Raw genomic sequence first — 69,825 nt, forward strand, 5'->3', positions numbered from 1 at the left:
AGGACTGAAACCCCGACTGATGCGAGATCTCAAGCACGCGGCGGGCGCCTGGGTTGACGAACTTCCATCAGTTCTCTGGGGATTGAGGACAACTCCTAATCAGTCGACTGGTCAAACTCCATTCTTCTTGGTCTATGGAGCTGAAGCTGTTCTTCCGAGCGATTTGCTTCATAATGCACCACGAGTTGAGCTCTTCTCTGAAGATGAAGCAGAACAAGCTCGGCAAGACGCAGTCGACCTCCTAGAGGAGGAACGGGAGATTGTCTTGATCCGGTCAACCATTTATCAACAAGACTTGCGTCGATTCCACGCTAGACACGTGAAGGGTCGAGCCTTTCAAGCGGGAGACTTAGTTCTTCGAGTGAATCAGCAGAAACCACACAAGCTCGCCCCAGCTTGGGAAGGTCCCTTCATTGTCACCAGAGTGCTCCACAATGGAGCATACCACCTTTACAGTGTCGAGCATAAGAAGGACGAGCCACGGGCTTAGAACGTGGAGCTGGTCCGCCCCTTTTATACTTAAGCACTCGTTCGAATAAAATGTAATAAGAAATACCTTTGCAATTTGTTCATCAAAGACAAGAGCTTTACAGCCTTCTCGTACGATTGTTGTTGTTTTTATTTACCTCTGAAATCCCCCAGTGTGTGGGCTTAGCCGCGAATCCGTTTCGCCTAAGTTCGAAAGAAAATCTACCGAGTAATGAGCAAGCCTCTCACTCAGGGGCTTAGCCGCGAATCCGTTTCACCTAAGTTTGAAAGAAAATCCTACCGAGTGGTGAGCAATCCTCTCACTCGGGGGCTTAGCTGCAGTCCAGTACTCGCCTAAGTTTGTAAAATCCTACCGAGTGGTGAACAAGCCTCTCACTCGAGGGCTTAGCTGCAGTCCAGTACTCGCATAAGTTTGTAAAATCCTACCGAGTGGTGAGCAAGCCTCTCACTCGGGGGCTTAGCTGCAGTCTAGTACTCGCCTAAGTTTGTAAAATCCTACCGAGTGATGAGCAATCCTCCCACTCGGGGGCTTAGCTGCAGTTCAGTACTCACCTAAGTTTGTAAAATCCTACCGAGTGGTGAGCAAGCCTCCCACTTGGGGGCTTAGCTGCAGTCCAGTACTCGCCTAAATTTGTAAAATCCTACCGAGTGGTGAGCAATCCTCCCACTCGGGGGCTTAGCTGCAGTCCAGTACTCGCCTAAGTTTGTAAAATCCTACCGAGTGGTGAGCAATCCTCCCACTCGGGGGCTTAGGTGCAGTCCAGTACTCGCCTAAGTTTGTAAAATCCTACAGAGTGGTGAGCAATCCTCCCACTCAGGGGCTTACCTGCAGTCCAGTACTTGCCTAAGTTTGTAAAATCCTACCGAGTGGTGAGCAATCCTCCCACTCGGGGGCTTAGCTGCAGTCCAGTACTCACCTAAGTTTGTAAAATCCTATCGAGTGGTGAGAAATCCTCCCACTCGGGGGCTTAGCTGCAGTCCAGTACTCGCCTAAGTTTGTAAAATCCTACCGAGTGATGAGCAATCCTCCCACTCGGGGGCTTAGCTGCAGTCCAGTACTCGCCTAAGTTTGTAAAATCCTACCGAGTGGTGAGCAATCCTCCCACTCGAGGGCTTAGCTGCAGTCCAATACTCGCCTAAGTTTGTAAAATCCTACCGAGTGATGAGCAATCCTCCCACTCGGGGGCTTAGCTGCAGTCCACTACTCGCCTAAGTTTGTAAAATCCTTTCCCTAAGAGCTACGCCACAAATACTACGTACGCTCCATCCTTGTCCGCAAGGATGACGAAGCGCAGGTCGACTGCAACCTTCTCCTCCGAGCTACGCCACAAATACAACATACGCTCCATCCTTGTTCGCAAGGACGACGAGGCGCAGGTCGACTGCAACCTTTTCCTCCGAGCTACGCCACAAATACAACGGAGCAGATCCCAAAAGCAATCGCAAGTATACTCAAAAGCAGTTCGGATAAATCCTAAAGTTTCAAGCAACAAATCAAAAGTATTTAAGCATCAAGCCCGAAGGAGTTTAATGGTTACAGCAACCACTCGGCATTCCGAGGCAAATTTAAGACAGGTTTAAATCTCATAGTTTGTTCACTCGGCAGGAGGAGGGCTGGCGGGTTCGACGAATTCGTCCAAGTCGATTCCATCTGCGATCTGAGTGGCAGTAGCAATGAAAGTCTCCATAAAGGACTGGAAGTCGTGCCTTTTGGTGTTGGCGACCTTGATTGCCGCCAGCTTGTCTTCACGAGCTTCCTTGCAGTGGACTCTGACCAAGGACAACGCCACGTCAGTACCACACCGGGCAGATGATTTCTTCCATGCTTGCACTCGACCAGGAATATCGTTGAGCCGAGCCATCAGAGATTCAAGGTCATTTTGAAGCGTCGCCCCTGGCCAGAGTGATGAGTCGATCCGTGAAACTGCCACCTTCAGGCGTGCGAGATAACTTGTGACCCTAGCGACACGAGATTCCAGTCGAAGCACGTTCATGGCAGTCTCGTCGCAAACTGGAGAAACGATAGGGTCTAGACCAGTCTCGATCCTTCCGGTTTCCTTGTCAAAGTTTTGGCAGAATTCTGCAGTTAAAGAGTTAGTGAGTCGACTGGACAGGATTAACTTGCAAGCAGCAAAGCAGTCGGATTAAAAGGAGTACCTTCTAGCATAAGATAGAGCTTCTTGGCAAGAGTTCTCAGATAGGCTTCTATGTCATTTCTCTTGCGGACCGCAGACTCCAGCTTCTCATTCAGGGCAATCTTATCCTTCTTCAGACGACTTACTTCTCGGTTAGACTCATTGAGACAGGACTTCAGCTTGTTCACCTCCCCTTCCAACGCTCCGACCGAAGCCAACTTCTGGTCTGCAAGGGCAGTCTTGTCTTGAGCTTCCTTCTGTGCAGCTGCAAGGTCCAAGTCCTTCTCCAGAGCCAACCTAATTTTCTCTGCAAAAGAAGCAATCGGATCAAACAAGAGATCAAAGAAATACCTTAAAAGACGATCAACGTGAACATTCGATAGGCAGCTACCTTCCATACCAGCAGCTTCATCTTCGGCTTTCTTCAACTTTTGTCGGGCCAACTCCAAGTCGAGGTTGAGTTGCCTCTGCTTCTCCTCAAACTCGGCAAACTTAGAAATGAGAGAACAAGATTTCTGCCGGAGGTAAAAGACGTGTCAATCGACAAGATCAAAGTTTATTTACTTCCGAGTGAATAAAACTTAAAAGTTCACTTAGACCCCAGCCGACTGCCTGCAGTCGACTGCGGTCTCGGGGACTACACCCAGCGGGTGCACTTGGCGTGCCCCCACCGATTCAGACCCAACTCGACCAGTCCGCCCGGGTCAAGTAAAAAAGGAAAAGAAAAGAACTATTCAGACCCCGGCCAACTTCCAGCAGTCGACCGCGGTCTCGAGGACTACACCCAGTGGGTGCACTTGACGTGCCCCACTGGTTCAGATCTCATTCGATCGGTCCGCCTGGTTCGAGTGGAACAAAAGAAAGAAAAAAGAACTCAGACCCCAGTCGACTACCCGCAGTCGACTGCGGTCTCGGGGACTACACCCAGTGGGTGCACTTAGCGTGCCCCCGCCGGTTCAGATCCTACTCGCCCAGACCGAGTGGAAGAGCGCAAATACCAAAGACAACAAAACACCCAGTGGGTGTACAGATTCGACGCAAACAATAAGAGATTGTATGGAAGAAAATATTTCAGGTAGCATATCCTAATAGAACAAGGTCAGTCGAAAGTTTACTTACCTGGACATTGGCCCGGAGAGCAGTGCTGGCGTCGTAAGTAGCCTGGCTATTCTCGTGCACCGTCTTCATCCGCTCCATCATCACGTTAGCCTAATGGATGGCTTCCGCAGCCGCGTCCGACTGGTTTTCCGGAACATGGTAGTTGGTGAAGAAGGGGGCAAACGACCCAGGTGCAGTAGCTTGGAGCTCCGAAGTGTGAGGTTGGACGACTGAAGGGAACACCGGTACAATCGACGGTGTAGGGCGCTCACTCGACAATGGTACAACGAAAGTTACAGAGGCCCCGCCTGCATCTTCAGATTGCCGGGTGGTTGGTGTTGTCGTCGGTCCCTGCTGAGACGTCTTGCTTGCTGCTACCTTTTTGTTTTTTCTGGGCCTAGGGGCCACATCTTCATCATCATCTGGAAGATCGATGACGTTGGGTGGAGCTGCAGAGAAATCAGTCGACCCCAAGTGAATCGCTAGAATTTAATCGACCAAGTAATCAAGAACAAGATCATAAGAGTTTTTACCTGGGTTGGAGGTAACCGCGTTCTCCATCTCCTCGTCTCGATATTGGTAAGAGGAAGTTCCAGATGTAGCAGCACTGCAAATGTCAACATTCAGTCGGTTATGTTCTGTTGCTCGAGTCGACCAAAAGAATGGATCAGATGATTACCCGGAGATGGTGGGGACGGTCACTTTGATTCTGGGCAAAGCCTTTGGTGGTTCAGAGGAGGTGGCTTTCGATGCTTCGGGCGTAGGAGGTAGCACAGTCTTGAGCTGTTTAGATACCTTCTCAGTCGGCGTTGGGGAAGACGTCCGAGGGCGCTTCGAAGAATGCCCAGTCGGTGCGGCCGCCAGGACCGGGGCACTCGCCGGGTCTTGAGCATGCTTGGACCTCCTCTCTCTGCGAGGAGGCGAGTCGACCTCTTCGTCATCACTCGAGTCGTCGCTCTCCTCGTCCTCCTCTGCATCCAAGTGCCACTCACCCCCGCTCGCCCCTTCCTCGACGTCTTGCTCCTGCACTCCATTGGGCATCGAGTACATATCAATGAGAGCCTAAAAAAACAATGAACGAAAGAAATACAGTCGACCATCAACAAGGTGTTACACAGTGAATCGAGAAGATACTTGACAATGCAGAATCATACCTGTTCCGGCTGGCGCGAATGGTCGAATGGAATCACCCTCCTAGACTCCCGGGGATTATCTTTGTTGCTGGTGATTCCTCTCAGCCACTTCTCCACCGTGTCTTCACTAACGTCCTCCGGGTGGATCCGAGTGGAGTCCTCGAGTCCCGAGTACATCCACATCGGATGGTCACGGGCTTGGAGTGGTTGGATGCGTCGACTGAGGAAGACCTCCAGCAGGTCCATTCCAGTCACCCCGTCGCGGACAAGTTGGACGACCCGCTCGACCAACGCCTTCACCTGCACCTTCTCTTCTGGGACCACCCTCAAGGAGGAGGGCTTCTCCACACAAGACAAGGAAAAGGGGGGAAGTCCAGTCGACTGACCCGGGGTCGGCTGGTCCTTACAGTAAAACCAGGTCGATTGCCAGCCCCGGACCGAGTCGGGAAGGATCATAGCTGGGAAGGTGCTCTTGTTCCTCATTTGGATTCCAAGGCCCCCACACATCTAGATCACGTGCGTCCTCTCGTCACTCGGGTTGGCCTTCTTGACCGACTGGGAGCGGCAGATGAATATGTGCTTGAAGAGACCCTAGTGCGGTCGACAACCCAAGAAATTTTCGCACATTGACACAAAGGCAGCAAGATACACTATGGTGTTTGGAGTGAAGTGGTGGAGTTGAGCCCCGAAGAAGTTCAAAAAACCATGAAATAAAGGATGGGGAGGCAAAGAGAACCCGCAGTCGACGTGAGTGGCGAGGAGAACGCACTCACCCTCCAGCGGTCGCGGCTTGGTCTCGTTCCCCGGGAGCCGCGTCGATTCGTGGGGGATCAATGCCCCCTCAACCAGGTCGTCGAGGTCATCTTGGCTGATCGTCGAGCGGATCCAATCGCCCTAGATCCAGCCCGGCGGCAGGCCGAACCTTGACGAGGATCCGCCCCGTCTGGTCCTCTTTCCTTTCGCCTTCGTGGTCGCCTTCTTCGTGCGCTCCAACGCCATCGTCTTCTCCTTTCCCATGGCGGCGGATCGAGTCCGAGCCAGGCTACGACGCCGAGAGCGCAAGCGGGCGCAGCGGAGAAATCTGAGGAAGAAGAAAGATAATGAGGGCGCACTGTTCAAAAGCCCGGTCCAGTGCCTTTTATAAGGTCACTTCTGAGTGACTGACTTGTAGGCCCGGACGATCTTATCAAATCCCGCAACAGTCACGCGCGCGATACGTGGTGAAAAAGGTGGCACGGGAATCGAGGCGACCTACCTAATCTGTCCCCATTACCACGGCCTTGCCCGTTCGGCGCGCTTCCCAAAATTCGAATCCCGCGAAATCCGCGGACAGCAGAACAACTTGTCAGACGGAAGACATCCTCCGCATCATCATTCGGAACTCTTCCGTAAAAGTTCACTCAACAAAAAACTAAGAATGGACTAAGGCGACTGAAAAAGAAGTTGGTGTCATCTCCTCAGTTCATTGATCCAGAGCAAGATATACTCATAGCATGAAAAATGAGTCGGAAGTGTTGTCAACTCCTTCCTCACTCAAACCCTGATCCATTCAGGGGCTAATGACGAAGCTATGTACCTGGGGTAGGATCATGGATCTGTTCAAGATACCCTCCCCAAGGACATCCCTAAAGGTACCAGGAGCATTTGAAGAAAAATCATCATCCACTCGACCATGAAGTTATGTTCCACTCGACAATCTTGAAGACACTCGACCGTATAGATAATCACTCGACTACCAGAAGATCTAGAGCATCTCCACTCTGCAACGGTCGGGAATTAAGTCATAGCTTTAATGGTCATTATGTATCTTTATTGCAGGCGTTACCAGCAACGTCTCCATCTTTATGTACCTTAAACCCATTTGTAACTAAGGGCGGGAGGGGTCTGGCGAACTCTATATAAGCCACCCCCTCCTCAGGGACAAGGGTTCGCACTTTCTGTAACACACACGCATATAATCCAGTCGACCGCCTCCGGGCTCCGAGATGTAGGGCTGTTACTTCCTCCGAGAAGGGCCTGAACTCGTAAAACTCCCAAGTACAACTCCTCCATAGCTAAGATCTTGCCTCTACATTCCTACCCCCATTCTACTGTCAGACTTAGAACCACGACACCTCACGCTCCCACACATCAGGAAATAAGCCACGCGCTGGAAAAAACCTCATGCTCCCACACAGCAGACGCGCAATAATCGCGCTCGAGGTAAAATTGGTTCAGCGCGCGAAGGAAAACGGCATCGCGTGTGGTGTATTTGCTGCGCCCGCTCCCGCGTGCTGGACAGCGACAATTCACCCGCGACTTCACTTAACTGCTGCCCCGCCTTCGCCCCGCCCCACGCCGCTGACCCGCATTCGCCCCGCCCTACGCCGCCGCCGGCGATGGAAGGCCGCACCGACATCCCCCCAACCCCTCCCTACACCCGCGACCCCTCTGCCGTCGCCGCCGCCGAAAACCCTAGCGTGGGGCTGAGCTTCGGCTTCGGTGCCGGTGCCCCTCCTCCTCCAATCACTGGTCTCGCACGCAGCCTTTTCATGGCACCACAGATGACCTCGCAGTGTGGTGTCACGCACGCCGCCCGCCGTGAAGCTACGGGCCCCGTCTCCAAGCAACCGAATGCGGTGACGGCGACGGCAGGGTAGGTGTCTGGGAAGAAGAACAAAGCGGATGGCTCTTCTAGGCGGCCGGAGAAGAAACTTGCAGGGCGTCCGACCACGCCTCCGCCGACCGAAGTGCCGGAGAGCTCGCAATTTGTTGCGCCGGCGGCCAATGCGCACAAGGTGTTTGATGAAATGCCCACGAGATATGATTCCACCCCTTTTTTGTTATTGTTTTTTCACTAGAACTACCAGAATGTGATGTGGCAGCTTGCACCAGTTAAAGATTTAGATAGCAATATCACAATTCCCAAATTGGGAAGCTAACATTCAATGATAAAACGAAACAAAAAATACATGTATAAATAGGTTGGACACATACTACTCATAAATTAAACAACTAATTCTGGTGGAAAGACCCACGCCTTCCAATAGGCGTATACACGACTTATGGGCCCTAAACTTCCAATAATCCCTGTTTGCATGTCAAACACATTGATACGTCTCCAACGTATCTACAATTTTTGATTGCTCCATGCTACTTTATCTACTGTTTTGGACTATATTGGGCTTTATTTTCCACTTTTATATTATTTCTGGGACTAACCTATTAACCGGAGGCCCAGCCCAGAATTGCTGTTCTTTGCCTATTTCAGTATTTTGAGGAAACAGAATATCAAACGGAGTCCAAACGGAATGAAACCTTCGGGAACGTGATCTTCTCACCGAACGTGATCCAGGAGACATAGACCCTACTCCAAGAAGTTTCCAAGGAGGTCACGAGGGTGGAGGGCGCGCCCCCTGCCTCGTGGGCCCCTCGGAACTCCACCGACGTGCTCCTTCCTCCTATATATACCTACGTACCCCCATTAGACAAGAAGGAGCCAAAAACCTAATTCCACCGCCGCAACTTCCTGTATCCACGAGATCCCGTCTTGGGGCCTGTTCCGGAGCTCCGCCGGAGAGGGCATCCATCACAGAGGGCTTCTACATCAACAGCATAGCCCTTCCGATGAAGTGTGAGTAGTTTACTTCAGACCTTCGGGTCCATAGCTAGTAGCTAGATGGCTTCTTCTCTCTTTTTGGATCTCAATACAATGTTCTCCCCCTCTCTTGTGGAGATCTATTCGATGTAATCTTCTTTTTGCGGTGTGTTTGTTGAGACCGATGAATTGTGGGTTTATGATCCAACTTATCTATGAATAATATTTGAATCTTCTCTGAATTCTTTTATGTATGATTGAGTTATCTTTGCAAGTCTCTTCGAATTATCCGTTTGGTTTGGCCAACTAGATTGGTAGTTCTTGCAATGGGAGAAGTGCTTAGCTTTGGGTTCAATCTTGCGGTGTCCTTACTCAGTGACAGAAAGATTTGCAAGGCACGTATTGTATTGTTGCCATCGAGGATAACAAGATGGGGTATTTATCATATTGCATGAATTTATTCCTCTACATCATGTCATCTTGCTTAAGGCGTTACTCTGTTTTTAACTTAATACTCTAGATGCATGCTGGATAGCGGTCGATGAGTGGAGTAATAGTAGTAGATGCAGGCAGGAGTCGGTCTACTTGTCACGGACGTGATGCCTATATACATGATCATACCTAGATAACCTCATAACTATGCTCAATTCTATCAATTGCTCAACAGTAATTTGTTCACCCACCGTAGAATATCTATGCTCTTGAGAGAAGCCACTAGTGAAACCTATGGCCCCCGGGTCTATTCTCATCATATCAATCTCCATTACTTTATTTTACTTGTTTTTCTTTTACTTTTCACTTTGCATCTTTATACCAAAAATACCAAAAATATTATCTCTATCAGATCTCACTCTCGTAAGTGATCGTGAAGGGATTGACAACCCCTAAGCGTTGGTTGCAAGTTGCTACCGTTTTGTGCAGGTACGAGGGACTTGCGCGTGACCTCCTACTGGATTGATACCTTGGTTCTCAAAAACTGAGGGAAATACTTACGCTACTGTGCTGCATCACCCCCTCCTCTTCGGGGAAAACCAACGCTAGCTCGAGACGTAGCAAGAAGGATTTCTGGCGCCGTTGCCGGGGAGGCCTATGCCAAGTCAAGTCAAGATTTACTCTCCCGTCAACGAGCCATTTCTGGCGCCGTTGCCGGGGAAGCCTACGCAAAAGTCAACATACCAAGTACCCATCACAATCTCTATCTCTCGCATTACATTATTTGCCATTTGCCTCTCGTTTTCCTCTCCCCCACTTCACCCTTACCGTTTTATTAGCCCTCTCATTCCCTTTGCCTTTTGTTTGCTCGTGTGTTAGTTTGTTTGCTTGTTCGTCACGATGGCCTTACCTAATTTTGGTGATCTTCACCTTAAAAGGCTAGAAGATATCGAAAACAATGTCAGGAAGTTTATGGTCTTGCAATTTGAGCATAATAATTTCTTTAGAAACGAGCTTAAGGAACAAAAGAGTTTTATGAGTTATATGAATAAAGAGCTCGATGATATGTCCAAAGAATTTGATGGTGTAAGAGCCCAAATTGCTCATCTTGAAAAAATGACCGCTGAAATTTCGGATATGCAAGCCACCTTAGTCAATAAGATGGCCGCTAAACCGAATAACTATGAAAATCAAGATGAAGATCTAAAAGTTATTGATGTGTCCCCTATTAAATCTTTGTTTTGCAATATGAATCTTGATGAATCTGATTATGATCTTCCCTTACCTAGAAGGCGTTCTAAGAATTCTGAGTTTTTTGATCCTGATGATGAAATTGATAAAAAAGGGATTGAAAGAAATAAAAATCTAGATATTGCTAAACCCACTATTTTGGATCTCAAGGAATTTAACTATGAAAATTGCTCTTTAATTGATTGTATTTCCTTGTTGCAATCCGTGTTAAATTCTCCTCATGCTTATAGTCGAAATAAGGCCTTTACCGAACACATTGTTGACGCCTTAATGCAATCTTATGAAGAAAAGCTTGAGTTGAAAGTTTCTATCCCTAGAAAACTCCATGATGAGTGGGAACCTACAATTAAGATTAAAATTAAAAATTACGAGTTTTATGCTTTGTGTGATTTGGGTGCTAGTGTCTCTACTATCCCCAAAGCTTTGTGTGATTTGCTAGATTTCCGTGACTTTGATGATTGCTCTCTAAACTTGCATCTTGCGGATTCCACTATTAAAAAGCCTATGGGAAGAATTAATGATGTTCTTATTGTTGCAAATAGGAATTATGTGCCCGTAGATTTCATCGTTCTTGATATAGATTGCAATCCTTCATGTCCTATTATTCTTGGTAGACCTTTCCTTAGAACGATTGGTGCAATTATTGATATGAAGGAAGGGAATATTAAATTCCAATTTCCCTTAAAGAAGGGCATGGAACACTTTCCTAGAAAGAAAATAAAATTACCATATGAATCTATCATGAGAGCCACTTATGGATTGCCTACTAAAGATGGCAATACCTAGATCTATCCTTACTTTTATGCCTAGCTAGGGGCGTTAAACGATATCGCTTGTTGGGAGGCAGCCCAATTTTATTTTGTGTTTTTTGTTTTTGGTTCTGTTTAGGAATAAATAATCCATCTAGATTCTGTTTAGATATGGTTTTATCTTTTAATTAGTGTTTGTGCCAAGTTAAACCTATTAGATCTTCTTGGAAGATAGTTATTTGATCTTGCTGTAATTTCCAGAATCTTTGTGCTTAGTGCCCGAATTGTCAAAAATCACCAGAACGCGATAAAATAGTGATTCCAATTGCTTCTGATCATTAAACAAATTGCCCAGGTCGTCTAATTTTGGTAGAATTTTTTGGGTTCCAGAAGTTTGCGTTAGTAACAGATTACTATAGACTGTTCTATTTTTGACAGCTTCTGTTTTGCGTGTGTTGTTTGCTTATTTTGATGAATCTATGGCTAGTAAAATAGTTTATAAACCATAGAGAAGTTGGAATACAGTAGGTTTAACACCAATACAAATAAAGAACAAGTTCACTACAGTACCTTAAAGTAGTCTTTTGTTTTCTTTCTCTAACGGAGCTCACGAGATTTCTATTGAGTTTTGTGTTGTGAAGTTTTCAAGTTTTGGGTGAATTCTTTTGATGGATTATGGAACAAGGAGTGTCAAGAGCCTAAGCTTGGGGATGCCCATGGCACCCCCAAGATAATCCAAGGACACCAAAAAGTCAAAGCTTGGGGATGCCCCGGAAGGCATCCCCTCTTTCGTCCACTTCCATCGGTAATTTACTTGGAGCTATATTTTTATTCACCACATGATATGTGTTTTGCTTGGAGCGTCTTGTATTATTTGTGTCTTTGCTTGTTAGTCTACCACAATAATCCTTGCTGTACACACCTTTTGAGAGAGCCATGCATGAATTGAAATTTGTTAGAATACTCTATGTGCTTCACTTATATCTTTTGAGCTTGATAGTTTACTCTAGGTGCTTCACTTATATCTTTTTGAGCGTGATAATTTTTGCTCTAGTGCTTCACTTAGATCTTTTAGAGCATGGTGGTGGTTTGTTTTAAAGAAACTTGATCTCTCATGCTTCACTTAGATTATTTTGAGAGTCGTTAATAGCATGGTAATTTGTTTAATGTTAATATACTTGGTATTCAAGATATGTGAAACTTTCTTTTTAGTGGGTTGAATACTAAGATAAGTTTGATGCTTGATAATTGTTTTGAGATATGGAGGTGATAATATCATAGTCGTGCTAGTTGAGTAGTTGTGAATTTGAGAAATACTTGTGTTGAAGTTAGCAAGTCCCGTAGCATGCACGTATGGTTAAAGTTGTGTAACAAATTTGAAGCATGAAGTGTACCTGGCTTGTGCATCCTTATGAGTGGCGGTCGGGGATGAGCGATGGTCTTTTCCTACCAATCTATCCCCCTAGGAGCATGCGCGTAGTACTTGATTTTTGATGACTTCTAAATTTTTGCAATAAGTATATGAGTTCTTTTGACTAATGTTGAGTCCATGGATTATACGCACTTTTACCTTTCCGCCATTTGCTAGCCTCTTCGGTACCATGCATTGCCCTTTCTCACATTGAGAGTTGGTGCAAACTTCGCCGGTGCATCCAAACCCCGTGATATGATACGCTCTTTCACACATAAACCTCTCTATATCTTCCTCAAAACAGCCACCATACCTACCTATCATGGCATTTCCATAGCCATTCCGAGATATATTGCCATGCAACTTCCATCATCATCATCATCATCATCATCATCATCATGACATGCTTTACTTTTGTCATATTGCCATTGCATGATCTTGTAGTTGACATCGTATTTGTGGCAAAGCCACCATGCATTATTTTTTATACATGTCACTCTTGATTCATTGCACCATCCCGGTACACCGCCGGAGGCATTCATATAGAGTCATATCTTGTTCTAGTATCGAGTTGTAATCATTATGTTGTAATCAATAGAAGTGTGATAATCATCATTATTAGAGCATTGCCCAATCAAAAAAAGAGAGAAAGGACAAAAAGAAAAAAAGAAAGGCCCAAAAAAAAGAAGGAGAAAATAAAAAGGGCAATGCTACTATCTCTTTTTCCACACTTGTGCTTCAAAGTAGCACCTTGTTCTTCATGTAGTGAGTCTCATATATTGTGCTTCAAAGTAGCACCATGATTTTCATATAGTGAGTCTCATAAGTTGTCTTGTTCATACTAGTGGGAATTTTTCATTATAGAACTTGGCTTGTATATTCCAACGATGGGCTTCCTCAAAATGCCCTAGGTCTTCATGAGCAAGCAAGTTGGATGCACACCCACTAGTTTTCTTTTGTTGAGCATTCTTAGCTCTAGTGCATCCGTTGCATGGCAATCCCTACTCCTTGCATTAACATCAATTGATGGGCATCTCCATAGCTCATTGATTATCCTCGTTGATGTGAGACTTTCTTTTTTTTTGTCTTCTCCACACAATCCCATCATCATATTCTATACCACCCATAGTGCTATGTCCATGGCTCGCGCTCATGTATTGCGTGAAGGTTGAAAAAGTTTGAGATTATTTGAGTATGAAACAATTGCTTGGCTTGTCATCGGGGGTATAGAAGTTGGGAACATCTTTGTGTGACGAAAATGAAGCATAGCCTAACTATATGATTTTGTAGGGATGAACTTCCTTTGGCCATGTTATTTTGAGATGACATAATTGTTTAATTAGTATGCTTCAAGTATTATCATTTTTATGTCAATATGAACTTTTGTCTTGAACCTTTCGGATCTGAATATTCATACCATGATTAAGAAGATTTACATTGAAATTATGCCAAAGTATCACTCCGCATCAAAAATTCTCTTTTTATCATTTACCTACTCGAGGACGAGCAAGAATTAAGCTTGGGGATGCCTGATACGTCTCCAACGTATCTACAATTTTTGATTGCTCCATGCTACTTTATCTACTGTTTTGGACTATATTGGGCTTTATTTTCCACTTTTATATTATTTCTGGGACTAACCTATTAACCGGAAGCCCATCCCAGAATTGCTGTTCTTTGCCTATTTCAGTATTTTGAGGAAACAGAATATCAAACGGAGTCCAAACGGAATGAAACCTTCGGGAACGTGATCTTCTCACCGAACGTGATCCAGGAGACTTAGACCCTACTCCAAGAAGTTTCCGAGGAGGTCACGAGGGTGGAGGGCGCGCCCCCCTGCCTCGTGGGCCCCTCGGAACTCCACCGACGTGCTCCTTCCTCCTATATATACCTACGTACCCCCATTAGACAAGAAGGAGCCAAAAACCTAATTCCACCGCCGCAACTTCCTGTATCCACGAGATCCCGTCTTGGGGCCTGTTCCGGAGCTCCGCGGAGAGGGCATCCATCACAGAGGGCTTCTACATCAACAGCATAGCCCTTCCGATGAAGTGTGAGTAGTTTACTTCAGACCTTCGGGTCCATAGCTAGTAGCTAGATGGCTTCTTCTCTCTTTTTGGATCTCAATACAATGTTCTCCCCCTCTCTTGTGGAGATCTATTCTATGTAATCTTCTTTTTGCGGTGTGTTTGTTGAGACCGATGAATTGTGGGTTTACGATCCAACTTATCTATGAATAATATTTGAATCTTCTCTGAATTCTTTTATGTATGATTGAGTTATCTTTGCAAGTCTCTTCGAATTATCCGTTTGGTTTGGCCAACTAGATTGGTAGTTCTTGCAATGGAAGAAGTGCTTAGCTTTGGGTTCAATCTTGCGGTGTCCTTACTTAGTGACAGAAAGATTTGCAAGGCACGTATTGTATTGTTGCCATCGAGGATAACAAGATGGGGTATTTATCATATTGCATGAATTTATTCCTCTACATCATGTCATCTTGCTTAAGGCGTTACTCTGTTTTTAACTTAATACTCTAGATGCATGCTGGATAGCGGTCGATGAGTGGAGTAATAGTAGTAGATGCAGGCAGGAGTTGGTCTACTTGTCACGGATGTGATGCCTATATACATGATCATACCTAGATAACCTCATAACTATGCTCAATTCTATCAATTACTCAACAGTAATTTGTTCACCCACCGTAGAATATCTATACTCTTGATAGAAGCCACTAGTGAAACCTATGGCCCCTGGGTCTATTCTCATCATATCAATCTCCATTACTTTATTTTACTTGTTTTGCTTTTACTTTTCACTTTGCATCTTTATACCAAAAATACCAAAAATATTATCTCTATCAGATCTCACTCTCGTAAGTGACCGTGAAGGGATTGACAACCCCTAAGCGTTGGTTGCAAGTTGCTACCGTTTTGTGCAGGTACGAGGGACTTGCGCGTGACCTCCTACTGGATTGATACCTTGGTTCTCAAAAACTAAGGGAAATACTTACGCTACTGTGCTGCATCACCCCCTCCTCTTCGGGGAAAACCAACTAGCTCGAGACGTAGCACACATCATTTGTATCTGGAAAATATATGAAATCCTATTTCACTTCTCCACGAGCAGAGACTATCTTGTTGAAGCCCTCGCTGATGAATATCGCCTGACCGCCACCTAGTCCGCTGAGCACTGGGACCCATGTGCCTTTGTCCACGTCCGCCTCAAAGACTTTGACCTTGCGAGTGGGGTGGTTTGGAGTGGAAGCTAAGACTAAGCATTGCCGTCTAACCATGAACAACTTACCATGCGACTCAACAAGGTGTCTGAAAGTCACAAGTAATTCTCGTCCTTCGTTCACAAACTCTACACATTTAGGCAACCTACCATTGTAGACGTAGGAGTGGTCATTGTCATTGTCGGTCTCACTATCACCACCAACCAATTCATCGGGGGCATCTTCTTGATCAGGGGCGTCTTCATTATAGTTGTCTGTCGTACCCATCCACATGTCATCATTGTCTCTATCACCATTTGGGTAAGGGGTGTGTCTCGTGATTCATTTGACAAATGAGACCCTAGGGTTGCCTTCACCATCTTCTACAAGATGGATGGCATAAAGGTCCTCGGCCTTGGTGATCGCGTAGAGCATGTCCCCAAGGAATGTAAAATCGATGATACGGAAATACGGCATAACCAATGGCCTCGCCACCCATGCTCGCTTACCAGGTCGGCACAGGATGAGAGGGTACTTCCATATGTTGCCTGTGACAGCAACAAGATCGTCAGGTGTCGACCGCATGAGCACCTTCCGGATCTCAAAGTTCTCATGGGCCTTCCTGATGACGGAGTCCAGCTCCGGCAGCGACACCGTGACACCGGAGAAGTGGTTGTACAGTGTGTACGTGTGTATTTGCACAACGTAGTCCACGCGGTCGAGGGCGATCCAATCGTTGGTGGAGCCGACGCATGTCATGGTCCAGGGAAGAGGGAGCTGATGGACTCGGCTGTCCGGGAGCGCCTGATAGGCGCCATACTCATGGACAATCCAAGGCAGCCCCTACCGAGGGGATCCATGGAGGCGCATGGCAGAGCGCCACGAGCGGCACACAGCACGGAAGCTGGCATGGTCGGCGAGGTGCGGGAGGCGGGGGATGACCTGGCCTAGGAGCTCTGGCAGAAGGCTCGACCACTCCGGACTCGACGCCGCCATGAAGTCAGCCTATCGATCCCGTCGATCGTATGTGCTAGGTTATGCGAGCCAGCAAAGTAGCGTCCGTACGCGCCCGCAAAAAAAGTAGCGTCTGTACGTGCCGGCCTAGCGGGGAGGCTGATATATATAGCGCGGCCCGAATAGGACATGGGAAGACCGATCGATTCCAGATACCTGTTGTCTCAGGGTTTTCCTAGGGTTCCACCTTCTCCTCCGGCGATCAAGCCGGAGTCCACGAGAAACCTCGTCAGCGTCCGCTCGACCCAACCGGACCAACGAGGGCTACCACCTGCGGCTGTGCAGTCCGATCTGCATGGCTGATCCCAAGAGGAGAGAGGCTGAGGGGATGGAAGGGACGGAGTTAGGGTTAGATGGAGATCAGAGGGGAGAGATGGGTTCTGGAGACAATGGTAAGGCGATCGGGGGAGAGTTGGGAAGGGAGGCAGGCGGCGGGAGGCTGGAGGACGGAAGCAGGCCGGGAGTTGGCTTGGGGGGAAGAGGTAGATCGGAACAGGAGGAGGAAGTTTTTGGTGAGTTCTTAGGACCCCAACCTGACTTGGAAGACCAATTCGCTGGCATGAAGCTGTACGGAGAGGAGGAACAAGACCTTGATTTCTCAGAGGAGGTTGAGGATCTGGTGAAAGATGTACGCTGGCTGGCTCTCTTTCGTGTCCATACCACGAAGCCGTTTAGCCACGCGGCTCTCTTGTCCCAGATGAGGAACGCATGGATGGCGGCTCAGGGGGTCACTTTCAATGTCAAGGGACCAAACCTTTTTCTCGTTCAGTGCCACTGTTTGGGGGACTGGAAGAAGATCATGGAAGGCAGGCCATGGCTGTTCAGGAGGGCTCCGGTGGTGTTGCGGGAGTATGATGGCTTTTCAGACGTTACAAAGTATAGGCTAAACAAGTTCCCGGTGTGGGCTCGAGTTAAAGGACTGCCGGATGGGTTGACTAGGAGGAAGGAGCTTGCAGAAAGAGTGGCAGCGAAGATTGGGGAGCCGCCGTTTAATGTTATTGTCAATGAGGGAAGGATAAATCCAGCAAGCATTCTGCGGGCAAGGGTGTTTATTGATGTTAACACACCTCTGGTACGTTTTGTACCTATTACGCTGAAAGAACATAAGAAATTCAGCGTCTACTATGAGAAGCTACCGGATTTTTGTTATGCATGTGGCAGGGTGGGTCACTTGGCAGATGAGTGTGGTGATGGAGTTCATGATCCGAGGACTTTTGAGTGGGGTGATTGGCTGTTATGGGAGTCTGAGAACCCAGCAGACCGTCCTTGGATGGGACGGGCTGGTGATGATGGGGGTGGCCGTGGAAGGATGGGGGGAAGAGGTGAAAGAGGAGGTAGAGGTGGGAGGGGTGCGGGAGGAGTAGGAGGTAGGGAAGGGCCGATAGTAGGCCGGGAGGATGGGATGCCCAACACAGCGGGGATGGAGGTAAGGAGGCAGACCGGGAATGAGGGAGAGGAGAAGGGGGCACGCAAGCGTCTTGTTGCTGCAAATGGCACGCTCATGATCAGGGGTCAACCGATGCCTAATCTTGCTGGCAAGGTTGCGGTGAACGTGCTCATGATTGAGGGATCTACTTCAGATGGAAGCAAGACGGTGTCTACTCGGGAGAAGAACCAAGTGACCAAAAGGAGGAAGCAAGATGGGGGGAGGAGATGGATGACATGGATGTATTAGCGGCGGCCTCCCGTGAGGAGGATCGCCGAGCCCAATGAAAACCTTATGCTGGAACTGTCGCGGAATTGGCGATCCCGCGACGGTTCGTGAGCTCCACGATCTTGTGGAGGCGTGTGCGCCGACGGTGCTATATATTGTGGAGACGCAAATTGCAAAGTACCGGGTGGAAGGCTTGGCGGGTAGACTAGGTTTTGATATTAGTTTTGGAGTAGGTAGTAGTGGGAGGAGTGGAGGTTTATGCTTGTACTGGAAGAATAACATCAATGTTGAAATAAAAACTTTCTCGCAGTATCATATCGACTCGGTGGTAACGGAACCAAGTAAAGATCCTTGGCAGCTCTCATGCTTCTATGGAGCTGCTAATAGGAGTTTGAGGTATAAAACGTGGGACACTATGAAAATCCTACGTGGTGAAAGCTCACTACCTTGGGTCTGCATTGGCGATTTCAATGAGATCTTGAGGCCGGAAGAGCAGATTGGACCAAACGAGCGAGATGCTGCTCAGATTGCTGGCTTTAGAGAGGCAGTTGATGTGTGCGAGCTGGCAGATCTAGGGTACAAGGGATTAGACTGGACTTTTGAGAAACGAATTGTGGGCGGTGATTATTGCCGTGTTTGGCTGGATCGTGCTTTGGCGAGCCCGACATGGTCATTAATGTTTCCGTTTGCCACTTTGGAGCACTTGATGGCGGCAAAGTCAGATCATAGCCCTATTTTGTTGAGCAATGAACTTGATACAAGTGAGGTACGACTGTCTATGAGGAAACCATTCAGGTTGAGTGCATGTGGGAAAGGGAGCCGAGCTTTAAAACTCACATTGAGCAAATCTGGACGGAGCAGCAGCCAGCTACCACAGCTGCAATGCTCTCCGCAAAGCTTGTTACGATAGCAACACAACTGAAAACCTTGGGACGTGAGACCTTTGGGTCTGTCCGCCAGGAGCTGAGAGAGCTTCGATTGAAGCTAGCAGCCTTGAGAGCTGCACCGGACCGTGTAGGGCCGAGCCTTGAGGAGAAGGAGGTCCAGGATAGGATGGTGGAGCTGTCATATAGAGAAGAAATCATGATGAGACAGCGTTCACGCATTAAATGGCTTTCGGAAGGAGATAGCAATACACAATATTTTCATAAAAAAGCAAGTGCAAGGAGGGCAAGGAACAGAATAGTTCAGCTCCAGCGACAAGATGGCTCTATGAGCTCAGATCCGGAGGAGATGGCAGGGATGGCAATAGAATTTTATAAAAATCTGTATACATCAGAGGGCACCATTGGCATGGAGGAAGTGCTATCTCATATTCCTGTGAGAGTTAATGGAGATATGAACACAAAGCTTACTGCGCCTTATACGAATGAGGAGATAAAGGAGGCACTTTTTCAGATGTTCCCGACCAAGGCTCCCGGTCCTGACGGTTTCCCGGCACATTTTTTCCAAAGGCACTGGGAGCTTTGTGGAGATGAGATAACATGTATGATTAAAAGAGTGCTAAGTGGAGAGGACTCACCGGAGGATATTAACAAAACGTTCATCGTTCTAATTCCCAAGATTGCAAGTCCGAAAATCCTAGGACGGTTTCGGCCTATAAGTCTTTGTAACGTCATCTACAAGATAGCGTCAAAGGTCTTAGCCAATAGGCTGAAAGTAATCCTCCCCGAGGTGATCTCCGAAGAGCAATCCGCTTTCGTCCCTGGTCGTCTTATAACCGACAACTTTATAACGACATACGAATGTCTCCATTACATGAAATCAAGGAGGATCAAGTATAATCGGTTTTGTGCGTTGAAGCTCGATATGATGAAGGCGTATGATAGGCTAGAATGGCCTTACCTTAAAGCTGGCATGCTTAAACTGGGTATTAGTCCAGTGTTCACGGAGGCGGTCATGAGGTGTGTTTCATCAGTTTCTTTCTCTGTTCTGTTTAATGGTGGAAGGTTAGATGATTTCAGGCCCTCCCGAGGAGTGCGACAGGGGGACCCAATATCCCCATATCTCTTTCTCTTGGCAGCGGAAGGGCTCTCGTGTTTACTGGAAGCACACGGAGGTGGCGTGAGGGGCCTCTCAGTAGCGGCTTCTGCCCCTGCTGTGAACCATTTGTTGTTTGCCGATGATAGCCTCTTATTTTTTTGAAGCAACCACAGAGAGTGCTGCCAGGATGAATGAGTTGCTGAAACTATACTGTGATGCCTTAGGACAGCGAATAAATATGGACAAGTCATCCATTTATTTCAGCAAAGTAGTTTCTAAGGCAACCCGGCTGGAAGTTAAAAACGTGCTAGATGTTCACAATGAGGCGCTGTCTGACAAATACTTGGGCTTACCAAGTGATGTTGGTAGAGCCAAGGAAGGATGTTTTAAATATCTCAAGGACAGAATCTGGAAGCATGTCCAAGGTTGGATGGAGAAGTGCTTGTCTGCGGGAGAGAAGGAAGTCCTCATTAAATCGGTCGCCCAAGCAATACCAACGTATTCTATGGCGGGCTTCAAGCTATCGCGTGGTCTTTGTCAACATATAAACAGTCTTCTTAGGAAGTTCTGGTGGGGCAGCAAGCAAGGCCAGAGGAAACCGGCTTGGGTATCATGGGAAACAATGTGCAAGCCAAAATTTATGGGAGGAATGGGTTTTCGTGATATTGAGCTCTTTAATCTTGCACTACTAGCTCGCCAGGTGTGGAGGATTCTTCAAGAGCCAAATTCTCTAAGTGCTAGAGTACTGAAGGCGAGATATTTTCCGGATGGTTCTATTCTTGAGGCGACCTTGGGAGGTCATCCCTCCCAGGTATGGCGGTCACTGATAGAAGGTCGAGATGTGCTTGCTTTGGGCTTAATAAAGAGGATAGGCTCGGGGGAGAACACAAGCATATGGCATGAGAATTGGTTGCCGAGGGACTACAAGTTAAAACCTATGTGTTCCATCTCCCCTGATCCTCCTCAAACTGTCTCGGAACTCATTGATCCAACATCACGGACATGGAATAGGCAAGTCCTTATGCAACATTTTGTGAAGCCTGATGTTGATGTGATTATGAGCATCCCGCTTAGCTTTCGAGTGCAACAAGATTTCTGGGCTTGGCACTATGATAAGAGAGGAGTGTTTTCTATACGGTCTGTGTACAAGATGATCTCAGCTATCAAACATCAAAGAGAGGAGTGGCTTGAACACCGTGCGAGCAACTCCAACAAGGAGGCAGAGAAGAAAGCATGGTCTCAGATTTGGAAAGTTAAGATTCCATCAAAGGTCAGAGTTTTTGTCTGGAGATTGGCCCAGATGGCATTGCCAACGGGGACGGTGCGCCATAGCAGGAAGATGGCGACCTCACCAGCTTGTTCAATATACAATGAAGAAGTGGACTCTTGGCGACATTCTTTGTTTGATTGCCGCATGGCCAGGTGTGTTTGGGCTCTGAGTGATGAAGATGTCCTTGAACATATGCTATCCAATAGAACTGATGATGCGAGGCTATGAATTTTTTGGCTGTTTGAAACCACGAATCAGCATGATCTTGCCAAGATCCTAGTCATGATGTGGGCTATATGGTGGGCTCGGCGGAAAGCTATCCATGACAATGAGTACCAAAGTCCGCTTTCAACGTTCAGTTTCGTCAATCGATATCTCGATGAACTTGAAGTGGCAAACCTTGGAAGAACGACGACTACGAATCCGGCTGTCCAGCAGAGGCCAGCAAGCTGGCGGCCACCTGATGATGAGGCGTGTGTGAAGATAAATGTGGATGGCGCTATCTCTCGTCAAGGAACCACAGGAGCGGCAGCGGCAGTTTGCAGAGACAGACTCGAAAATTATTTGGGAGCTTCGGCAATTGTTTTTGATGGACTAGTCGATGCACCAAGCCTAGAAGCCCACGCATGCAACGAAGCTCTTGTCCTGGCAAGGGATCTCAATATTTCACATGCGATTGTAGCATCGGACTGCCTGCAAGTCGTCACAGATATCAAGCAAGGGGCTAGCTCCCCGTATGCCTTTCTGCTTAGAGAGATCAATGAGAGGGTGAATGATTTTGTTAAATTTAGCTTCTATTTTGAGAGGAGGGAGTCGAACTTTGAGGCGCATGCTTTGGCTAAGGCAGCGTCGTCGCTCCCGGCGGGTCGCCACATGTGGCTAGGGATCCTCCCGAATATCATTTGTATTTCTTCTGGTTTGAACTTTGAATAAAATCCCTAGTTTCATTAAAAAAAAAGATACCTGTTGTCTCTGTGCCTGCCAATGATGGGGATTGGCGGGCGACTCCCGGACCAGACCGACCGACCCACCCCCTGAACCGGACGAGTCGCTGATTTATAAGGTAGGTCATGGGTCACGAGTACCCCGTGACGGTCGGGCGTAGACTAGCCAGCCAAGCCAAGCCAAGCCAGGCAGCGCGGGAGCGCACCCAGCTACCACCGCCGGGCCGCACTCATTCTACTCCGACCCCATCTCGCGTCAGTGCGTTTTCATACAAATCGCGCACCCAAAAACCGCGTACGAACCGATCGACGGATTCGACCGAGCCAGCGGGGTTGGAAATTCGAAAGGGTCGGCCCGCTCGACCGGCCACGACCACGAGAGAGGGTTAGCTTTTTTTTTTTTTTTGAGGGTAGAGAGAGGGTTAGCTGGGACTGTAAATGTGCGCAGGTGGGCGCGTGCATGGATTCAAGGGGAGACCTACCGTCGGTCCATCCTCTACTGTACCTCTACCACGGATGCGTACGCGCCAAATGGTTTTGAACCGCAGCGGTTGTTGATCGTTGCCGATAGGTCGCGATCGACACGCTCCTGGCCGGCGGTTCATGACATTGTGCAACAGCATCTTCAAAGTAATTTGTCTGGCTCCGATGAGGAAGGGACGATGACGGCGACGTGCCATCGGCTCGCTACACTGCTTGTAGTCGTGATTAGATGATCTACGGACCTGAATGTAAATTTTACTTCTAATGTTTTATGTACTACCTTGAGAGCTGATGAATATATTGGAAGTTTCTCGAGAAAAAAAGAAAGTAATTCTTTTTTGATGCCGTATGCATTGATATTATTTTGCGAGCCAGACATCGAGGATATCATGTCTGTGTAAAAAAAAAACTCTTCATTAATGAGATATTCGGTTTCGTTTCTTAGAAAACTAAATCTCCCGCCCATGATTTACTCTTTTTTTCTTCTTCAAAAATGAACAAATCTATTCTAAAAGTATAAAGCATCTCAAGCATAACAAAGATTACATTGACATTTCGAAACCACTGAGTGACCACTATTACCACTAGAACGAGTCGCTGACACGTCGCTGGCGCCGGAGCCGGCTTGACCTTGTCGATGAGAGCCAGGAAGTGTTCGGTCACGTGCCTCTAGGGACCGACATCCTGAAGCCGCAGTAGTTGTCTTTGAACCCTCGCGTAGATCTGAAATACTTCACACCAAATCTTGTCACATGACAAGGAATCCTATCCTCACCACCCTAAGGAGACGACATGAATCTACGCCGGAGCTTTGTCGACTATGTCCAGATGAACGAACTTGAGAAGAATCAAAGCCCGAAGGACAAACTTGAAGAAGAAGTATCACCATCAGCCAAGCGTCGCGCCTGTGAAGACTAAAAAAACTAACCTAAACTACTAACCGGAGCGGAGGCACCAGGGTTCGCCTCCCCACCACCGGCCGCCAGAGGGGAGGCGAATCCTCCAACTCAACGGTGAAGCATGGAGAGAAGAGTTTGTTCTAGCCGCCTAGGGTTAGTGGAGGAAACCGCCTGCGACTTACTCACGTGTACTCGCGCTTCACCTTGTGACAAACTCAATCAAACATTTAACTCTACCAAGGCATGAACTGCCTGGCTCACCATCGGCGTGAGTGGCGCCTGGCTCACAATCAGCGTGAGTGGCCTCTTGTACATCTGCAGTTAAGATTTTACAATTTTTTATTATTCTTATCCAGATGCCCAGCTGCCTAAATTCAACACACTTGAAAGTCTAGATTTTACAATTTTTGTTCTTCTTATCTAGACATCCACTACGCCTCTCGGTACAGTTAGAAGCCCTTCAATCTGTACATGAACCGGTGCCAAATGGTTTTGAACCGCAGCGGTGGGTATCATTGTCGGTTGGTGCTTGCCTTTTCTCTTTCGATCTACTGTATTCAGCGAACATTATGGCAGTACAACTACACGAGCAGTAACAAAATTACATCCATGCCTTTAGACCAGCTAGCGATTACTATAAATACTGGGGTGAGCCGAAAGCACACCGCCGTCATCGTCCATTCCTCATTGAAGTCATGCAAACCTTGTTGTAGTAGACAGTCCTGAAGTTGTTGTGCTAAGAGCCGAAAGAACCATCGCACCAGAACAACAACCGCCACCGTTGAAGAAAAACGTAAATCATAAGGATCCAACATATAGACACATGAACGTAGACAAACGAAAACTGGACGCATGCATACCCACCGAAGACAAGCGCTAACCGAATTTCATGAGATTCGCCGGAGACACACCTCTACACGCCCTCTGATGACGCTAGATGCACCGCCGGAAGGGGGGCTAGGCGGGAAGAACCTTATTCCATATTCAGGGGATCGCTGCCGACTCCATTTCTTAAGCAGGACAAAAACCCTAAACGGACTTATAAAAATATTTAAAAACAAAGCATGAGCCTTCCAGCTGGCAAGTTTCCACCATGCCTCATGGCTTTTAGGCCACAGAAGACGAGACGAATCGATGGTGGCGCCAGCAGAAGGGGATGACCTAAACGGCTGGGATCTTTTCTTTATGTTTGGGGAAGAAAAGTAGTTCGATACGCTCGTAGTCGGCCGGAGATTCATAACATTGTGCGACAACATATCGGAAGTACTCCCTTCAGATGCTAGAAGGTAGCGTGTCATTGTCTGGTGTAAATTCTTTTTTGATGGGCCATTCGGTTTCTAGAAAATGGAGTCTCGATTTACCCGGCTAGCAACTTATTAATGTGTGAATTAAAATAATCCTCAAAGTCTTAAACAAGGCCTACTCAACCAGATTGGCGACTAGCCAAATGTGACACAATTCTAATTTGTAGGCCACCTATTACGTGCACGTTACAGAACCTGAGATACAATCTATCGTGATATTCCGCTTCAGTCAACTTGCTTCGCCATGGTTTTTTATTGATTTCGTTCGAATAAAATTGGACACGAGAAGCACCTCCATTCGGCAAAAATTCTGCTTTCAGGCGTATAAATTCAGTAGACGTCTAAATATATGGGTTGCCTGATATTTTTTTTAAACAAGTCAACTTTTTCAGTACATGTATCAACTCTCAACCCTTAGAGCATCTCCAACAGTGACGGCAAAAAACGCGCGCGCGGTAAAATTAGATTTTAGCGCGCGGGACGATTTCGTGCGCTTCATCGGAGGCGGGGAAATCAGGCGCGCGGAAAACGATTACGTGCGTGCGGGGAAAAGTGGACGGTCGCGCGCTAGATTTGACGCGCCGCTTCTGATGCGTCTATAAAATGCAGCGCCCGTCACGCACCGTTAAGTCGCTATCCACATCGCCACGCGCCCTTTCCCACTCTCTCTTCGCTTTCTCTGCCGCTTTCTCGCCTCGCCGCCGACATGCCACCGTGTCGCCGCACCGTCGGGGAGCTTCGGGCTACCGCGGCCTCGGCCTCGGCACCTTCGACACCCCCCACGAGGCCGCCCACGCGTACGACGCGGCGGCGTGGCGCCTCTCGAGGCCTCGGGCACAGATGAACTTTCAGGACGTCTCGACGCCTGAGCAGGTGCATGACCTCGCCCCTCCGCCGCGGCTAGTAACTGGCGCCGACCGTCAGGAATACCGTCGGCAGCAGCGCCGCCTCCTCATGGCTGAGGCGGACGAGCGAGCCATGGCGGAGTGACGCCAGCGCCACCCAGAGAACGCCCCCAACGAGAACGCCTTCTGGACGGAGAGGGGGACAAGGCAGCGCGCGGAACGGGCGGACAGGCGTCGTCGGAAGGCACTGGCGATATCGCAGTGCGATCTGGGTCAAGCATCATTCTTCTCTAGCAACGATGAGCAGTGGGAAGACGCGTTTCTTGATACGTCGGACGACACAAACGAGGAGAAGAAGGACGACGACTCCGAATAGTCTTGGTAGTTTCTAGTTTGTGATGTTGGTTGAACTTTGCTACTTTCTCTGTTCCGAATTACTTGTCGAAGAAATGGATGTATCTAGAACTAAAAAATGTCTAGATACATCCATTTCTACGACAAGTATTTCTGAACGGAGGGAGTATTTGTATTGACTAGTTTGTGCTGTGTGGTTGAACTTTGCTATTTGTATCGTTGATGATGAATTATCTATTTGGTTGAACTGGTTTGTGTTCTGGTTGCTCGTGCGCGTCTTTTTTTGCAGCGTCTGTTGAAGGGGGCGCGCGCACAATATTTTGCAACTGCTGTTGGAGCCAGTGTCCTGCCGCGCGCAAAAAACTGTTTTAGCGCGCCGCTCGTTGCACGTCTGTTGAAGATGCTCTTATAAACTGAACTGCATGAATTTGTCATGGAGGTGACAGACTTCGAACTCAAAGGACTACTATTTTAAAGACAAGGATTCAAAAATTGAAGCAACTGACAATTATTGAAAAGATTTGGAAAAACGTTACTTCCTCCGTTTTTAAATATAAGTCTTTTTAGAGATTTCAATAAGTGACTACATACAAAGTAAAATAAGTGAATTTACACTCTAAATTATGTCTACATATATTCATATGTAGTTTGTATTGAGATCTCTATAAAAACTTACATTTAGGAACGGAGGAAGTACTAGTAGTATACTCTCCTCTATCCTCAGTCGCCTGAAATGGACAGCGTTTCTTAAATCAAGGGGAAAAATGAAGGTTGGTTGGTTAAAGGACATGGAAGGTTTAACGCCCATTTAAACCCCACACTGCCCACCATTTCCGCCTCCCTATAAATACGCGCGCCTCCATCAACCCCATGAAATCCTCCAACATTCCTCGAATCCCCTCGCCATTGCCGCGCCATTCCGAGTCTCGGTCGCTAATGGCAATGCAGACGAGCACGGCGCAACCGCTGCCGCTGCCCCCGCGTCTCTCGACCTCCCCGCCTTCCTCGCCGGCCACCGTCGGCGCCCTCCTCACCAATGCTGCCTGCGCCAGCAGGATCCGGCGCGAGTGCCGCTCACCACGGTCCTTGCTGGCGCGCATTTTCGGCAGGGGCAGCGGCGGGTTCGGCTGCCGCATGCGCATGCCCCGCTACTGCTCCAGCGGCGCCGGAGCGGCCGCCGAGGAGGACGCCGTACAGGAGGAGGTGGCCGCGCCTAAGGTGGTCGTGGCGAGCAAGCAAGAAGCAGAGGTTCGCGAGTCGCCTCGGAGTTCCCTGCAGGGTACGTTAGTGATTACCGCGAACTCACTGAGTTTGTGATCGGCGTTGATGGTGACGGCCAACGGCGTGGCGTGGTTCATTTTCTAGCAGGGTTGAAGGCGGCGCCGGAGGTGTCGGCGGCGAGCCTCGGGCTGGGCGCGGGCCTGGTGCTGCTGCTGTCCAGGGGCGCGGCGGAGCTGAGCAGGATGGCGGAGCTGCGCGCCCAGATGGAGCGGCTGGTGATGGACGTCAGGGCGGAGGCGCGTGGCAGCAGCCGCTCCGACTTGTCTGACGGCGGCCATGTCGACGACGGTGCCAGCGTCGTGAAGGAGCGCATCGTCTTTGCTGACGCCGGCGGCGAGGACGCCTCGTTGTTCCGTGGTTCACGCGATGCCGCCTCGGCGTGCGGCGATGCCGGCGTTGGAGATGCTGTCGCTGCGATGGATCAGATGGAAGCGGAGCTCGAGGCGGAACTGACGCGCCTGCAGCTCGACTCCGACGAGGGCGACGGGGAGGAGGAATGCGTGAGACCGCGGCGAGATCACCAGCTCGAGGTACCGTGCACTCAAGCCGCCACTGCCGCCGGCGTGCTCGCTCTGCGCCAATTTGACGCTGTGCTGAACTGAATTCCCATTGATTTTGCAGTCCGAGGCGAAGAGCGACATCTCATCGGAGAGCGGCTCCCTTGCTTGCGTCCACATAGACGGTGTCCTCGGTGACGCGGCAAGAGATTGCAAGGAACACGAAGACAACGAGGAGGAGGAGGAGGAGGAGGAGGGAGATACTGACGAGGAGGTCGAAGAGAGCAAGCCGTGCCACGGCGGCGTGCCGGCGCGGGTGCTGGAGCGGAGGCTGCACGAGCTCCTGCAGTCGCGTCACGAGCAGCGGATCGCGGAGCTGGAGACGGAGCTGCAGCGCGCGCAGAGGAAGCTGCGGGACAAGGAGGGCGAGGTGTCCCGGTGGCGTGACACCGCCAAGCTCGTCTCCCGCCACAAGGACGAGTCGCGGCTCCGGTAGAACCAAACCACCGACGCCGACGATGGATATAGGCGCGCCCCGGTCTTTCGGTGGTCTCATCGTGTCACGATAGCTACTACCAACGAGTAATGAGTTGACCGAGTTTGTCATTTGTTATTATTACTTCCTCCGTTTCTTTTTAGTCCGCCACAAGTACTAAGTAAGAACCTGTTTGGGACTGCTCCGCTTTTTAAAATTCAGCTCCGCTTTAGAAAATACGAGCCAAACGGGGTAGCTCCATGATATGCCGCTCTATAAAAAAACTAGAATCTGGGGTACAACTCTCAATTTTTTATGAAGCTCTTCAGAGGGTGCTTCAAAAAAACTCTAAAAGCTGGAGTTTGGTAGAAATTACCCACCACTGCCACCACTTAGTAAGTGGATACCCCTTCGTTTCTTCCCCCTCAACCAATCAAATAGATCCTTTCCACCAAATTTTCCATTTTTGAAGCTGGAGCTAGAAGGAATCCAAACATTTTCTTGGGTAGTGCTACAATTTCTGAATGAAACCGCTCCAAAGTGAATTTAGTGAAGCGAAACTGATTTTAGTGAAGCGGAGCGCTCCCAAACAGGCCCTAAGTAGTAGTATGATTTGTTGAGAAGAAAGAAGGATGGCCGTTCGATTTTAATCTAATGACCAAACCACCGACGACGGATATACACGCGCGCGCATGGCTTCAACTTGTATCGTCTACCGTGGCGTTGCATTTGCACTCCCTCACGGCAAAAGAAAGAAGAAACAAAAATCAGCACGAACGGAAGTCGATGATATACGGACATACATCATGCCGCAAGACCACTTTGCATGATGTCTGTTTTATTAACTTTGTCGAGCCCATACATAGATTATTATCATCAGGCCCTCGGTCCACCATAGAAGAAAAGCATACCTAAATCCTTTCTAACTTCAAATCCATCGGCGGTGTATTTGGACCGATCGCTCGACCCATGCTTCACTCGGGATTTATCCGGGGTCACAAACCAGCCCTTATTATCGGCAATCTCGATGCCTTCCATGAACGCCGCTTTTCCGAATCCTTCCGAAGCAAAATGCCCGCTACCCATCTCCGGAGAGTTTGATGCGGCAGTCGGCCCCTCAACCTGCCCGCCCCAGAACGCGAAACCACCCTTGTATCTAATGAATTTGAATAATCCGCCCGGCCAATATCCAATTGGCATTTTATTGATACTCACCCACCAATGGCCTGATGTCGGCTCCTAAAATAATATAATTCAATATTAATTAGTTCATTATATGCCCATAAACAAACTAATAATTAGTTAATCTGTACAAGGTGCTTGAGAAATCGCAGATTTTAAGAATGACATAATACCTTGAATATTTGAATGTCTACTACTTTCTGTACTCTACCATAGACAGAGGATGGTTGTATTCTTGATCCAGGACCAACGTTGTGGTGGACTTGAACATATCCAGGACAGCTGAAGTCAACGCATGACTTCTTTGAATACCCATCGTACTGTGAAGTTTGTTCCAAGGCCAAAAACAAAAGCAAAATATCAACATACATTATTAATTCCTTATCATGCAAATATATAGCCAATAATAGCCTGTATGTATCCAAATAATAGTATGCATTACGTACCCAAGCAACATGAAATCTAACAAAAGCATCACCACTCAATGTTGGAGATACCCGAAGACCAGCGCCCATCCGATCTGTGTGTTGTCCTCCTCCATTTTCAATATTTATCCAAAGTGAGCTAGAATCCTGGCTACCTTTTTTAACCTTTGGCTCCCAAACATTTATTAGAGCACGCGCCCCAAATAAATCACCGACGTATCTGAGTCCCGCCCTCTGCAAGAAATCAAAGTAACGTCCGCAAATGTGAGGAATGAATACTATGTATAGATAAACCTGATAGGATATCACATGTTATTCACGTTATAAAAGATGTAAGGCGCCAATCCCATTAGAATTTTTAATTGGACCACTAATTAAGCTAAGAAGTTCTAGGTTATGTGACACATAAATCATATTATATTATTCATATTCAAATGCATTTTAAATGTTATCACTTTCGTTTCATATTGCCACGTTGTCGATACAACTTCAATCTTAAGATGTGTGGCCATTCACATTTTCGGAAGGAAAGACTAACAATCAATGAAAACAACTTAATGCTAAATACTAAGAATTTGGGACTAGTATATATGAAACTCTCCAAGAGAGTGTTACTAAAACTTGGTAATGAAATCGGAATTCCTTCATGTACAACTAAAATAATGCTCATACATAACTTATTTAGTAGATATAAGAATCTAAGGGCACAAAAATCATTCCTAACTACTCAAATGTTGTAGAGTACGAGGCCCTTCATTCACTATAAAATTGCCAAAAAACTCATTTTCCATAATAACTTGATGAATCTAAACCATTCTTATTGTGACCCTCGATGGAAAATTAACTGCTACCATCCAAATATGACTTTTTTTTCTTAGAGTACTTTCTTCAAATTTAATTAGATTATTTATAGTGTCTATGGTACATCTTTAATCCAACATTGTACATTTGATATGCATCATAAATGCAACAATTATATGCCAATTGGCATAATCAACCCTATCAAAAAATCCCATCAAACTATGATAACAAATTCATTTTGTAACTTATACAACCTCACCTCCCATTGCATATCGTTTTTGAGCCCATCAATATTGTGTGTTGCTATGGTGCTACTTCCATTACTACGCAGTATTGGAATTGTTCCCGTTGGGCACTTGATGATAGATGGTTGCACTTGTGAAAAAGAATCCGAAGGAAATGTTTGGGTATCCATCCAAACAGGGAAAGAACTTGGTTTCATCTGTTTGAAAATAAAGTAAACCACCATGTTACAAAATATTATAAATGTATCAGACAATACATACAAAACATGCTGTAGTTTTATTCATCATTGACATAGCTTATACTATGTCAAAAGGTTGTTACTTCAATTCACTTTCAATAGTCCAAATTTTCTAATGTGAAAAGGCATACCCAGAAAGATTACTGAAACAAGAAGGGAGTAGAACACACGGAAGCAACATATGTGGACTTAATTATGAACTGACAATATAGTGAGCAATTCATGGATGCATATCATATTTTTATGAAATTAATCTACCTGGATTTTATGGTCTTTCAGCAATGGGTGGTTAAATGCCGGTTGCTTATACACATCGATGCAGTCATAGACGTCCCCGTCTTCCATCTATTTTGACGTTTCCTTTGCTTGTTAGTCACCAAAATATGTGCTAAATATACATGAGAAGGTTAATTAGTCATACCTGAATGGTTTTATTAACTCCTTGATAAGTGAGAATCTGGAAACTATTTTCCTCTTGCCTTCTATATCTCACATCTTTTCCTCTGGTCGCTAGAACAAGAAATGACATGAGAAGAGTCACACTAATGGCTTGTGTTCCTTTCATTGTTAAAACCTGGAATTGTTGGTTTTGGAATTCCTATACCACCATATTTATATGCATCTGAGCGTACCGCACATTTAATGTTGCAAATAATTATAAGATATATCATAAGGAATTAGTTCATTGTACGCGTACAAAAGATATCATATATTAATTGCACTAATAATTATAAGATATATCATAAGGAATTAGTTCAGTGTCTATGGTGCATCTTTAATCCAACATTGTACTCCCTCCGTGCCGCAGGATAGATGTCTCGTAGTGCTTCATCAACGCAAGCCCGATCGAGGCAGACCTAAACATTGCAAAAACCCGCTTGACCATTATCGTATGTGTATGGTATGCCTGGGAATCCGAGATCCTCAAGCTCACATGTTTGTAAGCAATCCCTGAATGCTGCCATTTGTGCCTCCGCCCTAGTCCATAATAGATGGTATTGTTCCTGTTACTATGCAGTATTGGAATTGTTCTTGTTGGGCACTCGATGATAGATGGTTCTGCTTGTGAAAAAGAATCCGAAGGAAATGTTTGGGTATCCATCCAAACAGGGATAGAACTTGGTTTCATCTGTTTGAAAATAAAATCAACAAACTTATATTCATAGCATTCAACACCCCAAAACTTTTGTATCCTTACAAAAAAGGCCAAATTTGAGACAGCCAAGTCCCTAGCATTTTGCATTCAACACCCCAAAACTCTTGTTTACTTACAAAAAAGGCCAAATTTGAGACAAGTCATGGGAGTTTTGACTAAAATTTTGGCAGCATAACGCGTCGGGTAGCCATAGATTGAGGATCATAACATTCTATTTTTATAACTGAGATATCACATATGTACATGTGCGAGAAGAAATACCAGGATTTTCATCTCTAAGAGCTAGCTAGCTACTTGCTTCTCCAATACAACCAAGACACCAAGCAAGCTACCATTTGTTCACAATTCTTCTGAAAACTAATCAACCAGCGGGTCCATCCACCATCATGGCCTCGGGCTTCATGACCACAGTGGTCCGTCCGTCGTTCTTCAGTCACACCACAAAGCTTGTCCTGTTTCTGGTGTACCTACCGATGGAATCCTGCTGCTCCTGCACATGAAGGACAAGATGTCGAATCAACAAGGAAGAAGAAGAAACTACAAAAGGATCCAGAAACAAAGGAGCAGCTAGGTACCTCCATGGACCTGAGCTTGGGTTGAGGTACACCAACACATGCCAATAGTGAAAATAAGACATGTCAGCGAGAAGGTGACTGAAACATATATGCAAGCATCGCACCTATATATATGTATATAGGTACCTGATCTGGAGCTCCATTTTGTGCCTTGCACTAAGCTCGCTCTTCTTGAAAGCATGTTGATCATCTGCACCCAAGAATCAAAATGCAAGTATTTCAATTGACCCAGACGCAGGACAGTCTATCATGGCTATTCTGGCTCTGGGTTGCCAGTAGTGGTTATAGAAAAATATCACAACATCACAAGTGGATTCATTCACTCATTCATTGGGCGGCCGAGTGAAAAGAAAAACATCTTAAAAGTAAACGTTATGCTGCTACTAGGTGATACATATCCAAGGCATAAGAGTCATGCACGAAACAAACATGCCCATGTACAGAGGAGGCAAAGCCCAATCGATAGTGTCCGAAGCAAGAACAACATGGTTTCTGAGATCAAAACAATAACTGTTGGAAATATGAGCAATTTATCAAATGATTTTATTAATAGAAATATTAGATAAAGCATGACTAATATAGTAGAGATAAAACAAGTCATGCGTTCTGACAGAGAGAAGGTAAATAGTTTCTGCATATATGAACCGTAGCCTATCATATCTAAAGCAGACAGTATAGCAAGTAGCATATATGAAGTAGAACCTATCATATGTAGGACAAGGATTAGAACAAGGAACTGCGGCAGAACCTTTAACAGGAAAGACAAGAACACGTACGGGACAGCAGCAGCAGAAGCGCTGGACTTGGGGTCGGTGTCCTCATCTGTCATGTCGTCGAGGAGGTCGTAGACGTCGGGGAAGAAGTCGTCGTCGGGGAAGTAGTCGTCGGCGACCGGATCGTCCGTGATGAAGCAGCCAGTAGTCGCGCTGAGCGCTCCCCAAAAACCTTATCACCCTTCTCCCGTACAAGACTCAAAAGGTGCGGTTTCGGAGGCCTACTGTCCCGACCTGCGGTGCACGCCGCAAGACGGGATGGGGAAGAACGTAGCAGCAGCGCAGTGGTCGGAACTTTGTGGCGAGAGGAAGAGGAGCTTCTGTTGTGTCTCTCTGGAGAGGAGCGACCTCTCTTATATAGGTACAGGAGAAGGACGCGAAGAGGTTGCGGCCGAAGAGGCGCGCCGTTCGAATTCAGTGTCCACTACAGAAAACATTTCAACTCCCACGTGACCTTTCGTATACCCGTCGTGCGTGGCAAAAATTTAGATATCGGCTCGGCTCATTCCCGCAACCAGCGGCGCGGCGCATCGTGACGAGGCGTGGCGTGGCGTGGCGTGGCGAGGCGGGCGGCGAAGGAGGAGCGCGCGTGGATATCCCTCTTGTTCTCATGCTCGTACAAGTGGGGAAAGAACCTCCCTTATAAGGAGGTCCAACTCCCACTAAACTAGCAATGTGGGACTAAACTTTAGTAGTATCACTTGCCTTGCACAAATGGGCTAAGTGGGCCTCTAGGATTTATTAGGAATTTCTGAAATAGTTATTGGGCTGCCAAAAATAGACTAAATTCCAGCAATCCCCCACCAGATCCCAGAGGCACACAGAAATTTGCCTTTGGTTTCAAACATTGTTTTATATACCGGTACTGCAGTGGAGACTGTTAAGTTGAACTTCCACCTAGAACTATATGCTACACTAGTAAGCAACTTGAACAGTGGACTGGGCCTTGAACTGCAAGTTTTCTGCGAATCTAGCTTCACATAAAGCCTTGACCGATACATGGCTACCGTGGATCTTCCCCGCGGGTGGAGCTTATGCGTCATACTCCGTGACCTTTCATGAGTTTACTAGAGAGAACCCTACTCTCATAGATTGCGATGTTTGACAATCAGACTCATATAGGTGTGTTCTTCAAAAGATGTTCTGCAGGATAACATCTCTGCTTAAATAAGCCACTTAGAACACATTAAGATATACATCAACCTGCCATGCAAATTAGGAGAGTATTGCATCTTCATGGAGTGGTATTGTGAATAGTAAGGATACTCTCCTCTCAGTTGACCAACAACTTGTCTTCCACATCTAATTCACGGGATCTCCGATCACAAAGAATAGGTTACCACTGTGAACAACTCATATTGTGGGTCTCATACCCATCTCCCTCGATGCATTATCTATCACATTACGTGATAGACCCTTGGTAAAAGGATCTGCCAGATTTTTAGACGTTTGGATATAATCCAACGCAATAACTCCGGAGTTTTTCATTTTCCTGACAGACTTTAACCTCCTCTGAATGTGTCTTGATGACTTCATGTTATCCTTTGAGCTGCTCACTTTCGTGATCACAGTTTGATTGTCGCAGTTCATAAGGGCACCCGGTACAGGTTTCTCAACAACCGGCAAGTCATTCAAGAGCCGGCGAAGCCAATCTGCTTCAACCGTAGCTGTATCTAGTGCTGTGAGTTCTGCTTCCATTGTTGACCTCGTTAAGATGGTCTGCTTGCAAGACTTCCAAGAAACAGCGCCACCTCCATGAGTGAATACATAACCGCTCGTGGTCTTTATCTCATCAGCATCTGAGATCCAGTTTGAGTCACTATACCCTTCAAGCACTTTTGGATGCCCGGTGTAGTGAATTCCATAATTTGCAATGCCTTTCAAATAACGCAAAACTCTTTCTAGAGCTTTCCAATGCACATCTCCTGGTTTTGAAATAAACCGACTCAGTTTGCTAACAGCAAAAGAGATGTCAGGTCTTGTAGCACTGGCTAAGTACATAAGCGAGCCAATAATCTGAGAATACTTCAATTGGTCTCTAGCAATTCTTCGATTCTTTCGAAGCAACACACTAGCATCATATGGTGTTGGAGAGGGCTTGCATTCACTATAGCCGAAGCGACTCAAGATCTTTTCCACATAGTGAGATTGAAGCAATGTAATCCCACCATCATCGTCTCTCAACAACTTGATGTTCAGAATGACATCAGCCACTCCTAAATCCTTCATCTCAAAACAACGAGATAGGAAATCCTTGACCTCCTTAATAACATTCAGATTGGTTCAGAAAATGAGTATGTCATCAACATACAAGCACAGGATAACTCCCTCGCCCCCACCATGGCGATAGTACACACATTTGTCAGCTTCGTTCACAACAAAGCCTGCAGCTGTTAAAGTTCTTTCAAACTTCTCATGCCACTGTTTGGGTGCTTGCTTAAGTCCGTACAAATACTTCAGCAACTTGCACACTTTCCCTTCCTGACCATCTAGTACAAACCCATCTGGTTGTTCCATATAAATTTCCTTGTTCAACTCTCCATTTAGGAAAGCAGTCTTAACATCCATTTGATGAACGAGAAGACCATGCAAGGCAGCTAGTGAAAGTAGAACTCGAATAGTGGTCAGTCGAGCCACAGGTGAGTAAGTATCAAAGAAGTCTTCACCTTCCTTTTGGGTATAATCCTTAGCCACGAGTCGAGCCTTGTACTTTTCAATAGTACCATCAGGCCTAAGCTTCTTCTTGAATACCCATTTGCATCCTATAGGTTTGCACCCATAAGGACGATCAGTTATCTCCCAAGATTCATTCGCCAAGATGGAATCCATCTCGCTACGAACCGCTTCCTTCCAGTAGTCAACATCTTCAGATGCATAGGCCTCTGAAATAGAACTGGGAGTGTCATCTATGAGGTACACAAGAAAATCATCACCAAAGGACTTTGCTGTAACACCCCGGATATGACTTTCCCAATATGTTTTCCAACTCTTGCCGTTTCCGGCCTTAAGTTATTTTATTTTCTCGGGTTCGGGTCTTTGTCTTCGTGTGTTGTTATCGTTGTCGTGCACCTCTTATCATGTCATCATGTGCATTGCATTTGCATACGTGTTCATCTCATGCATTCGAGCTTTTTCTCCGTTGTCCGTTTTGCATTCCGGCGCTCCGTTCTCCTCCGGTGGTCATTTCTACATTTCCGGATTGGACTGAGACTTGCCAAGCGGCCTTGGTTTACTACCGGTAGACTGCCTGTCAAGTTTCGTACCGTTTGAACTTCATTTGATACTCCAACGGTTAACCGAGGGACCGAAAATGCCTCGTGTGTGTTGCAGCCCAACACCCCTCCATTTTGGCCCAAAACTCACCATAACCCTCTCCATCGTCTAGATCGTTCGATCACGATCGCGTGACCACCAACCGCACCTCATTTGGACTCTTCTAGCTCCCCCTATGCCTATATATAGACCCCCCCCCCGAGATCCGGATCTCCTTCTTCCCCGAAACCCTAGCCCTGCTCCATCCGCGCACCGGACACATCCGGTCTGCGCCGGACACTTCACGCCGCCGCCTCCGTGCCAATCGTGTGGCGCCACGTGGCGCGCCTCCACTCTCTCCACCGTCGGCCCGGGAAGCCCAGGAGGGGCCCCCGAGGCCCGTTGCCTCCCGCGGCGCCCCGCGCCCGACCCCGCCGCCAGCGCCTCGTCTCCGCCGCCCGCCGCCACCGCACCGGCCGCCGCGCGCCATTGCCGCCACCTACTCCGGCGGCCCACGTCGCCACCAACCGCCCGGCCACCTCGCCGTTCCGGCGGCTCCGCCGCGCCGGAGTCCGCGTCCCCGCCGGCGACCCGCGTCGCCCAGGCCAGATCCGGCGACCCCCGCCTCGCCGGCCACCTCTCCTCCAACTCCGGCGAGCTCCGGCGACTTCGGCGATGAACCTCGATCCACGTGCAGATCTCAAATCCAAATCGCCTCGGTTGACTTTTTCTCCCGAAACCCTAGTTCATATTGCCCTGTTCATCGTGCCGTAACTTTGCATCCGTAACTCCATTTTGGGCATATAGCATATCAAAATGTTCGTCTCAGAGAGTACATCATTTCATTCCATTGCATCATTTTCATTTGAGTTTATCTTGATGCCCGAAATGCTATTAGAAGAGTGCTACTTGAGATAATTGTCAGATCTGCTGCTTCATTTAGTTATGACATTTTTGCCATGATTATTGTGTGCATGATATGCCCATGAGCTCTACATGTGTTTTGTTAAGGGTTTTGCCATATTTCCAGAGGTGCAACCCATGTATTTTTGTGATGTGTGTGGTGACTAGCACAAGCTTGCAAAGTGAGGCACTTGGTAATGCTGATTTCAGGGACTTAGCATTTTCACTAAGTCCTTGAGCTGTTTATCTCATATGGCCATATGTTCATGTTGTTTCCTAGTGATCCATGCCTCTTTTGAGAATGATCAGTAAGGATGTTTTGTTAATCTTGTAGTTCTCTATCCATCCATGTCTTTGTTTGCAATTATGGAGCACCCTAACTTGAGTCAATCGAACTCTACTTTTGTCATTTCGTTAATCTGGGCAGATTGTCTACTTGTTAGCGATTTTGCCGATGATGTTGTAGTTGATCCGTGCATGCTATGCTATTGTTCTTGCCATGTCTAGTTTGCATTTTGTGTATTCTTGATGGGTGTATGCTGAGATTATCGTGAATTGCTCTGTAGTGAGTGCATCGAGCTCGTAAACATGCCTACTTGATATCTGTTTCAGCATGCTCCAGTTTTCACTAAGTCTGAGAACTGATTATGTTTTTGCCATGTTCACATGCTTGCAATTGTATTTTCCGATCCCTTTTGGCTCAAGGTCACTAAGGGACTTTTGCTAAGCTCTTTGAGTAGCTCCATGCCATACTTTACTTTGTCATGTTCAGGTCCTGTAGCATGTAGTTTTGTTGCTCCGAAGAGTGCTATCTGATCTGAAATTCCAGACAGGTGTTAATTTCACTAAGTCTGAAATCTGTTTACCATATGCATTTTTGCCATGCTTGTTTGAACCTGTTAATGGATGAATTGGCCGTAGCTCAGTGCTAGACTTTTGTTAAGCATCATGAATGCATCCCTGCCATGTATTTTGATGCCATGTTTGAATGTTGTAGCATGTTCATCTCATTGCATTTAGATGGCTACTTGCTGTAAATCGCAGAACGTGGTCATATTTGAATTGCTTGCCATTTCCAAACCGTAACTCCGATTCCGGCGTTCTTTATATCGTTTTCAAGCGATTTCATCTCATCTTTCCGGTGGCACACTTGGATTTCCAGGTTGAGGCCAGGTTCATGCATTCCTTGTCACATCTTGCATATGCATCCCGCATCGCATCCCGCATAGCATATCATCTTTGCATCATATTGCTTGAGCTTTGCACGTGGTTGATTGTATTCTGTTTGCTTGTTTGTCTTGTTTGGGTAGAGCCGGGAGACGAGTTCGCTAACGAGGAGCCCGTTGAGTTTGCTTTCGAGGATCCAGTCAACTCTGACAACTTTGCAGGCAAGATGATCATACCCTCGAAATCACTACTATCTTTGCTATGCTAGATTGCTCGCTCTTTTGCTATGCCAATGCTACGATGCCTACCACTTGCTTTCAAGCCTCCCAAATTTCCATGTCAAACCTCTAACCCACCATGTCCTAGCAAACCGTTGATTGGCTATGTTACCGCTTTGCTCAGCCCCTCTTATAGCGTTGCTAGTTGCAGGAGAAGATTGGAGACCGTTCCTTGTTGGAACATTATTTACTTGTTGGGATATCGTTATATTATCTTGTTATCTTAATGCATCTATATACTTGGTAAAGGGTGGAAGGCTCGGCCTCTCGCCTAGTGTTTTGTTCCACTCTTGCCGCCCTAGTTTCTGTCATATCGGTGTTATGTTCCCGGATTTTGCGTTCCTTACGCGGTTGGGTTATAATGGGAACCCCTTGATAGTTCGCCTTGTTTAAAGCTTTTCCAGCAATGCCCAACCTTGGTTTTACCATTTTCCACCTAGCCTCTTTTTCCCTTGGGTTTCCGGAGCCCGAGGGTCATCTTATTTTAGCCCCCCCGGGCCAGTGCTCCTCTGAGTGTTGGTCCAACCGAGCGATGTCCGGGGCTACCAGGGGCAACTCTGGGCTGGTCTACCCGACGTCTTGCTCATCCGGTGTGCCCTGAGAACGAGATATGTGCAGCTCCTATCGGGATTTGTCGGCATATCTGGGTGGTGTTGCTGGTCTTGTTTTAACCTGTTGAAGTGTCTTGAAGAACCGAGGTACCGAGTCTGATCGGAACGTCTCGGGAGGAGGTATATTCCTTCGTTGACCGTGAGAGCTTGTCATGGGCTAAGTTGGGACTCCCCTGCAGGGATTTGAACTTTCGAAAGCCGTGCCCGCGGTTATGGGCAGATGGGAATTTGTTAATGTCCGATTGTAGATAACTTGAACCTTAACTTAATTAAAATGAATCAACTGAGTGTGTTACCGTGATGGCCTCTTCTCGACGGAGTCCGGGAAGTGGACACGGTGTTGGAGTAATGCTTGCGCAGGTTGCCCTCTAGTTTCTCGCTCGCGCTTTGCCTCCTCTTCTCGCTCTCTTTTGCGAACAGGATAGCCACCATATATGCTAGTCGCTTGCTGCAGCTCCACATATTTTACCTTGCCTTACCTATAAGCTTAAATAGTCTTGATCGCGAGGGTGCGAGATTGCTGAGTCCCTGTGGCTCACAGATTACTTCCAAACCAGATGCAGGGCCTGATGATTCCGCTCCAGGTGACGCGCTTGAGCTCAAGTGGGAGTTCGACGAGGACTCTCAACAATATTATGTTTCCTTTCCTAATGATCAGTAGTGGTGCCCAGTTGGGGGTGATCGGGACCGTGTCGCATGTTGGGTTATCTTTTATTTTGGCGCCGTAGTCGGGCCATGAGTGTTTGAATGATGTAATGTTATTTTTGTACTTGATTGACGTGGCGAGTGTAAGCCAACTATGTTATCTCCCCTTTTATTATCTATATATTACATGGGATGTTGTGAAGATTGCCTAACTTGTGACATATGCCTTCAATGCGATTATGTCTCTAAGTCGTGCCTCGACACGTGGGAGCTATAGTCGCATCGAGGGTGTTACATTTGCAGTCCTCTGTCTCTTGCTCCTAATAGGCAGTTCATTGTTCTCCTCCACAGGACTTTCAAAGTGTTCCATCGAAATTGTAGGTTCGGTAATTGTAACTGGTTCCTAATTCGATGAACTAGGCATCTCCTGATTAGATGAGGTAGCCATATCCTTCATGGGAAAGATATCTTCAAAGAAAGTCGCATCATTCGACTCCATGATCGTACCGACATGCATGTCAGGTACCTCAGATTTTACAACCAAGAATCTATAGCCAATGCTATGAAAAGCATATCCCAGGAAAACACAATCCACAGTCTTTGGTCCAAGCTTCCGCTTCTTTGAAATTGGAGCATTGACTTTCGCCAAACAACCCCATGTTCGCAGTGTTGGGGAACGTTGCAGAAAACAAAAATTTTCCTACGGTTTCACCAAGATCCATCTAGGAGTTCATCTAGCAACGAGTGATCGGATTGCATCTACATACCTTTGTAGATCACGCGCGGAAGCATTCAAAGAACGGGGATGAGGAAGGCGTACTCGACGTGATCCAAATCACCGGAGATCCTAGCGCCGAACGGACGGCACCTCCGCGTTCAACACACGTACGGTCAGCGTAACGTCTCCTCCTTCTTGATCCAGCAAGGGGGAAGGAGAGGTTGAGGAAGATGGCTCCAGCAGCAGCACGACGGCGTGGTGGTGATGGAGCTGCAGTACTCCGGCAGGGCTTCGCCAAGCCCTATGGAGGAGGAGGAGGTGTTGGAGAGGGAGAGGGAGGCACCAAAGGCAAGGGTATGAGAGGCCCTCCTTTCCCCACTATATATAGGGAGTCCAAGGGGGGCGCCGGCCCTAGGAGATCCAATCTCCTAGGGGGGTGCGGCCAACGGAGGAATCCCTCCTCCCCAAGGCACCTAGGAGGTGCCTTCCCCCTTTGGGACTCTTCCCTTCTTGAAACCCTAGGCGCATGGGCCTCTTGGGGCTGGTGCCCTTGGCCCATATAGGCCAAGGCGCACCCCCTACAGCCCGTGTGGCCCCTGGGGCAGGTGGCCCCATCCGGTGGACCCCCGGGACCCTTCCGGTGGTCCCGGTACAATACCGGTGACCCCGAAACTTGTCCCGATGCCCGAAATAGCACTTCCTATATATAATTCTTTACCTCCGGACCATTCCGGAACTCCTCGTGACGTCCGGGATCGCATCCGGGACTCCAAACAACATTCGGGTTACTGCATATACATATCCCTACAACCCTAGCGTCACCGAACCTTAAGTGTGTAGACCCTACTGGTTCGGGAGACATGTAGACATGACCGAGATCGCTCTCCGGTCAATAACCAACAGCGGGATCTGGATACCCATGTTGGCTCCCACATGCTCCTCGATGATCTCATCGGATGAACCACAATGTCGAGGATTCAAGCAACCCCGTATACAATTCCCTTTGTCAATCGGTATGTTACTTGCCCGAGATCTGATCATCGGTATCCCAATACCTCGTTCAATCTCGTTACCGGCAAGTCACTTTACTCGTACCATAATGCATGATCCCGTGACCAGACACTTGGTCACTTTGAGCTCATTATGATGATGCATTACCGAGTGGGCCCAGTCATACCTCTCCGTCATACGGAGTGACAAATCCCAGCCTTGATCCGTGTCAACCCAATAGACACTTTCGGAGATACCTGTAGTATACCTTTATAGTCACCCAGTTACCTTGTGACGTTTGGTATACCCAAAGCACTCCTACGGTATCCGGGAGTTACACGATCTCATGGTCTAAGGAAAAGATACTTGACATTGGAAAACTCTAGCAAACGAACTATACGATCTTATGCTATGTTTAGGATTGGGTCTTGTCCATCACATCATTCTCCTAATGATGTGATCTCGTTATCAATGACATCCAATGCCCATAGTCAGGAAACCATGACTATCTGTTGATCAACGAGCTAGTCAACTAGAGGCTTACTAGGGACATGTTGGTGTCTATTATTCACACGTGTATTACGATTTTCGGATAACACAATTATAGCATGAATAAAGGACAATTATCATGAACAAGGAAATATAATAATAATGCTTTTATTATTGCCTCTAGGGCATATTTCCAACACGCAGATAAGAGAGTTTTAACCTTTTCTTCTCCCATTCCTCGAATGGAGTTATCTCTTTGTTCTTTGTGGGGACTCGGTTCAGAACATGACATGCTGTCAATATCGCTTCCCCCCACCATGCCTTGGAGAGACCCGATGTGTCTAACATGGCGTTAACCAAATCAGTTAGAGTGCGGTTCTTTCTTTCGGCCACCCCATTTGACTGAGGTGAGTAGGGAGGCGTCCTCTCATGGATTATACCATATTTCGCACAAAAAGCATCAAACTCATTGGAAAAATACTCTCCACTACGGTCGGACCTAAGCCTCTTGATTTTCCGATCAAGTTGGTTTTCCACTTCATCTTTATAGATCTTGAAAAAGTTCAAAGTCTCATCCTTAGATTTCAGAAGATACACATGGCAGTATCTAGTGGAGTCATTAATTAATGTCATGAAATATTTCTTTCCACCTTTTGTCAACACACCATTCATTTCACATAGATCTGAATGTATGAGCTCTAGTGGTGCAAGATTTCTTATTTCCGTAGTCGTGTGAGACTTACGAGGTTGCTTAGCTTGCATACACACTTGACACTTAGGTCCCTTGACGGTGGTGAAACTAGGGATTAAGTTCAACTTCGCTAGTCGCGACATGCAACCAAAGTTAACATGACAAAGACGTGAATGCCACACATTGGATTCACTATTGTTGCAAATATGATTAATAACTTTATTGCAAACGTCTGATAAGGATAAACGAAACAAGCCTCCTGACTCATAGCCTTTACCAACAAAGGTTCCATACTTGGATATTACAAATTTATTCGACTCAAAGACAAGCTTGTAGCCATCTCTACACAGAAGAGATCCGTTAACAACATTTTTATTGACGGAGGGGACATAATGCTCGTTCTTTAGCCGCACGATCTTCCCCGAAGTAAACTTCAGATCGGCCGTGCCAACACCACGAACAGAAGCACTTGAACCGTTGCCCATCAGCACGGTTGAAGTCCCTGCGGTCTGATAAGACGAAAACATGAAATAATACCGCATACATGCACATTAGCACCCGTGTCAATCAACCAGTCAGGAGAATGACATACTGAAAGAATAGTGGGAAATATACCATACCCAGCATCCTTCATGTCAGTGTCTCCAATGACAACATTAGCGGTCTTGCCGCCTTTCCCAGGATGACGCTTGTCATAGCGATTAGGGCAACTAGGAGCCCAATGATCAGGATCCCCACACACATGACAAGCAACTTTCTTCTTGCCATTCTTCTTCTTGAAGTTCATGTGTTGCACAGCCTTATTCTTCCCATCAAACTTTGCTTTTCCATCAAACTTGTCTTTGTTCTTGAACTTGTGGGGCTGGAAGTTCTGCTTCTGTACCACATTGACACTAGATCCTCCCTCAATACCTCGAGCACGTGTGTCCTTTGCTCTCGCCTTTTCTTCCACATCAAGAGTGCCAATGAGATCCGGGACGGAAAACTCCTGCCTCTTATGCTTCAGCAAGGTAGCAAAGTTCCTTCATGAAGGGGGAAGCTTAGTGATGATACCTCCGGCAACAAACTTGTCCGGTAGCATACAACTGAAGTGCTCAAGTTCTCTAGCAAATGGCTGTATCTCATGAGCTTGCTCAACCACGGAGCGCTCTTCAGTCATCCTGTAATCATAGAATTGCTCCATGATGTACAGCTCAGTGCCAGCATCCGAGACCCCAAACTTGGCCTCGAGTGCATCCCACATATCTTTTCCATTATCAATTGACGCATAAGCATCAACTATGTTCTCATGAAGAACACTCAAGAGAGCAGCCTTAAACAGAGTATCCATTTTCCGAAAAGCTTGTGCCTGTTGAGCATCAAGCTCTCCTTCAGGTTTGCCGAGAGTGGCGTCATAGCAACTCATGGTTTGAAACCATAAGACTGCTCTCAAGCGCCACCTCTTATAGTGGATACCCTCAAACATAGCAGGTCACATGGAAGCAGCAAAACCACTTGGGGTAAATTGCCTATAATAAGGTTTTTGGATTGTTGGAAATATGAGCAATTTATCAAATGATTTTATTAACAGAAATACTAGATAAAGCATGACTAATATAGTAGAGATAAAACAAGTCATGCGTTCTGACAGAGAGAAGGTAAATAGTTTCTGCATATATGAACCGTAGCCTATCATATCTAAAGCAGACAGTATAGCAAGTAGCATATATGAAGTAGAACCTATCATATGTAGGACAAGGACTAGAACAAGAACTGCGGCAGAATCTTTAACAGGAAAGACAAGAACACGTACGGGACAGCAGCAGCAGAAGCGCTGGACTTGGGGTCGGTGTCCTCGCCTGCCATGTCGTCGAGGAGGTCGTGGACGTCGGGGAAGAAGTCGTCGGCGACCGGATCGTCCGTGATGAAGCAGCCAGTAGTCGCGCTAAGCGCTCCCCAAAAACATTATCACCCTTCTCCCGTATTTAGATATCGACTCGGCTCATTCCCGCAACCCCCGGCGCGGCGCGGCGCGGCGGAGGAGGACCGCGCGTGGATATCCCTCTTGTTCTCATGCTCGTATAAGTGGGGAAAGAACCTCCCTTATAAGGAGGTCCAACTCCCACTAAACTAGCAATGTGAGACTAAACTTTAATAGTATCCCTTCCCTTGCATAAATGGGCTAAGTGAGCCTCTAGGATTTATTAGGAATTTCTAAAATAGTTATTGGGCTGTCAAAAATAGACTAAATTCCAGCAATAACAAACAACAAGAGCATGGTTACATACACACGAATCCATCCAAGTGCTAGCAAGAAAATTAAGCAAACTGGACTTGTTCATATACGCGGAGTGCTAGAGGTAACGAGAGAAATAGTTTACTGCTCCAGCGGCGCCGGAGCGGCCGCCAAGGAGGACGCCGTACAGGAGGAGGTGGCCCCGCCTAAGGTGGTCGTGGCGAGCAAGCAAGAAGCAGAGGTTCGCGAGTCGCCTCGGAGTTCCCTGCAGGGTACGTTAGTGATTACCGCGAACTCACTGAGTTTGTGATCGGCGTTGATGGTGACGGCCAACGGCGTGGCGTGGTTCATTTTCTAGCAGGGTTGAAGGCGGCGCCGGAGGTGTCGGCGGCGAGCCTCGGGCTGGGCGCGGGCCTGGTGCTGCTGCTGTCCAGGGGCGCGGCGGAGCTGAGCAGGATGGCGGAGCTGCGCGCCCAGATGGAGCGGCTGGTGATGGACGTCAGGGCGGAGGCGCGTGGCAGCAGCCGCTCCGACTTGTCTGACGGCGGCCATGTCGACGACGGTGCCAGCGTCGTGAAGGAGCGCATCGTCTTTGCTGACGCCGGCGGCGAGGACGCCTCGTTGTTCCGTGGTTCACGCGATGCCGCCTCGGCGTGCGGCGATGCCGGCGTTGGAGATGCTGTCGCTGCGATGGATCAGATGGAAGCGGAGCTCGAGGCGGAACTGACGCGCCTGCAGCTCGACTCCGACGAGGGCGACGGGGAGGAGGAATGCGTGAGACCGCGGCGAGATCACCAGCTCGAGGTACCGTGCACTCAAGCCGCCACTGCCGCCGGCGTGCTCGCTCTGTGCCAATTTGACGCTGTGCTGAACTGAATTCCTATTGATTTTGCAGTCAGCGGTGAAGAGCGACGTCTCCTCTCTCCTCAGAGAGCGGCTCCCCTGCTTGCGTCGACATCGACGGTGTACTCGACGCCGCCGCAATAGAATGCAAGGAACACCAAGACAGCAAGGAGGAGGGGGAGGAAGACACCGACGAGGAGGACGAAGAGAGCAAGCCGTGCCACGGCGGCGTGCCGGCGCGGGTGCTGGAGCGGAGGCTGCACGAGCTCCTGCAGTCGCGGCACGAGGAGCGGATCGCGGAGCTGGAGACGGAGCTGCAGCGCGCGCAGAGGAAGCTGCGGGACAAGGAGCGCGAGGTGTCGCGGTGGCGCGACACAGCCAAGCTCGTCTCCAGCCGCAAGGACGAGTCGCTGCTCAGGTAGAACCAAACCACCCAGGATAGATATACGCGCGCCCCGGCGCAAAGTCTCTTTTACCGGTCAAGGGAGCTACCGATGAAGCATCTATCATTCACATATGCATCATGATTCGTGCAGGGGTCCACCAATTAATTATCAGTGTTTTCATACCAAGCCTATACGAGACCATATACGTCTCCTGCCCCCACAATGCATGCATGACAGAAAAAGTTGTCAAAGTCTCTCTTCTCTTACGCACTAAATGTACCCTTTTATTTCACCTCTGCTCTTTTAAATCATTGATATATTTTAAACCATAAACTCCTTTATGAAACATTTTATATATTTGAATTCCTAGCCTTAAGCCCTCTATAATAAGACCAATTTTGATACATTTCAGAAATGTTTAAATTTAAATGTTTCAATTCATTTGAAATCGATTTTCAATATTAGTGAAATTAAGTTTTTGGAATGAGTGAAACTTGTGTTTTTTAAAAGGAGTGAAGAGTTTTAGTATTAAAATCAGTTTGTTTCAAAAGATTGAAAATTTGAAAATGTTTTTGAAAAGGTGAAATATGTTATGAAATTATTGAACTGTATAAACTCATTTTTTAAAATTAAAATAGCGGAGTCTTATCCAAAATAAGTGAAAAGGTTTTCAAAAAAGTGAAATACGTCTGAATATTTTTTGAAATGTTTTTAGAAAAAACTGAAACTGGATTCTTGAATTGAGTGAAATTTTTTGTGAATCTATTTTTTGAAATAGTTGAAGTAAATACGATGTTTGGAGCTGTTTAGAACAAGAGTAATGAGTGAAATGCGTTTTCATTTTTTTTGTGAAATTATGTTTTGGAATGAGTGAAACATGTGTTTTTGAAATGGCGTGAAGGGTTTGTAGTGAAATCAGTTTGGGTCAAAATAGTGTTTCTACAAAAAGTATTTTGAAAAAGTGGAATATGTTATGAAATTATTGAAATATATTAGCTCATTCTTTTTGAAACAGTGGAGACTTATCCGAAGTAAATGAAATAGTATTTTGAAAAAGTGCAGCAAGTCTGAAATAATTGAAATGGTTGTAAGAAAAAAAAATGAAACCGGATTCTTGAACCGAGTGAGATAATTTGTGAATTTGTTATCTTAAACGGTTGCTTGAAATTATTCAAAATATTTTTTAAAATAAAAGAAATCAGAATTTCAACTGACTGAAATAGTTGAAGTGAAATAAATCGATTGAAACATTGAAATTCAAACGTGTTTGAAATATATTCAAAATTGGTCTTGTTTTAAAGGTCTGAACGCCACAAGTTCATATATAAAAAGTGTTTCAATAATAAAATTATGGTTTAAAAGATACGGACGAGTTAAATTAGCAAAGCTGAAATAAAAGTATGGATTTATTGTGTAAGGGAAAAGAGATGAGAGCTGTCACATTCTTGACATATATGCATGTGGATGACATCACGTGGTGGGCCAGGGTGGTGAAATACAAACATTTAGTAAATATGAGCAAACAGTATTATACTGCATGTGGTATAAACTACAGTGTGTGGTGGTGCAAGGTGATTGGCTGGAGCTATGCCGGTAGCTCCCGCCACCGGTAAAAAAACTTAGTCGCGCGCCCCGGTCTCTCGGTGCTCTCGTGTCACCATAGCTTCATATGAGTAAGGGCATCTCCAATGCTCAGCGCTTAGATGGGCGCTAGCAGGAATTAAATAAAATATTTTTCTCTGTAGTGCCCGCATTTTTTTGAATGTTGGTAGAAGATCTACCAAATTCGTTGATTAGCAAGGGAAGAATACAAGCAAAAACCTAGCAACAGAGAAGGCCTGGCACTAAAAAGGAAGAAGAGAAAACAATCAGCCCGGATCAAATGGGATTTTGGCGCCTGCCATATTCCACAAATTAGTCCCCTCTCTAACTATTGGGTGGTCATCATATCTTGCTATTGAAAAACACGTCTATTACGCTCCTTCCATATCTCCCAGGCGACGAGATGGATCATCGATATAGTGCCTTTTTTTCTTTTCCTTTGGTGCATTGTGCCAGCTAATGGACATCCATTCTTTGAGGTTGCCAATCGCCGGCCAGTTTGCCGGGTGTAGATGTTGCATGCCCGCCTGAGTAGCAATCTAATCCCAAATGTAGCTCCCGCAATCTGATCCCAAATCGCCGGCCAGTTAGAAAAGAACAGAGAGATTGACTGATCCTACAACGAAAAAGCCGGAGCGCCCGAGGACTTTCCTGGCATCGACGCTAGCTAATTTCCTTAACTTGGCCGGGAATCACACCTAACGGCCAGGAATTTGATCCTAGCGCTCGGCCTAAGCACTGGCGTTGTACATGCCCTAATGAGTTGATGGAATTTGTTATTTGTTACTATGTACTAGTAGTATGATTTATTGAGAGAAGGAATGGTTGAAGGACGAAGAAAGTCAGAGGAAGAAGAAAGAAGGATCACCGTTCGATTTTAATCTAATGACTAAACCACCACCGTTTGATTTGCGCATGGCTTTTGTGTGAACTCAACATCGTGTCATGTTTTTCTTCTTCTTTCAACTTGTATCGCCTATCGTGGCGTGACATTTACACTCCCTCGCGGCAAAAGAAACAAGAAACAAAAATCATCAGGGCATATCATGAACGCAAGTTGATGATACACGGACATACATTACATAATGCTGCAAAACCACTTTGCATATATGGTGTCTCTTTTATTAACTTTGTCGAGACCATACATATATTACTACTATCATCAGATCAGGCCCTCATGGAGCCTGGTCCACCATAGAAGATACGCATACCGATATACTTCCTAACTTCAAATCCACCGGCGGTGTATTTGGAATGATCGCTCGACCCATGCTCCACTCGGGATTTATCCGGGGTTACAAACCTGCCCTTATCATCAGCAATCTCGATGCCTTCTATGAACGCCGCTTTTCCGAATCCTTCCGAAGCAAAATGCCCGCTGCCCATCTGCGGAGAGTTTGATGCGGCAGTCGGCCCCTCAACCTGCCCGCCCCAGAACGCGAAATCACCCTTGTATCTAATGAATTCGAATAGTCCGCCCGGCCAATATCCAATTGGCATTTTATTCACACTCACCCACCAATGGCCTGATGTCGGCTCCTAAAATAATTCAATATTAATTAGTTAGTTATATGCCTATAATTAAACTAATTAGTTAATTCGTACAAGGTGCTTGAGAAATCACAAATTTTAAGAATAACATAATACCTTGAGTATTTGAATGTCTACTACTTTCTGTAATCCACCGTAGACAGAGGATGGTTGTATTCTTGTTCCAGGACCAATATTGTGGTGGACTTGCACATATCCAGGACACCTGAAGTCAACGCATGACTTCTTTGAATAACCATCGTACTGTGAAGTTTGTTCCAAGGCCAAAAACAAAAGCAAAATCTCAACATACATTATTAATTTCTTATCATACAAATATATAGCCAATAATAGCATGTATCCAATTACGTACCCAAGCAACATGAAATCTAGCAAAAACATCACCACTCAATGTTGGAGATACCCGAAGACCAGCGCCCATCCGATCTGTGTGTTGTCCCCCTCCATTTTCAATATTTATCCAAAGTGAGCTAGAATCCTGGCTACCTTTATTAACCTTTGGCTCCCAAACATTTATTAGAGCACGCGCCCCAAATAAATCACCAATGTATCTAAGTCCCGCCCTCTGCAAGAAATAAAAGTAACATCGGCAAATGTGAAGAATGAATACTATGTATAGATAAACTTGATAGGATATCACATGTAATTAACATTATAAAAAATGTAAGGCTCCAATCCCATCAGAATTTTTAATTGGACCACTAATTAAGCTAAGAAGTTCTAAGTTACGTGACACACATAAATCATATTACATTATTCATATTCAAATGCATTTTAAATGTTATCACTTTCATTTCATATTGCCACGTTGTCAATACAACTTCAATCTTAAGATGCGTGGTCATTCACATTTTGGGAAGGAAAGAGTAACAATCAAAGAAAACAACTTAATGCTAAAAACTAAGAATTTGGGATTAGTATATATGGAACTCTCCAAGAGAGTGTTACTAAAACTTGGTAATGAAATTGGAATTCCTTCATGTACAACTAAAATCATGCTCATACATAACTTATTTAGTTGAGGTAACAATCTGAAGGCACAAAAATCATTCCTAACTACTCAAATGTTGTAGAGTACGAGGTCCTTCATTCACTATAAAATTGCCAAAAAAAACTCATTGTCCATAATAACTTGATGAATCTAAACCGTTCATTATTGTGACCCTCGATGGAAAATTAACTGTTACCATCCAAATATGATTTTTTTTCTCAGAGTACTTTCTTGGAATTTAATCAGATTATTTATAGAGTCTATGGTACATCTTTAATCCAACATTGTACATTTGATATGCATCATAAATGCAACAATTATACGCCAATTGGCATAATCAATCCTATCAAAAAATCCCATCAAACTATGATAACAAATTCATTTTATAACTTATACAAAAACTCACCTCCCATTGCATATCGTTTTTCAGCCCATCAATATTGTGTGTTGCTATGGTGCTACTTCCATTACTACGCAGTATTGGAATTGTTCCTATTGGGCACTTGATGATAGATGGTTGCACTTGTGAAAAAGAATCCGAAGGAAATGTTTGGGTATCCATCCAAACAGGGAAAGAATTTGGTTTCATCTGTTTGAAATTAAAATCAACCACCATGTTACAAAATATTATAAATGCATCAGAAGATACGCACAAAACATGTTGTAGTTTTATTCATCATTGACATAGCTTATACTACGTGAAAAGGTTGTTACTTTAATTCACTTTCAATAGTCCAAATTTTGTAATGTGAAAAAGCATATCCAGAAAGATTGTTGAAACAAGAAGGGAGTAGAACACACGAAAGCAACATTTGTGGACTTAATTATGAACTGATAATATACTGAGCAATTCATGGATGTATGTCATATTTTTATGAAATTAATTTACCTGGATTTTATGGTCTTTTAGCAATGGGTGGTTAAAAGCCGGTTGCTTATACACATCGATGCAGTCATAGACGTCCCCGTCTTCCATCTATTTTGAGGTTTCCTTTGCTTGTTAGTCACCAAAATATGTGCTCAATATACATGATAAGGTTAATTAGTCATACCTGAATGGTTTTATTAACTCCTTGATAAGTGAGAATCTGGGTACTGTCTTCCTCTTGCCTTCTATATCTCACATCTTTTCCTCTGGTCGCTAGAACAAGAAATGACATGAGAAGAGTCACACTAATGGCTTGTGTTCCTTTCATTGTTAAAACCTGGAATTGTTGGTTTTCCAATTCCTGTACCACCATATTTATATGCATCTGAGCGTACCGCACATTTAATGTTGCAAATAATTATAAGATCTATCATAAGGAATTAGTTCATTGTACGCGTACAAAAGATATATCACCTCTAGAAATTTATAGCATTAATTGCACTATGATAATTTGTGTTGGAAAATATGCCATTAATTTCCCTAAGATATGATCATCGATCCTTCTCTTTTGTACAAAATATACAGTGTTAATGCCATATAAATGATGTGATGTGTTTGATGCATAGGAAAATCTTCACAAGTTCCAAGTTTGGTACTAAAAGTGTTAACATGATTAATTTATTGCCACCAAAAGATATGCTAAATATAAATGAGAAAGTTAATTTTTCATACTACCTGAAAGTGTGAGGTTTGATGGCGAACTCACATTTTCTTTCAATCACTTGACCTTGAAATATTTTATACCATCGGCTTTATTCCCCAATCAACACCATCAGTTCAAAAAAAATTTAGAAGTATAAAACAAACCAATCTAGTTATGAGGTGAGTTTAATTTGGTTGTGAGAGACTAGGAACAACACTTGTATATGGCATATGAATAATCAAATTGTATGTACACATGAAAATAAAATTCACATTGTTTTATTATGTTACTCAGTGATTATTATAAGTGATGTATTTAAATTCCAAATAAAACACACACATGTTGTCAACTTATCACTAAACAAAAGTTGTGATACCAATGTTCAATTCATACTCTAGAAGTTTCTATTGTTAGAATATAAGTTGGGTTTAAATATAGAGATAAGGAGTAGAGATGGAATAGGTTCAAACCATGTATTACTTGTCTTGTACTCCAAGCCTCTACCCCCTCATGTATTCTATATATACCCCATATTAGGTCAGATCAATACAACACAATATTCAATCATCCTACAATTTCTACATGCTATTAGAGCGGTTTGTCCAACGATGCCGATCCTAGGACTCTTCACCACTTCCGCGGCACGCCGCTTCCGGGGAGATTAATCTCCTCTCCCCGGGGCGCGGCACCCAATCGATCAAAGATAGATCGGTTTATTAGATAGATTAGATCCAACTAGAATTTCATAGGTTTCCAATTTCCAGTTTTCCAAAATCCATCCACTAGATCGATCCAGTTAGCCACTAAATAAATCCTGCTACCCTCAAATTCCAGCAAAAATTGGTGCTTCTACCGGCGGTCAATCCTACAACACCTATCGACGTACGGCGGCGATCACTTGCGGCATCGAGCTACACGTCTCGTGGCTTTGGGCGGCTCCCTCGACTCCAGGCACACGACAACTTCGATCCGGAAGGCCGGCCGGCCGCGGCATCCTCGCATCGTGAGCTAGCTTGGTAATTTGATCGGTGATGGATCAAGCCTCAGGCTAGCTAGCTTTGCACAGGCTGCGAGATAAAGGGCAACGGCGACCGCCTCCTCGCGTCCATCAGCGGACGCCACACAGGAGGGCCGGCCACAAGCACGCGCGGCAGGAATCGCGCAAGCGCGATCCAGAAGAGCGGCCACCGGCTCCTCCAACAGCCACCAGCAGCCTCCATCTTCAAAGGTCCATCCAGCTATGCGAGGAGATGCATGCAGCAATACATGGACTCCGACCCTTGCCTCCTCCTGTCGCGTATGTGCACATCTACTTCGACCGGCGAGACGGGAGCGGCACCCCGACGGGTTCACCGCCCGCAGTCCTGCACAGGCCACGCGATTGAGCGACGCACCAGCCGCCGACCCGCGCCTACACCCAGCGATCTATCTCGAGTGATCTACACCGACCCGCGCCGCGGCACCAAGTTGACTGCACCGACATCAACGACTACGCCGACGCCTCTGCATCGACCATGTGCCACTCCGTTGAGCCGTACGACGCCCGGCTATGAGCCAACATGCTTCTTCGGCACGACAGGGCGTCGACACTTCGTCGCCATGGAGGGACGCTTTCAAGTGACGCATCATCGTCGACACGCCACTGCGACGCTATCGTCGACACTTCATCACCAAAGTCTTCATCAACGTGGTCTTCACCAACATCTTCATCAACACACCGTTGCTGTCGCCTCGTCCACAAGATGACACCTAGCGTCCTCTGACAGACTTTTCTGCAAGACATGACCTCGACGACGACAATGACCGCGTCAAGACGATGGCATCGACCGCGTCATCCACGACGGCACGACTGCATCGACACGCGTCATTACAGTGACGACCCTACACGGCCACATGATTCAGGCAAAACCGATGTGTGCTCGATGGGCTTCCTCCGGTCTTGGCAAAATCGGTGGACTCATCGCCGACAACACCCTCTGACATCAGCAAGGTGCATCGTCCACGTATGCAGCTCCGTCATAGTGCATTTTTTTTGCGACTCCGGCTTTGTGCGGCTTCATCATTCACGACGACCACACCATCGACCACGACTACCTCGACCACGGCTACATCACCATGATCGGCTACCTCGACATTAATGGCTACGTCTACAGCAACTCATCGGCAACAACTTCAGTCAACAGCGTCCGCCTCGTCACTTGCGTCCACGACACTCCCGCTGTGACTGCGGGAGGGAATAGAGGAGAAGGCAGGAAGGCACCAGAAGGGGACGCAGTCACCGCCCTAAGTGCCGACCAGTTGATGATAGCGCAGCGGAGAAGACGGGAAGCCATAAGACTTGAAATTCAGTCGTAATCGTCCGCTTCACTCCCGTTACGACCGAGGGGGATGTTAGAATATAAGTTGGGTTTAAATATAGAGATAAGGAGTAGAGATGGAATAGGTTTAAACCATGTATTACTTGTCTTGTATTCCAAGCCTCTACCCCCTCATGTATTCTATATATACCCCATATTAGGTCAGATCAATACAACACAATATTCAATCATCCTACAATTTCTACATCTATGAGTATATTTACCTATACACTAGAAACCACTGTTAAAATATTAGATAGACCCTACACATTGGAGATTTTTACCATGGTAGTTAATGATATTTAAATATATGGGGACACATGTATACACACAAATATATGAGGATCATGAAAAGAATGCTTTGAGTGATATGGTTATATTGTTGAGTTTGTTCATGATGTCACTGAAAAATATTACGAGGGAGGGAGGCATGGTTATAGATATCTTAACAATGTTTGTCATATGGCGGCCATGGCTGGCATTAAGGGTACACTGTACTTTTAGCTCGCAGCTCCATTACAACACTGAAATAACACCTCATCGGCTCAGCAGGTCAATTAAGATTCTAAAATAAGATTGCCTAGTTGGTCTGCATAGGAGAGAGGATGATCTCGTAGCACAACAGCGAACTCCACAAATGTAAGGACGAGAAGCATGTCGGAGAATAAGATTCGCTTGCATGCAAACGAGACGAGTCGAAACCAGTTTGGGTCAGTATCTCAACATGGAAATATAGTGTGTCCCGTATCTATTAGAGGTGTTGTCAATCGCACACAGCATAAAGAAAGCAAAAATAGCAGAGCACTTCAAACAGAAACTGGAGTTACATTCTGTTTCTTGTCCATCACAGCTTTCCAAGGAGTCTATGAATTAACTGTGCAACATCAGTAAGCACGTGAATCCTCCTTGTCGCACAGGTTCTCGAGGGCAGTAACGTGCTCCTTGAAACAAGCTGCGGCTTCCTCCCTCTTGCCTTCCTTGCCCAGGTGGTTATATGTCATTGCCTTGAGATAATACACCTCTGCCGCCATCTCGTGGTACTGCATATCACAATAGATTTTCATTTGTGTGGAGATGTTAGGTCCTTTTCATGCATTTTGAACTCAGTCCCGGTAATTTCTCATGGTTCAGGAAGAATGTTTCAGATGGAACCATCAGCTCACCTCTAAAACCTGCACGTCTTCAGCCGCTTGATTTAGTGGGTTGAGAACAGCACGAGCATCTTCAAAAACTGTCATAATAACGAAAGGTCGATCAAACAACGAAGCGTAAACTAAGAAACACAGGATAGGAAACCATCATCCGGTTCATACCTGAAAATTCTGGATCAGTTAAATGACATTTTGCTAAGACTATCTGAGATCGAGCACGCAACTCAAGACTGCCATGGACGAGAATCATAGGAGGGCTTTGATAAACAAGACCTAGGGCCCTCTTTACATGGCTTGATCCAAGAGCTAGCCACAGTTCAGCGAGAGTAAGTGTGGCTGAAGCTTCAAGCAGATCCAAATTAAATGATTTGCAGAACGATTGGCTGGCTAACGCGTAAGAGAGCCCAAGGACTGCGTTGTCGGACTTCTGTGGGAGAGGGAGCGAAAATATTAGTTCTCTCTGCATGACATTTCTTTACCTACTAATAAAGCGGCTATCGCTTCTGGTCGTCCGTCATTAAAATTACCCTCTAAGTTGATAAAAATTACCCACCAATGCCACCCATAAGTGGGAAAACAATTCAACTTTTCGGACCAAAAATCACCATCTCCTTCGTTGTCATATAGCAGAGTGGTTGGCTGATCGCTCCTGTAGCGCCGAGACCAGGGTTCGAATCCCAGCTTTCACAGTATTTATCTTTCCTTTCTCACGCATGTCCCTATCCATGTATGCGTTCATGGGCCGGCCCATGTGCAGGGCTTTACTCTCCTGTTTTTTTTATTTTTTATTTTTATCTTTTCTTTTCTCCTTTTTTTTCTTATTTGTTATTTAAATTATTTCGGGATTTTAATAATCTAAAAGTTGCAAGTTTTCAAAAAAAATGTTTGAGAAATCATAAAAATATATGTGAATTCAAAACAAAATTTTGCAGATTCAAATGTTTAGAAAACCATAAAAATTTTGCAGATTCAAAAAATGTTGATGTTTTTGCAAAACTGTTCACAAAATTATAAAAAATCACAATGTTTTGAAAAAATGGTCGGGAAATAAAATCATGTTAATGATTTTGAAAAAATGATCATGTATTCAAACATATTCAGGAATCTGAAAAAAATGTCCATTCACAAAAATAAAAATAAAAATTTGTTCCCCAATTTTTTTTAAAAAGTTCATCGATTGAACAAATGTTTGTTGAGTCAAAAAATGTTAATGAATTCGAAACTGGTTCATACATTTAAAAAAATGTAAACAAAACTAATGTTCATGATTTCTTATTGATTATTTAAATTAATTCGGGATTTTAATATTCTAAAAGTTGCAACTTTTCAAAAAAATGTTTGAGAAATCATAAAAATATATGTGAATTCAAAAATGTTAGAAAATCATAAAAGTTTTGCAGATTCAAAAAATGTTGGTGTTTTTGCAAAACTGTTCATAAAATTATAAAAAATCACAATTTTTGGAAAAAATGGTCGGGAAATAAAATCATGTTCATGATTTTGAAAAAATGATCGTGTAACCAAAACATATTCGGGAATCTGAAAAAAAATATACATTCACAAAAATAAAAATAAAAATGTGTTCCCCAATTTTTTTAAAAAAGTTCGTCGATTGGAAAAATGTTTGTTGAGTCAAAAAATGTTAATGAATTCGAAACTGGTTCATACATTTAAAAAAATTGTAAACAAAACTAATGTTCATGATTTTTTTTTGAGAAAATCAAAAATTTAAAAACAAAATTGTCGATTCGAAAAGTGTTCACTGATTCAAAAGTATTTTATGTCCAGGATTTGATTAGTTTTTCGAAAGTCTTTATATATCTTGGTGTTGGGAGTAGTTCGTGGTCAATAAGATTTGTTTTTAAAGTTTTAGACGTTCCCTTGCGCAACATAATGATAAGTGTGGCATGCACTGGAAATTTCATAGCCTTGTGATTTACCACGGAATGCATTGTGATCATGTGGACATCGCGACCATCATCGCCTAGGGTGAGAAAAATAAAATAAATGGCAACATGGTGAGCCACTATGTTAAAATAGAGTATGCTCATACATCAGGATATTGAGTCATATTTATTTGGTGAGCCATAATTTTTTGTCTCCCGTTGCAAAGCACGGGCATATTTGCTAGTCAATACTTATTAGGTTCCAGTCTCAACAAAAATGATTTGTCTTACTTTATGTATTTCCGCAAGTAATAAAAGAACAGCTGCATTCTCTGCTTGCATGTTGTACTTGTAGCATGTAGTGAAAAGAGAATTCACCACTGCTGCTGCCTGCACAAAGGAAATTCAAGTATTAGGGGAACATAGCTTTTTCCAAGAATATTTAGACCAACATGGACGAGACTGAAAGGGGGCACGAGCGTAGGAGCGAGAGGAACGTACGCGGGTGAGGGAGAAGAGGAAGAGGCCGAGGCGGTTGTGGTGGGCGACGGACTGGAAGGGGGCCGGCGGCTCCAAGACCTGCACGAGGTGGCACACCGCTATCTTGTGCGGCGTCAGCTCCAGCAGCGCCCCCACGTCGTCCCTCGCCGGCGCCTCGGCCCCCGGCCCCGCGCCGCCGCCACCCCCCGCGAACACGTTCATGGCGCCGCCGCCGACGACCACGATGACTTCGCCTCAGACGAGGGTTTTGCATGCTCTTGCGCTTGACCTTTCAAAGCTGATGGTGACCTCGAGGGGCTCGTCGATCCTGCGACACTGGAAGCTCAAGCGTGCAAGCAGGCTATGTATGGATTTGGCTACGGATCTTCATCTCGACTCGCTGTGTATTGTTTCAGACTGCTTGGAAGTGGTGGCCAATATCACATCTGACACGTGACACCCCCTGCCGGCATGCGACAATCTTACGAGAGATCAACTTTCAACGGAGTTTGTTCTGAGGCGTTAATTTATCCATGCGAATCGCCACTTTAATGTTGATGCACATAATCTCGCCAAAGCGGTATCCTCTCTCTCTCTACGAGGCGTCATGTTTGGCTCTTAGATTTGCCCAAGATTATTTATATTAATTCCTATGAACCTTTACAATTAATAAAGGGTGTCGTGTCTCAGAAAAAAGGTGACGGTGACCTATTCCTAAAAAGAAGAAAATGATTGTGACCTTTACTAGAAAAACAAAAAAGGCTGACGGTGACTGGCTTCCACACGAGGTTTCGTCAGCAGCAGCAAGCCGCAGGGCTGTCAGATAATCGAAAACATCCAATTTAGCGGCTTTGACGATCAATCTGTAAAGTGGGGCAATGGCCAGGATGAACAGAAGCGGCAATAATGGATCACCCTACCTGAGGTCACGTTGATGCTGAACTAAACTTCCGGAACGCCGTTTAGCAGAAAAGCAGAGGATGAGGAGGATAGCAGAGCTGCAATCCAGTCACGGCATCATGTAGAAAATCCCAGCCTTTGCAGCAGCACTGGTATCATTCTTCTTAGGGTGCTTCTCAGGAGGTGTACCTGTGTTACCCTAATAGAATCGGGTTACAGATTGCCAATCATCAGCTGAATAACCCAATCGAGGTCGGCTTAGTGAAACCATCGTATGGAGCTAATAGAACTGGGTTACCCTTGAAGGTCCATGTGGTCCTCTCCCTCAATCACTTTGTCCCAATCACCCAAGCAACTGAATTGCGCCGTGAACATATTGTTTCCGAGGGATTTTACAGGGTGTTCAGTAGAAGCAAGAAAAATGTTTTCTGGACAATAGCATTAAAAATGAAAATTACAAGTTCATAGTCCAATCGCTTCCCATGGGGCATGCCCACCGTCATCTCAATGCCTTGATAATGTAGTCGTCGATTTAATTTGATCTTTCACTATGATGTCGCAGTATCATCTCCTTCTTGCCCGTGAGAGGGGCCCGTGAGCCACCCGATCGCTGGTAGCGGGTGCTATAGTATAGCGCAGCTCTGGCTATCCAATGCACATCAATCTGCTAGAGTGAGATACATGGACAGTCCCCAGAACACAACACATGGATGGAGATCTTCCAAAAGTCACGTACCATGCAAGCCGTTGTACTCGGCATTGTGGTGGCACGGGCAGTGGTTTCGCCCATTGTCATGGGGGTCTTCTTCCTGTGCTGCCGGGATGGCCCAGGACGGTTCTCTGCTGCTAGGAGCCAGCGCTGAGTTCACATGCAGAGCCCGGTAAGCTTTATTCAGCCTTCGTAATTCTTATGAGCTTAATCAAGGGGAACGAACTCAAGGGACTAAAGAATTGTAGTTTCGTTTTGAGGTTTCGTTTGACGGTTCCATAGGCATCTGAATTGCTATTTCACTTTTGTACTTCTTCGGATACGGGTTCTAATTTCCCGCTACAGAAAAAAATTCTTCAAAGAATATCCCAAGGGTGGGGGGCAGTGTCCCCCCTGGCCTCAACGTAGCTCTGCCGCTGGCTGGAGTTACACAAGGCTCCAGCTCGTTTACCAGATTGGGACGTGCAGTTTCAAGAAAAGGTTTCACTTGCTGGTGTCTACTTGTAATGTTGTTTCTAAGAAAGGGGGAATTCGGTGGATCGTGAACTTGTCTATTAATAACTACCACTTTAGGGGTTCGCGTCCCACAGAACTACCACTTTTTTAAAAGTGACCGAAAACTACCAAAAAAACGTAAAAACGTGACTAAAAACTACCAGGTTGACTGAATGGTGGTTTAGACCGTTTTAACCGCGATTCTGACGTGAGTGGCCCACGTGCCAGGCTGGCGGCCCGCCTAACGGCTAACGGCGCGCGCGCGGGGCCGTTAGAGCCGCTCGTCGGTCGCACCTGGTCGGGACCAGGTCATAACCTGGCCGACCGGGCCGCTCGTCCCCACCAGCTCTCTCACTCTCCCCCGAGCTCCTAGCCCTAGTTGTCGGCAGCCATGGCGGCTGTGGATGCAAACTCCGGCGGCGATTCAGGCATACCTCCGGGCGGCAGCGCGGCGCAGCAGCCTTCTCAGTCCGAATATAATCCTTCCGCTGGCGGTGCGCAACAGAGGTTGGATTGGTCGGCGCCGGCGCGACCACCATCGACGACAAGAAGTAGAGCTCAAGGTCGGCGGAAGCTTCCTCGTTCTGCTGGCGGCGGCAGGTACGGCCTAGTTTTTTGCATGGTTGTGAGATTCAGAGATTCAGAGAATTGGTAATTTAGGCTAGTTTTTTGCATGGTTAGATTCAGTTATGGCCATCTTGGAAATTGTTAGTATTGTGCATACTTTGTTGTGTAAGAAACTGAAAAAAGCAGTTTGACAGAAACTCAATATTGTGCCTACTTAGGTTCAGTAATCATGTATTCAGTTAATAAAGGTATTTCATTTTATAATTTTCAGAATTGATGACCCAAAGTGGTTAATTTGGTTCCATTTCAATGCCAGAGAATCTGTGGTTCGAAATTTATACCAGTCAGACATATAATATTTGACAATGCTTTCTCTTATTGGGAGTGAGGGCTTTGTGGCTGATGATTATATGTACTATGTATTTGATGAGGAGAAAGGATTAGAAGGTTTAGATAAAATATGCTGTGAAGATGATGTGCAGCAGATGTTGGCACACTCTCATAATGAAAAGTTTTTGAACATAAGAGTAGTGGGAGCTCTTGAGGAATGTAATGCAGATGAGAACAGAAATAGTTATTTTGCTGAACATTGCATTAACACTCAACAAAGTTGCACTAAGGTGGTGGATATAAGCATGGACAGAAAGGAAGAGCTGAAGAAAAGCATGGTGCAGAGAGAGGCTGGCATTAACCATTTTGAAGGTGATACTGATGTGTCTGAATTTGTTTCTGATGATGAAGCTGCAAATTCAGGTTCAGATGGGGACAATGTGGATTTTCAGTCAGAGTATTCCTCTGGAGATGAAGCTGCAAAACAAGATACAACAGTGGTACAGAAACTGAAGGTAGTGAGAAAACCTGGTCCAACTAGTAGATCCCACCATGAGATTGAGAAAATGGAGAAAGCAGATTGGTTCCCTGAAGCAGTTGAAAAATGTTTCCCTGGTGACTATGGCATCGGTGATGAAGAAGATGAGCCTAAAGGATCCTATAAACTACCAAGTGGTAGGAAGAGAAGGAATAAGAAGTTGAAAGACAGGATATGGTATGATCACAAACTTCAAGGACCAGTAGAACAGTTTTGTAAGGGCTTGTGCTTCACCACTGTGTATGAGTTCAGAGATGCACTTAGGGATTTTCACATTAGGACTTTGAGAAATTTTCAATACCATAGAAATGCCCCGGATAGGATTATTGTTTGGTGCTCAGAGAGAGCCACCCAGGGATGTGATTTTTATATATGTGCCTCTAAGTTAGCTCATGAAAAAACATTCTACATCAAGAAGTGTGATATGTTGCACACTTGTGGAGCATGTGCAGAGTCCACAAAGGTTACTACTAAGTGGATGTCAAGGTCCGTGGAGGCAGCATTGAGAGAAGACATTAGATCTCCTGTGGATGCATTAATTAAGAAGACCAAGACTAAGTTTTCAGTGGATGTATCAAGAAGTGTGGCATATAGGGCAAGGAGGAAGGCTGTTGATGTAGTTCAAGGTGACCACAAGCAGCAGTACTTGAGGCTCAGGGATTATCTTCAAGCAGTTCTTGACACAAACCCAGGTAGCAGGTGTATAGTAACAACATTTGAAGATCCAGAGAACCCAACACCTACTCCTAGATTCAAGTATATGTTCTATTGTTTAGCAGCTTCAAAGGAAGGTTTCCTTAATGGTTGCAGACCATTTATAGGTCTTGATGGATGCTTCATCAAGTTAACCACTGGACAACAAATTCTTGCAGCCACAGGAAGGGATGGAAACAACAATATTTATCCTATAGCTTTTGGTGTGGTTGACAAGGAAGATGGTGAAAGTTGGAATTGGTTTTTAACTCAATTGAGATGTTGCATTGGCAGTGGCAACAAATTTGGAACATACACTATCATGTCTGACAGGCAAAAGGTTGGGAATAATTTCATTGAGCAATTTATGTTATTACTTTTTTCAATTGTATTAATAATTTGTGAATGTGCAGGGCTTGCTTAAGGCAATAAATGAGGTATTCCCTGATTCACCTCAAAGGTATTGCCTTAGGCACATATATGCAAATTTCCAATCTGCTGGATTTAGAGGCCAGGAACTAAAGAAGTGTATTGACAAGGCTAGCTACTCCTACACTAAACATGGGCATGAACTAGGCATGGCAGAGCTGAAAGCACAGTCTGAGGATGCTTGGAAATGGCTCAAAAAAATTGAGGTCTCTACTTGGGCTAGGTTTGCTATGGATCATACTTGCAAAACAGATTTAGTTGTGAACAATCTAAGTGAAGTCTTCAACAAGATGATACTGGATGTTAGGGCCAAACCAATAAGGACAATGTTTGAAGGGATTAGGACCAAGCAAATGATCAAGAGACAACAAATTAGGGAGAAGTTACAAATTAGCAGGTGGACAATCACACCAACCTACTCAAAGATTTTAGAAGAGAACAAGCAGTATGCCAAGTATTGTCAGGCTGACAGAGCAGGTCCAACAATTTGGCAAGTTACTAGCAAAGAAAAACAGTATTGTGTGGACATGGAAGGGTATACATGTGACTGCAAGAGATGGAACATGACTGGTGTACCTTGCAGTCATGGCATATCTGTACCGACAAAGCAAAAGCTGCATCCTGAGGACTATGTCAATGACTTTTTCAAGAAGCCACTTTATTTGGAGACATACAAAGAAATTATATACCCTGTTCCTGGTCCAGATTTCTGGTCTCACACAAACACTCCAGACATTGAACCTCCTGTGTTCAAAGAAAAGGCAGGCAGAAAACAGACTGCGAGGAGGAAAGGAGAGTTTGAAGTTCCTGCCCCAAGAGACACCAGTAGGATGGGAACAATTACCTGTGGAAATTGTGGGTTGGAAGGACACAAGTATACAAGTTGCAATAAGACTCTTAGGCCTAAACTGCAAATGAGGAAAAACAAACACCAGGTAATTATCAAGCATCAGAGCAATGTTTCCTTTTACATAGTCTAATCTAAGTTAAGTTGGACCTTTAATGTAGGAAAACAGGGCAGTCTATGCACCTGCTCCATCTGCTCCAATACAAACTCCAAGAGCACCAGCCCCTAGTGCAAGAGCACCAGCTGCTGCTGCATCAACACCAGCTCCTGCTGCAAAAAGGGGTAGGCCTACAGGTGGAGGGAGAGGCAAGGAATTCAGTGCACCAAGATCTGTTGCTGCAACTTCAGAGGTTTTGGCTGGTAACAAAAGGAAGAGGTTTGCAAGCAGCAGATTGAGGGGTTATTTCTATGCCAGTGGTATTTGACACTATAAAAAGGTAGAACTTCTCTCTTTGAACCTGTTTGAATTAGTTTAGAACCTGTTTCTCTTTGTTTTGAACCTGTATGTACTTTTCTACATGAGTATGTCTGAATTTGGGTGAACCTGACCGAACCTCACTGTACTTGTATCAAATTTGTGGTGTACCGTGGGCCTGATGGTGGGCTTCCGTGTTGGACCTAACTAACCCACCAAGCCTGCCACGCTGTGTACATAAGAGAGGCCACCAGAAACCACTGGATCCCTGCGCCTCATTCCCCTTGACCAAAACCTAGCCGCCACTGATGGATCCATAGTTAGGAGAGGTAGTTGATGAACAAGACGAGATTGCTAGGGCTGAAAGGAGGGCCAACCGTCGAGCACAGGCACAGGAGCGACGCCAGAGGATTGCTGCCATGATTATGGCGGAACGCAACCAGAATGACGTGAAGCAGTTCAAGGAGGTGTTCCCAGAAGGAACCAACATCACAGATGAACTAATCATCTGGTGGGCTAGAGACAGGGCTTCTTTCCATCGATTCCAAGCAACAAGGAAGAGATGGACTCAGATCCTGGCTGCAGCAGAAGGAAGACAGGATTGGGATTAGTTCTACGCGGTAGTTTCTGACTAAATCATGGTGTTTCTGAATCTGCTTGTCTTGTGCTCAATATTGCCCTGAATCTTGTTCTTAGTCTTGCTTTGAATCTTGTCTTCTTCTGAACTTTATGATTGCTGTGAAGGATGCAGTTCAGGAGATGCACCAACCGTGATGAAGACGATGCAATGTGGCTGCCTGAATCTATGTTAAAGAGAGTACTCATGTTAAAGACTATGCTTATTTTCTGAACTATCGATGTTTGGGTTGTTGGAAAATCTATGATAAAGACTATGCTTATTTTCTAAGAAATGTATCCATGGCATAGTATTTTTAAGTCTGAACTTATGCCTGAATCCATCTATCTGCATTTATCTGAATGTTTCTATACTTGGGCTTTGCTGAAATGTGATTTTTTTGGTCACTCTAATTTTTGAAATACTCCACTGTTTGACCATCAACTACTCCACTGTTTGAGCACACAAGTTCCAAGTTGCTGGGTTTCAACAAAGACTTTAATTGCAACACAACTACCACAATTTCTCATCACTCAATCTACCACTTCCCCACTGTCACACTCCACCGCACTTCCTCCACTCCAACATTTAAGTAGCCCAACAGCTCACTTTATCTCTGCTCACTCTACCTCTCTCTCGAAAACCTCACTCCACCTACATCCATGGCTGGTTCTTCCTCTATGCCAGACCCATGGCTGAACCCCTTCCTCACTGGCAAGGGCTGGGTTGCCATGCTTTTTGGGTCGGCTCGCGGCGACGAAGACCTCTTCCTCGACTACATGAAGATTTCCATGAGATACAGCAGCGCACAAGGGCTCGTGGATGCATCAGAAGAGGTGAGGAAGAAGGTGACGACTGAGGAAAAGCAGCGCATGGACCAGCGCTATGCAACCCCAGGTAAGGGTATCATGCCCATCGACATGTTGCTATGGGCAATGAAGGAGGCGGACTCCGGCGATGCTGGGCAGAGGGAACGGTGGGCAGCCCACCGCTATATCCCTCCAGCACAAGCTGCAACTCCAACTACTATGGGAAACGCCGACGAGGACCTGCAGATCATCGCCCCACCAACACTGCTGGCTCGCCGACGTCCTCCTCCCATCATCGTCATCGATGGAGACGAAGAGGAGGTGCCAGAGCTGCCACCTACCACTCAAGTCAAGCAAGAGGTGCGACGGTCAGGTCGCATAGCAGGGCAGGGGCCTAACAATCTGAAACAGTAAGTTTCAGATTCAGTTATCGCCAGATCTATGTGAGATTCAGTTATGTCAGTTTAGTTCTGTCAGTTTATCAGGGTATATTTGCATCAGACTGATCATTCCTAAGCCAATTATATATAGGCCTCATATATACTTACCATCCAGAGAGCTGCCACTTCACTCCTCCATCACAACTTCCTTTATCTTGTCCAGCTTTTCCTTGCATCCATGACCAACCTTAAGGAGCTCAGCAATGACATTCTCCAGCTTCTTCTTCTCTTCTTTAAGGAGATCTTTCTCCACCTCTAGCTCCTTCATGGCCTTCCTTGTGTTTTGGATTATATCAGCTTGACTCTGAAGGATGCACCTTTGTTCTTTCTTGAGCTTAAGCTTCTCCATTTGAAGCTCAATCTTTGCCTACTCCTCAAGTTGCTTCTTCTTCTCCTTCAGTTCATTGATTGCCTGGCTTGTGCAATCCATGTCATGAGATTTGATTCCATCCTGCTAATCAAACAACTTGGACACATCATCCACCAGCTGGCTATACTGATTGGCCAGAGAATCAAGCTCCTTCTGCAGTTTTGCAACCTCTATCCCATGAGCCTCATTATCCTGGGCTCTACCAAGGTTCTGCTCATGATACATATCCCAGAGCTTGCTTAAGCACCTTTGCAGAATTACAGCCCAGGGGGCATCTACCCACTCCAGAACACCACAGTTCACACCATCCTGAAAATCAATTTAATTTTACAGTGAACAAGCAAATTCAGAATAACAAATCATAAACAATAATGATATAAGCTACACTAGCTAGTTAGTTCTATACTACAAGTACAGTATTCAGACATGTTTCTAGTGCTCTTTACTACAAGTAAAGTATTCAGACATACCAATGTTTTTAGACTTAAGGAAAATTCAGAATAACAGCAACTAAACACTCTGTTTCCACTACATAGCAGAAATTCAAACTAATCAAATCCACACCAACTTGGTCCATTACCTCAGTAGCACATCCTATGAATCTCCTGCCAGTGTCAGTGCCTTCAAATGCCACAAACTTGCCCGCCCTCTGCCTGTGCAGGATGCACCTTCTGTCAGATTCAGTCACAAGCCCACAGAAACTAGGGTCTATCACAGTGTCAGGAGTTTGCTGCAAAAGCAAAAGCATATCTATATCAAGAACAACTCACATATATCAACTTAAATGGAAAAATCTCAAATATCTTCAAACCCTAACCCTACCCTAACCCTAGAACAGAACAGACAGGAGAGGGAGAGGATAGACTGAGATGACTTACAAAGTACTCCATCTGCATGCTGCTGAACTCGCCCATGTACTCGTCATCGTCGTCCGATGTCTCGTTGATGTTCGGCCACGACGGCATGGTCGCGGCATCGCCGGAGCGCGAGAAGAAGAAACAGAAGCAGAGGAGAGCAAAGAGGAGTTGAGTGAGCTCGGGGGAGAGTGAGAGAGCTGGTGGGGACGAGCGGCCCGGTCGGCCAGGTTATGACCTGGTCCTGACCAGGTGCGACCGACGAGCGGCTCTAACGGCCCCGCGCGCACCGTTAGCCGTTAGGCGGGCCGCCAGCCTGACACGTGGGCCACTCACGTCAGAATCGTGGTTAAAACGGTCAAAACCACCATTCAGTCAACCTGGTAGTTTTTAGTCACGTTTTTACGTTTTTTTGGTAGTTTTCGGCCACTTTTAAAAAAGTGGTAGTTCTGTGGGACGCAAACCCCTAAACTGGTAGTTTTTTGTCAATCACTCCCCAATCGCTGGTAGCGAGTGCTATAGTATAGCGCAGCTCTGGCGGTCCAATGCACATCAATTTGCTAGAGTGAGATACATGGACAGTCCCCAGAACACAACACATGGATGGAGATCTTCCAAAAGTCACATACCATGCAAGCTGTTATACTCGGCATTGTGGTGGCACGGGCAGTGGTTTCGCCCATTGTCATGGGGGTCTTCTTCCTGTGCTGCCGGGATGGCCCAGGACGGTTCTCTGCTGCTAGGAGCTAGCGCTGAGTTCACATGCAGAGCCCGGTAAGCTTTATTCAACCTTCGTAATTCTTATGAGCTTAATCAAGGGGAACGAACTCAAGGGACTAAAGAATCGTAGTTTCGTTTTGAGGTTTCGTTTGACGGTTCCATAGGCATCTGAATTGCTATTTCACTTTTGTACTTCTTCGGATACGGGTTCTAATTTCCCGCTATAGAAAAAAATTCTTCAAAGAATATCCCAAGGGTGGGGGGGGCAGTGTCCCCCTGGCCTCAACGTAGCTCTGCCGCTGGCTGGAGTTACACAAGGCTCCAGCTGGTTTACCAAATTGGGACGTGCAGTTTCAAGAAAAGGTTTCACTTGCTGGTGTCTACTTGTAATGTTGTTTCTAAGAAAGGGGGAATTCGATGGATCGTGAACTTGTCTGTTAATAACTGTATTGGAATGTTGCATCATCATTTACAAACTCACTAGCGTTTCCTTGTATCCATACATCTCAGGTTGTAGTTATGTATTATAAGGTCTTTTTATACCATTCTGTCTGGAAAATTTGCGTGGAAATGGCAGCATCTGTGAATTGTGCATTCAGTGTGGAATGGCATCAACTATATATGTAACTTTGAGACTTCGTAAGTGGCATTTTTCATTATGCCATTATGGTAGTATGCGCCTGAACTTTTTGTGATATTTGGGTACTGTCAAAACTGATGACTACTGTTATATCATCAGGATTCCATCTGCCACCGTGATAATTTGTGTGTATTACTTCAGGTCGTCCATTCCAATCCCATTTGCCAGGTTTCTTAACTAATTATTCCCGCTCATACACCTAAGGAGAAGTTGTCCACATGGCAAATTTCGTGTTCGCATGAGTTTGGTTCATTAAAGAGACTATAACAAGTAAAACAATCCAATGTGGGACTCTCGCACAAAAAAATCACTTTTTGCAAGTGCGGAAACTGCTCATTTGGATCATTAGCTTTCGGCAATCCAGTACTTGAACGTCTAGTAGTGACAGCGACTATGATTATCAATATAGACGTTTGTGTTATATTTGTTTATCAATATAGGAAGTATGAATTTTGAAAACAAAAGTAAGAACGTTAATTAATTAACACACAACAACAACCATGTAACCGAATAATTAAGATGATAGATAGCTTGAAATGTTTGGAAGAGCGTTAACATACAATCACATTGTAACCCAATACTCAAGAACCCTACCATTGTCACTCTCCTTTTGCTTGGCGTAAGGATCGTTTCGGTACTTGCACTTCGAAAGACTAGCGGGGTCAACAGTAGCATGGTGGCTCTGTCATGTTAAGCGACCGGGTACCTCCTCCGGACTTGCTGCATCACCATTGAACACCCCGTTGGTGTGGGTGACGTCCTGGTTGATGATGTTCGCAAACTTCAGT

At 45.8% G+C, this 69,825-nt stretch overlaps 7 protein-coding genes across 8 annotated transcripts; 4 read left to right on the top strand and 3 right to left on the bottom strand.

Moving 5' to 3' along the window:
- The first annotated feature begins 25,643 nt into the window (after window positions 1–25,643).
- Window positions 25,644–26,030, top strand: LOC147966388 (uncharacterized). The gene has a single exon (XM_087530813.1). The coding sequence runs from the start codon at window positions 25,644–25,646 to the stop codon at window positions 26,028–26,030; it is 387 nt and encodes a 128-aa protein (XP_087386939.1).
- Window positions 26,031–27,101: 1,071 nt separating this feature from the next.
- On the top strand, window positions 27,102–28,693 carry LOC125512816 (uncharacterized). The gene is made up of 3 exons (XM_048677895.2): window positions 27,102–27,518; window positions 27,608–28,050; window positions 28,142–28,693. Exons 1-3 carry the CDS (start codon window positions 27,110–27,112, stop codon window positions 28,511–28,513), a joined length of 1,224 nt encoding a protein of 407 aa, XP_048533852.2. The 5' UTR covers window positions 27,102–27,109; the 3' UTR covers window positions 28,514–28,693.
- Window positions 28,694–29,294: 601 nt separating this feature from the next.
- LOC125512815 (protein neprosin-like) lies at window positions 29,295–31,965 on the bottom strand. Its single transcript, XM_087528874.1, has 6 exons — window positions 31,806–31,965; window positions 31,643–31,729; window positions 31,160–31,342; window positions 30,121–30,333; window positions 29,848–29,994; window positions 29,295–29,731 (listed from the first exon to the last, which is right to left on the bottom strand). Exons 1-6 carry the CDS (start codon window positions 31,947–31,949, stop codon window positions 29,369–29,371), a joined length of 1,137 nt encoding a protein of 378 aa, XP_087385000.1. The 5' UTR covers window positions 31,950–31,965; the 3' UTR covers window positions 29,295–29,368.
- Window positions 31,966–45,887: 13,922 nt separating this feature from the next.
- LOC125516958 (uncharacterized) lies at window positions 45,888–47,112 on the top strand. The gene is made up of 3 exons (XM_087530814.1): window positions 45,888–46,119; window positions 46,209–46,656; window positions 46,755–47,112. Exons 1-3 carry the CDS (start codon window positions 45,888–45,890, stop codon window positions 47,110–47,112), a joined length of 1,038 nt encoding a protein of 345 aa, XP_087386940.1.
- Window positions 47,113–49,761: 2,649 nt separating this feature from the next.
- LOC125512805 (protein neprosin-like) lies at window positions 49,762–52,432 on the bottom strand. Of its 2 annotated transcripts, XM_048677890.2 has the most exons (6): window positions 52,273–52,432; window positions 52,110–52,196; window positions 51,627–51,809; window positions 50,582–50,794; window positions 50,326–50,472; window positions 49,762–50,217 (listed from the first exon to the last, which is right to left on the bottom strand). In XM_048677890.2, the coding sequence occupies exons 1-6, from the start codon at window positions 52,414–52,416 to the stop codon at window positions 49,846–49,848; spliced, it is 1,146 nt and encodes a 381-aa protein (XP_048533847.2). In that variant the 5' UTR covers window positions 52,417–52,432; the 3' UTR covers window positions 49,762–49,845. The 2 variants fall into 2 exon arrangements, with proteins under 2 accessions (XP_048533847.2, XP_087384999.1); XM_087528873.1 differs by lacking the exon at window positions 51,627–51,809.
- Window positions 52,433–56,032: 3,600 nt separating this feature from the next.
- LOC125516960 (anaphase-promoting complex subunit 5-like) lies at window positions 56,033–58,887 on the bottom strand. The gene is made up of 5 exons (XM_048682216.1): window positions 58,687–58,887; window positions 58,477–58,575; window positions 56,462–56,726; window positions 56,312–56,379; window positions 56,033–56,188 (listed from the first exon to the last, which is right to left on the bottom strand). Exons 1-5 carry the CDS (start codon window positions 58,885–58,887, stop codon window positions 56,033–56,035), a joined length of 789 nt encoding a protein of 262 aa, XP_048538173.1.
- A 3,726-nt stretch (window positions 58,888–62,613) lies between these two features.
- On the top strand, window positions 62,614–64,598 carry LOC147966389 (uncharacterized). The gene is made up of 3 exons (XM_087530815.1): window positions 62,614–63,237; window positions 63,311–64,261; window positions 64,335–64,598. The coding sequence occupies exons 1-3, from the start codon at window positions 62,629–62,631 to the stop codon at window positions 64,596–64,598; spliced, it is 1,824 nt and encodes a 607-aa protein (XP_087386941.1). The 5' UTR covers window positions 62,614–62,628.
- Window positions 64,599–69,825: the final 5,227 nt, after the last annotated feature.

Source organism: Triticum urartu, chromosome 6A, assembly GCF_056163025.1.
Source record: "Triticum urartu cultivar PI428250 chromosome 6A, HENAU_Tu73, whole genome shotgun sequence".
Taxonomy (NCBI): domain Eukaryota; kingdom Viridiplantae; phylum Streptophyta; class Magnoliopsida; order Poales; family Poaceae; genus Triticum; species Triticum urartu.

Excerpts from the sequence above, each read along its gene's own strand:
- LOC125516960 (XM_048682216.1), bottom strand. The coding sequence starts at position 58,887 with ATGAACGTGTTCGCGGGGGGTGGCGGCGGCGCGGGGCCGGGGGCCGAG. Across the intron at positions 56,380-56,461 it reads AACTGATCCAGAATTTTCAG|TTTTTGAAGATGCTCGTGCT; the intron begins GTATGAACCGGA and ends TTATTATGACAG. Across the intron at positions 56,189-56,311 it reads AAGACGTGCAGGTTTTAGAG|TACCACGAGATGGCGGCAGA; the intron begins GTGAGCTGATGG and ends TGTGATATGCAG.
- LOC147966388 (XM_087530813.1), top strand. The coding sequence starts at position 25,644 with ATGCAGCGCCCGTCACGCACCGTTAAGTCGCTATCCACATCGCCACGC.
- LOC125512815 (XM_087528874.1), bottom strand. The coding sequence starts at position 31,949 with ATGAAAGGAACACAAGCCATTAGTGTGACTCTTCTCATGTCATTTCTT. Across the intron at positions 31,343-31,642 it reads TGAAAGACCATAAAATCCAG|ATGAAACCAAGTTCTTTCCC; the intron begins GTAGATTAATTT and ends ATTTTCAAACAG. Across the intron at positions 29,995-30,120 it reads TTAGATTTCATGTTGCTTGG|TACGATGGGTATTCAAAGAA; the intron begins GTACGTAATGCA and ends CAAACTTCACAG.
- LOC147966389 (XM_087530815.1), top strand. The coding sequence starts at position 62,629 with ATGTTGCACACTTGTGGAGCATGTGCAGAGTCCACAAAGGTTACTACT. Across the intron at positions 63,238-63,310 it reads TCATGTCTGACAGGCAAAAG|GGCTTGCTTAAGGCAATAAA; the intron begins GTTGGGAATAAT and ends GTGAATGTGCAG. Across the intron at positions 64,262-64,334 it reads TGAGGAAAAACAAACACCAG|GAAAACAGGGCAGTCTATGC; the intron begins GTAATTATCAAG and ends CCTTTAATGTAG.
- LOC125512816 (XM_048677895.2), top strand. The coding sequence starts at position 27,110 with ATGAAATCCTCCAACATTCCTCGAATCCCCTCGCCATTGCCGCGCCAT. Across the intron at positions 27,519-27,607 it reads GCCTCGGAGTTCCCTGCAGG|GGTTGAAGGCGGCGCCGGAG; the intron begins GTACGTTAGTGA and ends ATTTTCTAGCAG. Across the intron at positions 28,051-28,141 it reads GGCGAGATCACCAGCTCGAG|TCCGAGGCGAAGAGCGACAT; the intron begins GTACCGTGCACT and ends TTGATTTTGCAG.
- LOC125516958 (XM_087530814.1), top strand. The coding sequence starts at position 45,888 with ATGGTTACATACACACGAATCCATCCAAGTGCTAGCAAGAAAATTAAG. Across the intron at positions 46,120-46,208 it reads GCCTCGGAGTTCCCTGCAGG|GGTTGAAGGCGGCGCCGGAG; the intron begins GTACGTTAGTGA and ends ATTTTCTAGCAG. Across the intron at positions 46,657-46,754 it reads GATCACCAGCTCGAGGTACC|AGCGACGTCTCCTCTCTCCT; the intron begins GTGCACTCAAGC and ends TCAGCGGTGAAG.
- LOC125512805 (XM_048677890.2), bottom strand. The coding sequence starts at position 52,416 with ATGAAAGGAACACAAGCCATTAGTGTGACTCTTCTCATGTCATTTCTT. Across the intron at positions 52,197-52,272 it reads GAGTTAATAAAACCATTCAG|ATGGAAGACGGGGACGTCTA; the intron begins GTATGACTAATT and ends ACCTCAAAATAG. Across the intron at positions 51,810-52,109 it reads TAAAAGACCATAAAATCCAG|ATGAAACCAAATTCTTTCCC; the intron begins GTAAATTAATTT and ends AATTTCAAACAG.